Genomic DNA, 72,089 nt, shown 5'->3' on the forward strand with positions numbered 1-72,089 from the left:
TGGTGGTGTACCTAATAAAAAGCCACTTACAAATGCCAAGAAAGCAACCCAGTTGCCGCTGCAATCCTAAAAAATATATATAAGTGACTGTCATTTCCTAAGTGCCCATCAAGCTGCATCGATAGCCTCGACTGCAACATTTGGAAGCAGGGGGTGAGCTCGCCACGCGGCTCCCAATGTAAACTTTCACTCCGGTGAAAGAAGTGTGAGAAATGGCTCCAATGGAGATGTTTGCTATCGGGAAAGAGCAGAAAATGAACATAATATGAGTAACATCTATATCATCCCCGCAGGGGAAAGGAGAAGATGCCGCCAAATCTCCAACTCTGATTAGAAGCTTTGGCACGTGTCTGAAAGTAGGAAAAGGTTGGGGGGGGGGGGGCAAATCTAGGGTAAGCGGAAGATCATTTATGTTGATGACAATAAAGTCAGATTGTGGCCTTCACTAATGTGAGCACGTGTAGTACGCAGATGCTTTGTACAGCTGTGTGAAAGCTGATAAGATTCGACGTCAAATGGGGTGAGGTGAAACTTAAATACGAATATGGGAAAAGATGATGATGTGGCATCACATGCTGAAGAAGTAAGTCCAAAAAATACAAAATACACTTTTAAAACCGGTGGCAGTTTGACCTCGCAGTACATGAATATCATGCACATCAATAACTATGGGGAAAACTGATTGTCAAGTTGAACACATCTGAAATCAAGTTGCAGTTTTTGAGTTCCCGTGATCCTTATGTATGCAGTAACGACCAACCAAAGCTTCAACGCTTTGTGCTCTTGGTGGGCTGGGGTGCTGCTGATGGAATAGTTTTGTCAGACCAAACTCCTCATTTTACGACCCCCCAAAAAATGAAAACTGCCACTGGATTCATGTGTGCGCCAAAGTATTGGGGTCTTGAGTTATTTTGGTGATATCCGTTAGAAATGAACGAAACAGATATAGTGGTCCAGTTTTTCAAGATGCAGACTGTTGTTCGTAATTTCATGCGCTGAGTTGCAGACAAAACTTTTTTTTTTTTTAACATAGCAGATGTTTAAAAAATGGTGAAGGAACACCTTTAAACAGGCAAAATGACCATATTTAGGCATATGAATGAAATTACTAAAATTACTGCAGTTTACTGAGTCACTACTACAAAACTATATTTTTGTTTTTCTAATTGTATTTTAGGAGTTTGCATGTTCTCTCCAAGCCTGCGTGGGTTTTCTCCAGACACTTCGGTTTCTTCCCACATTCCATAAACATTAATTGGACACTCTAAATTGCCCCTAGGTGTGATTGTGAGTGCAGCTGTTGGTCTCAATGTGCCCTGCGCTAACAAGTCAAGGCAGTTTCAGCATGTCACTAGAAAGGTGGCCAACCTGACAAGGTTCTGTGCTGATGTCATGTCGTGGTATCAGGATCCAAGATGGGTCAACTTGCCCCCCCTACCAAAGACACTCTCTCCCACTCTTGTTTGCACATGAGACATGCTAGGACGACCTTGCAAAACATCAGCGACACATCATAAAATCAGGTCAGATTGGACTTCCATGTCGAGCCCTGCATGCCTCACAATTTGCTTTCGCGACAGATGAACTGATAGCTTGTAATGCTCCAAAATACTTCTTAAAACTGTTAACTAATATGACATAGCCTACCACCTCTATTTAGCGCGTACTGTAATTCCCCCACAGGTGTTCAAAGACACTGCTGGCCGTGCACTTCGTTGAACAAACTCAACCAAAATAAACAGGTAATAAAAACGTTTCAACACTAGCTGAAAAGGCCACAACGGTCTCTCGGGGACTCTAATGTACACGTAGTTTGCCAGTTAAGAGTCATCCTCAAGCCTCAGCTCACAACAGTCAACTCTGCACTCTCATTTGCTGACTCCCACGTCACTCGCCAGGCCAGGCCAGGCCAGGCCCCACCTTTTAAAGCCACACACACTCAATGTTACCGATAAACACAAGGGCTGCGGAAGTGCTGGAGTCTATCCGAGCTGTCAACGGGCTAGAGGCAGGGTACACCCTGAACTGGTTGGCAGCCAATTGCAGGGAACATAGAGACAAATCGCTGCTCTCACAATCACACCTATTGGAAATTTAGAGTATCCAATTAATGTTGCATGTTTTTGGGATGTGGGAGGAAACCAGAGTGCCCGGAAAAAAACCCACACAGGCACGCGGAGAACATGAAAACTCCACACAGGCAGGACCGGGATTGAACCCGGTACCTCAGAACTGTGAGGCCAACGCTTTCCTACTGATCCACCGTGCCGCCTTGTTGTTTAATATGTAAAATAATTTTTGGATCCAATTAATCAATGGGACCATCGGTAAAATAGCTGCATATAGTAAGTAAGTTTCTTTCGGCTTGTCCCTTTCGGGGTTGCCACAGCGTGTCATCTCAGATGAATGCACATTATTGTTTGTCACAATTTTTATGCCGGATGCCCTTCCTGACGCAACCCTTCTCAGGGAGTGGAGGCCCCGTGGGATACAAACCCACAACCCTGGTTTACCAAACCAATGCTCTAACCACTGAGCTACCGGGCCTTAGAATAGCTGCATATATAAATCATATTTATAGCCCTATCTTAATGTACTATTAGTTCTCACCTGTTGAAAAAAAATCCTCCAGGTATGACCTTGAAGTTAAAGTCAATGAGCACAACCTCTCCATTCCCATGTCCATTTGTGAACCTCATTGTGTTGATGTGGATTGTTCCTTGTTTTCCTCACTGCAAGGTGACCCAAGAGTAGCTTCCAATTTCGCTTTATCTAAAGAGTGGCCACATGCACTTCGGCGATCTTGAGCAATTTCACGTCTATAGGACTCGGTAAACAGCCATTATACCGTGAAGCACTGAGTGAAGGGATTGTCCTGGATTACAGTTAATAACGCTGTGCCATTATAAAGAACGGACAGTTGTTATTGTCTGTAGAGTTTGCTGCCGTGCCAAATACATCTGTGGGATCATGACGTGGTACATTTGTCTCATTCTGATGCATTTCTTTTATGATGGATTCTCCAGTGATTTATAGTATTCATCAACTCACATCAGGCACCAAGGTGTTTCTGGGAGGATTCTAACCCAACAGCACCCTTTGACCACTGTTTGCATTTTCAGGAAGTCAACCTTTTTCAACGTGCTGACAAAGAGTGAGCCCGCTTCTGTACATGTCCCCTCCTTCTGCACCATTGACCCCAAATGAAAGCAGAATGCCCATTCCGGACCAGCGCTATGATTCCCTGTGAAATTTCCACAAAACAGCCAGGTATGAGGTCTTGCCGTTCATCTCTCTCTTTCTCTCTCTCGCATTTGACATCTGCTCACAGTCGTCTTGCTTTCTCGAAAAAATCACGTTGGTATGCCCTTCCTTCCTCTTGTGCGGGACGTATCCTTGCCACACCACTCAAATCACTTTTTTTCATTTAAGGAAATGAAGCGTTTGAGCCGTGAGTCATTCGCATTTGTAGAGGCTTCTCCAGCTGGGCTCTACATGCAAAAATTTACAGTGGTCCGCATATCATATGTTCTACGCGTGTATTTTAGAATGTGACCATGAATCTCACAAGTCACAATAAATGTATCTGGAATGCTTCTTCCATGCGTGTTGCTGAATGAAGTCGTGTAAAATTGGACATCTATCAAAATGATCTGGTGCATGTATAGACCAGTGAAAACTTCAACCACAATAAAATTATTAATAATACAAATTACATGGACACGCCTCTGAAAGAACAATTAAATAAGTATCATCATTTTTATGAAAACTGAATATTTGATACAGTAGTCTGGAGGTCATTAGATTGTTCAGAGAAGCAAGCACAGTGGTGGTAGTAGTCTGATTCACAGTTTATGTTTATGTTCATGGTTTGAATCTCAGCACCGGCCTTTTTGTGAGGATTATTAATAATTTTTAATACGTATATAAAGCTAGATGGGTAATTTTAAGTGCCACCCTGACTGTACTGAAAGTTTAGGTTGACGGGTGTCAACCCCAAGCCGCTCAGGCATCGAGGCTGCCCACCACATTATTTCATCACGTCCACTCAAGCAAATCTTCCAAAAACTGGATCAAAATTGCAAATTGTCTTTACTTTGAATAACGTGGAGATACTGAATAGATTTGACTAAACTTCTGATTTTAAAACTAGTTATCCATCAATGTGTTGTGTACATGTCATAAGATAATGAGGTGATGACACGTTTGGTTTCACAGGCAGAACAATCCTCCAAGGCAGTCGTAGTGGGGTACGCAGGCTCTGTCTTGTGGTCCTTGAATATAACATCACTGCCCAGTTCAGTTCTATATCATTGTTAGTTTCAGTACATATGGATTTAATATGGATTAACTTTTTTTCCCCATTCATTTGGGAAAAGATTGTATTTTATTTTGTATGCAGAATCGATTTAAATGGACTCAGTCATAGTACTTTGTTTATTTTCCTAGATTTAAGTGCAGTGTTAATGTTCAAACTATGCATAGTGCTTACAATATTATTAAACATACCTTTTAGGAATAAAAGTTTTGAATGAACACACAACGCTACTTCTTCTTTTCCTTTCGCCTTGTCCCGTTAGGGGTCGCCACAGCGTATCATCTTAGATGAAGACATATTTGCGACTATATTTTAATATTGGTACCATGATGATTCCTTTAATGTTCCAGAACCACTGCTGTAAGCATTACAATGCGGAACCATGAAAAGAACACGTTTGGCACACCTAGACTAAGTTTGTGGTGACTCGGACTGGGACTCGAGTGGGCCCTGAAAAAGTGATCAGTGAATTCAAAATCAGAACAAATCTTAGAATATCACGCTTCTTTGGTCTGACAAGCCCTGGCTGCATCTACTGCCACGCCGCGTTAATGGGGGGGGGGGGGGATCATGATTTGAAACCTGTTTATGACTGATTTTTACTGACTGCGCATGTGCGTAGCTGGTCGTGGATCACTGACCCAAATAGCAGTAACCCTACACCGAGGCTATGATCTCCGCAGAAGGAAGAATCTGATTACCCAGCCCAAGGAGTTGCACGGATATTCATGGCTCCAACACAAGTGAAGTCCGAGAAATGATGAATGCCATTTTTGACAACCTGGTAAAAAAGACGAACTTTTCTGGAGGGTGAAGCGGCAGCCAAAATGCACCAGCGTGCTCTGTTTCCATTGCAGTAGATGACTTTCAAACAATCACATTGACTTTTTCATTCCTTGGACTAGAACATCTCTTTATAACTAGTACAAGGAGTTATGATTTGATTCTGATTCGGAAGTCATCAGTTATTGTTAACGTGAATAACCCATCGTGACATTTAAGGGCGAGTCTGAGCCTTGTGAAGAATTCTGAATAATTTACTGTGTTATGAATTTAAAACCCGAGGCAAATACGACATTGTCAAGCGCTGACCATATTTTTCTGGACTCTGTCAGACGCAGCAAAATCCCAGCATATAACGTTGTGGACATTGCCTGCACGTACAGCAAAATGTGCTGACGCCTTCCGAGGCGTGGGAAACGCCTTCCCGTCTCCAGCGCCCACTGTGGATCTTCCACATGACACGTGAGTCAAAAGAATGAGCTGGACTTCCCTTCACAGCATTCCTTGTGAGCGACTCCGCATGGTGCAACAGTGGATGGCGAACATTATGACACAGCTCAAAGGTTTGTGAAAGACTTGCAGCTTTTTCAAAGCCACACGCCTTGGTTGTGCACAACTTCTTATTCTGCTTGGTGTCTTAGGTGCAGAGATCAACATAAAAGTCACAATTCATTAAGTTGGAGCAAAGCTCACATTCCCTCTGAAAAGGCTACCTCAAAGAGAGTGACAGAAGTACAGAGGGTTCTTGTCTGTGTTAAGTTTCAGAAGCTATGCGGCGGCATGGTTTGAATTATGCTAGCATCCCATGCCCGTTTGATCTCGGACTGTATACGTGCCATCAAGATTCGTGTGTGTTTTTCGAAGCTTTAAAAGTTATCAAGAGACATTTTGGGAAGAGCAAAAAAAAAAATCTCCCTTTACTCCCGCCATGGTTTTTGCAGTGTTCTTTCGAAACCATTTCCAACTGAGGAGATCAAGGTAGGATATGTACCTCTGCCAAGGCCACACACGCTCACACTTAAATTCTAACTACAGAATCATGGTTCCTCTTCAACTCACCGAGGTGGTTTTTCAAGGATATCGCAGCAATAATAATATGACAGACTTTCTGAATCTGTCCCCACCCCCGAGAGGATATTGTAACATTTTTTTTCCAAAGCTGCCCTTCAAAGAATCATGAACAGTTGCCACATAGGTGAAAAAGTGTGGCCATGATGGTTTTGCCTACATTTCTCCCGAACACCATTTGGAGCTCCTTTCCTTCTCCATCCTGCTTGTTGCAGAACCTGCGAGGCGCTAGTGCTCAGGTGGAGAGGATATAAGGGAGTGGCAAAGAAGTGTAGGCGTTCTTTTCTTTTCTGACATGGCATATGGCACCAAGTTGGTGTTGCGGCCAAGTTTTGTTGTTTCAGATTTACCTGTTTTTCCCACAGCTGCCCGGCACCATGGATGATTGGCATGCTGAATCTTTTCTTGGATTATGTCATTTTAGTTTGGGGTGGTGACCACCCAATATCCCAATTCATTTGTTGCTTATTTTGTTCACATATATTTTTTTTTGTCCCACACAGAAAGTGCTTGTTTGTCATTACGGTTAAGAACGAGGACTTTATTTTTACTAGTAGCGGAAATTCAGTGCTGCGCTTGGCGTAACTCTGCGAGGAGACAGGCGAGACCCAGTTTTGGTAATTTCGTGATATACATGGGTGCCTTTAGGAGGTGGAAGTAAAGTCTTTAATGCTAGCATTGGTCACTGAGAGTGTAGTGGTACTATTGCCTGACTTTGATGCAAACAATATGGGTTCAGGTCCCACTCAGTGATGCTGTGAATGGTTGTCTGTCTCCCATATCTACCCTGTGATTGATCGACGACCAGGGTGTTGCCCGTCTATTCGATGCCTGTTTCTTAGGACTCTGAAGTGATATAGAAACAGAATGGATGCCTAAATTCGTTTTAATATTTTTACCTTTGTTTGAATGTTGTGGAGATCTTATTTACAACACTGCCTACAGTTAATAAAGGTTTGCTAATGGCAACAGTTGACCCTTTCAGACCCCCTCCCCCCCCTCCCCCACAGACACACTCTAAATACAAAATATATGCGACAAACAGATGTCTTAAAATAAAAGGTACATGCCATATGTCAGTAGTATGGAAAAGATGTTCTTGAAACTGATGTTAGCATTCTAAACTTTGCAGGATTCCCTTTCCATTTGTCAAACCCCACATATTTGAAAAGAGTTGAATCATTCATAGGTCATTTCCCTTATTTTTCGGACAGCTGCAGTCCTTCTGATTCTTGTTTAACTGTCAATAGTGTTAATCTCCTAATTGCCACCGACTCTAAAACCATGTCAAGTAGTTGCTTATTAGTGGTTGAATATAATGCTGCAGTATGTTTCTGGACTATGTCAGCGCGAGCTTTGCAGATGCAGTTGTTGATGTTGTTCTGACTTAACACAGCGCTTGACTTTTCAAATTCATACTAAAATCTCGTGACAAGTGCTTGACTGGAATGTTACACCAACTGGTCTGTTTTCGGAAAATGATGAAATGCATATGGAACAGCATTGTTGACACGCCTCTCTGTTATGGAACAGAATTGGCATTGCGTCAATTGGCTGGCGACCAGTCTTGGATTTACCCCATCTCTCACCCAGTGCGAGCTGGGGTACACCTCTGCACACCTGGATACCTGCGACACTAATAAGGATAAGCTGTCTAGAAAATGATGGCTGAACTGTTATATCTCCACATAACGGCATGTCATGTTCCCTGTGCTGATCATTCCTAAGGTTCTGGTGTGACTGACTTATTGAACAATATTTTCAGTAAATCATTGATTGCACCTCCCTTTGACTGACGTATTTGATTATTCCTCCATTCAGTGTCATAATACCGTCACTACACATCATTGGTTGTCGATCAGTATCACCGCACAACTGGAAACATGTTAATCACTCTTTGTAGATTTGTTTCTCACAATACCAGATTTCTGACTTCAATTATATAGTTGTATAAAGTCCTTACATAATTTAAGGATACCATGGCAAAACAGGGAACATTAAATGGTTTGTATTTTTATTCATTCATAATCTTTCACAGAAGAGGATGATGAAAGTTTTCACGTACCATACAACTGTAGACCTCAATGCATGTTTTTGTTATAGTGACTTTTTCTTTCCTCTGGCTCCAACTACTCCAGATACATTTCTGTTGTGTTGGACCAATCAATATGATTCCGCTTATGATTCATATTCTAAACGAACATTTTAAATCTTCTCGTAATGGTGGTCTCAGACATGCATTGATTCACAAGTGGTATCTTTAGCAGTGCTGTAGTAAAATTAGGTGAATGGGAACAGTGTCCTTGTGTAACTAGCCATGTACTGATTTTTATGGCATGCATTATTTGGCCACTATGGGTGAGTGATGTGATGGTCACTTACATGGTAATATTTTGGGGGAGCTAGCGTTAATCCATCCACACAGATGTTTCCCATGTGAGAATGGGCTGGCAATTGTTCTGGAGTCTTTTAAATTTAATAGACCAAACCTACATTTGTGCTTGTAAGTCACTAAGCTGCTCATTTTATGAACGTTGAGCTCATTTGTGGTATACATGACTAGGAAATCTCTGGAAAATACTTCTTCTGTCTTACGCTAAAATCTCCCATGCTCTGTGTATTTTGGAGATTTTATTTTGATCTGGACTCACTTGAGGCAATGCGCACAAAATTTACAGCAATTGTAATCCATTCACAAATCTTCGGAAATGCCTTTTTCTGTTCTCGTATGGCAGTGCCCCAGAATGCAAAGCAACGTGTGTTTGATGTGTGAGAATTTAAGAGCCTTCAGTGCAATCCCGTCAAACAGATGTAATCCATCATTCGAATTGAATTTGTGTGTACGCACCAAACATCAGTTCAGAGTACCCTCCCTTTTTGGAGTCCTTGGGAGGGGTGCTAGAGAACACCCCTGCTGGGGATTCCATCGTTCTGGTGGATATTTCAATGGTCATGTGGGCAATAACAGAGAGACCTGGAAGGGCATGATTGGGAGGAACGGCCCCCGATTAGAACCTGAGTGGTGTTCTGTTATTGGACTTCTGTGCTCACTGCACATTGTCCATAAAAAACATTTAACGTTTAAGCAAAGGGTGTTCCTATGTACACTTAGCACCAGGACACCCTTGGTCACTGTTCGATGATTGACTTTGTGGTTGTATCATCCGACTTGCAGCTGCATCTTGGATACTCTGGTGAAGAGAGGGCCGTGTCACGACCCATCGGAACGAAGGTAGGACCCAAATGCAGGATTCGTCAGATGCAAGGTAGTTCGGGGAAAAACGTTTATTATTAGAAGGTCGGGGATCGGGCAGGCAGTCAGGTGCAGCAGTGGTAGTTCGGAAGTCGGGTGAAGAGAGCAGGTGAGGGGGCAGGCAGGAGTCGGTACACGGGAGATCGATCAAGGGAGGCAGAAGTGTCAAAGGAGTCTGGCTTACGGGGTCGGTCACAGAACAGGCGAAGGTCGGTACACACAGGTTGACGATCAGGGATACGAGAGTGCTGGAATGGGACATGAACCTCAACGATCTGGCGGAGAACCAGTCGTCATCGGGGTCCTATATATACAGGGGATAATCAGCCCGCATGAGGCGCAGGTGTGTGCCTCCCAATTAGCGCGAGTGAGTGGGCACCCGCACAGCCCGGGCTGGAGCAGCAGGATCATGACAGGCAGAGCTGTTGACAGATCACTACCCGGTGGTGAGTTGGCTCTGTTGGTGAGGGAAGATGCCGGTCCAACCTGGCAGACCCAAGCGTATTGTGAGCCACTGTTTGGAAGGCCTGGCAGACTCCCCTGTCAAAAGGTCTTTCAACTTCACCCCTTGGCAGAACTTCACCCACGTTCCGAGGGAGGTGCGGGACATATAGTCCGACCGGACCATGTTCCGTGCCTCCATTGCTGAGGTGGAAAACCAGAGCTGTGGCCATAAAGTGGTTGGTGCTTGTCGTGGCGGCAATCCCCAAACCCGTTGATGGACACCAGCAGTGAGGGATGCTGTCAAGCTGAAAAAGAGTCTTGTTGGGCCCCTCTGGTCTGTGGGACTCCTGAGGCAGCTGATGGGTACTAGCCAGCCAAGCAGAATGCAGCTTTGGTGGTCCCCAAGGCAAAAACCCGGGCATGGGAGTTTGGTGACGCCATGGACAATAACTTCCGGAGGGTTTTAGTAAAATTCTGGTCCACCAAATGGCATCTTGTTAGTTGACACGCCTTTCCAACATTGCATGGACATCAACGACAGTGCCTCTGGATTGGCAGACTGGGGTCATGGTCACTTTTTTTAAGGAGAGTGTGTTCTAAATACAGGGGATCACACTCCTCAGCTTCCATGGTCAGGTCTATTCAGGGGTGCTAGACAGAAGGGTCCATAGGGAAGTTGACTCTCAGAATCAGAAGGAGCAATGTGATTTTCGTCCTGGCTGTGGAACAGTGGACCAGCTTTACACTGTCAGCAGGATCCTCGAGGGTAGATGGATGTTTGGCCGACAAATCCACATGTGTTATGTGGACTTGGAGAAGGTGTTCGACTGTGTCCCTCGAGGAGTCCTGTGGGGGGTAGTTCAGGAGTATGGGGTACCGAAGCTCCTTATACTAGCTGTTTGATCCCTGTATGACCAGTGTCAGAGTTTAGTCCACATTGTCGGAGTCAGGCTCATTTCCGGTGAGCATTGGACTGCGCCAAAGCTGCCCTTCTTTACTGATTCTGTTCATGACTTCTATGGACAGAATTCGAGGTGCAGCTGAGCTGTAGAAGGGGTCCGGTTTGGTGGACTCAGTATTGTACCCTTGCTTTTTGCAGATGAAAATATTGTGTTGGCTTTGTCAAGCCATAATCTCTAACTCTCACTGGAGCAGTTTGCAGCTGAGTGTGAAGCTGCTGGGATAAGAATCAGCACCTCAAAATCTGAGACCATTGTCCTCAGTTGGAAAAGGTTCAAGTGTACTCTCCAGATTGGGGATGAGATGCTGCCCCATGCAGAGGGGTTCAAATAGTAGATAGAGTGAGGGAACAATGGGAGGCAAGTGCATCGTCTGTGGTAATGTGGATTTTGTATTTCTCCGTTGTGGTAAAGAAGAAGCTAATCCGAAAGATGAAGCTGTTTATTGACCGGTTGATCTACCTTCCCACCATCACCTATGCCATAGGTCCTATGGTTACGAGCTGTGGGTTATGAACAAAAGAACAAGATCCTGGATACAAGCAGCTGGAATGAGTTTCCTCTGCAGGGTGTCCCGGCTCTCACTAAGAGGTAGGGTGAGAAGCTCGGTCATCCAGGAGGGGCTCAGTGTTGTGCCGCTGCTCCTCCACATTGAGAGGAGCTAGATGAGGTGGCTCGGGCACCTGTTTAGGATGCCTGTGCATGTCCCATCAGGAGCAGACCCTGGGGACCCCCCCAGGACATGCCAGCTATGTCTCTCGGGAGCCCCTCGGAAGAACTAGAGGAAGTGGCTGTAGAGACGGACGTGTGGACTTCCCCGATAATGCAACTGTCCCTGTGAGCTGACCTCGGCTAGGGGAGGAAAATGGTTGGATGGAACAACTTTTCCTTCAATTTCTAATAAAATATGGAATAATATTAAAATTCTTTTCCACAAAGAGAGAAGAAATAATGTTGGAAATGGTTGAAAATGCCAATGCATTATTACAAGTGAAGACTATTTGTAATTTTGGTCCAGAAGAGTATGAATGAAACCCACACGAGTGGTCTCTGAGGAGAGCGCTGCCATTAGGTCAGAGCTGATCGGACCACTGCAGAATCGGTGATCCCCGAAAGAAGACGCAGACATGTTCTACCTCATCTACCGTTGTGTTCCATAATGTGGTAACGCTGCCAGCTCACCTCATATTTCCAGTTTTGTTTTGTTTTCCCTCAATTAGCTGTGTGAATGCGAAGAAGATGTGTCACCTTGACAAAAGTTGTATTGGTTGCAACACAGATTAGCCATGATTTTGTCACGCAATGTGTGGCCTTGGGCCATCCAAACCTCATTCCAGGTTCCTGACTTCCTGGAACCTTTCTTTTTCTTTTTTTTGGTGCAAGGTTTTCTCATGCTGTGGCAGTCGCTAATATAATTGTTGATTGTCACTGTATAAGAAGTAAAAGCCCTGTTAGCATTGCTAAAAGACATACACAAAATTGTTTGAAAGCATTTGTTTATTTGAATTCAGTCTTTGAAATTTCAGGTCCAAAAAGTTTCTTTCATGTATTGGATAGACTTCCAGAGTAAAATGAGTGTTGCTGAAGCTAAAAATAGCTATATAATGTATGTAAATGAATGTGTGTGTGTGTGTTGGATTATATGAACCCATGTAAGTTTATCAGTCCTTTTATCTTGAGAATAGATAAAGAATATTCAGTGAATTCTTTCACAAGTCTGACTTTTTTTTTTTGTAGGTCCGTGATTGACATTCACAAGTGTCTGGAAAACTCCATGCTCTGTGATTTTACAGCTGACTTCAGAATTCAACAAATCTTGCGTCTTTGGTGTTCATTCCAAGGTTATGTGATTTGGGTGTGTCACAACATCTGGATGGGAGACTATCCGTCGATGAAAAATTCACAAATCTTAACAACACACTTAATACCTGAACAGGAGCATATAGCCCTTAGTCTGCTGGATTTTCTTACTACTGTGGAAAAAGGGCATACCAGACCAAGGACTTGAATGAACCTTAAGATACATGTGAAGGTTATTTAAGAAATGCCTTTTTATAATGTGTCACCTCCATTTTACGGCACTCAGGTGCCGTAAAAGCAATTCCTCACAAATATTCTAAAACTGAAAAGAAAGTGAATGTTTCTTGTCCGCTGTGAAGTTGATAAATCTCTTGGGGCCAATCTAGGCTGTAAATCTCCCCAAACGTCGTTAGCACGTCGAGAATGTTCACAACAAACTTGATCCACGGCGCAGACGGTTGTAATTTTCTGTAACTGACGCCAGTCATGGCATCTCTCCAGGAATTGTACAGTACCTGATCACTCACCTGCTCATATAATTGCCGTGTTGACAAGCATTGGCAGTACTCATAGTTGACGCCGCCCACACATTCGTGCGCGTGTGTCTGCGTGTGAGCATCTACACGCCTTTTGTATTGTTTCAATGTGATTATGATCAATAATGATTCTTAAATGTGTAAGTACTGTTTAAAGTGATGTAAAGAAACAAAGTGCAAATACTTTGTACTGAAGTAAAGTTTTTAGTTTTTTTTTTCCATCATGGTTTTTACTTTTTCATCGTACTTGTACTCCCTTGGACGTGCGCCATCATATTCCCGTTCTTGTATTTACAACCAGAGTATTCACTAGCTAACTTTGCTGATTTGCTTCTTTATCTGTTTGCCAGCGAAACCCCCTACTCACTAGGGAAAACATTTTGTTTTTAAATCCTTTGTTTGCTTAAAAAAAAAAATCAGAGAGCAAAATAAACTCCCCCATGTGTGCACATTTTGTTTTTAGCTCCTATTAGTCGTTGTTTTGAGCGAATACGTGTCTGGATCATTTAGCGGTGGTAGGACCATCGTCTTTTTGTGCGCTCTGTGTTCCAGCCGCTGTCGCAGCATTTAAATGAGCATTTTGCTTGAGCGAGAATGAAGAGTTTTTGTCAGCCTCCACTCACGGCGGATGATTAGAGCGAAATGCCTTCCCATCTCGAGTGCAGATCGCCACGGCTCCAAATAAAATCCTCGGTGATTGAAGGTCGCAATATTTTGAATTCAAATGGGCCTGCAAGATGAATTGCCTGAAATAGACTTGCGACTCTTCCTGCTTCCTCCTCCTACTCCTCTTACTCAGCCCCCCTCCCCCTTCCTTGTTCCCCCCTCCCTTTCCACTGAGAAAAGAACCACTGGGAATGGCAAGGCCCGATGATCATAGAATTATTGGATGGTGATTCTAAACCCTTCAAAGAGGAGTTGCTATGGAGATCTCGTTCCAAACTGTGAAATGATTCTGCTTTGAAAGGCCGGAGGGTCTGAAAGGCGAACACATCATTGTTCAGGTGGCGGTTGGTTAGGAAATTGCTGGTGCCTGTGCAATCAGCGGCACTATGGCGGTGAAGGACCTGAAAAGGTTTGTTCTCTGATGTGGGACAACACTTGTGTGCGTGTGAAGCTTTCTCCCAGTCCAGGCACTCGTGCTCCGCTGCTTTTTGCAAAACAAATGGAATATAAATGGTCAAGCTGAAGATGAGGGGATGAACTCATTTATTTTGTTTTTGGGTCATCCTCAACAAATCGCCTTTTCGGACCTGATCGTCTATACTTGAATCAACTTCGGCCTGTTACCCTTATTGTCCTGAAGATCGTTACTTGTTCCTATTAGGATGGAGCAAGAAAAGGATCTCATTTTTTAAAATGTATTTTTTATTATTCATGAAAAATTCCCCCCGCCCCCCCCAAAAGCATACAAAACTGCTAGGAAAAAAAATACTAAGAAAAACAACGCAAACTCTTTGAGAGAGGAAAAAAAACTCTAAGCTAAGTATAATTAAAAAAACATCAATATTATTGTGCAATAATAGATGTGTAAAAACACATAAATGCTCCTTCACCCCAAAATGGGCAAAAATATAAAATTTTCACAGGAAAATTTCCCAAAATATCGTGGAAACATGAAAAAAGGCTCTGTTACACACAAACAGAAAAAATTATCTATTAAAAAAAATACAGATATTTTAAACCTGCCTGCACCACAAAAAGCAATACTAGTTAAAGTAATATGGGGGAAAAAAGGAGAAACATACCAAAATATTACCCTGAAAATATCTGAAAAATATTCTAAACCATGAAAAAAGGCTGTTTTACACACAAAAACAGATTAAATTATCGATTAGAAATATACAGATTTTTTAAAACGGCCTGCGCCACGAAAAAAAAATACGATTTAAAGTAATATGGAAAACAAATGGTAGAAACATACCAAAATGTTAGCCTGAAAATAAAAAATATATTTTAAAAAAATATTCTAAAACAGTCATGAAAACAAATTCTTGGGAAAAAACTAATTGAAAATATTACATTAAAAATGTGGGGGGAAAAATGAGAATATAGGTGTATATATACAAGATTAGCATCGCTCCAACAAACATGCTAGGAAAAAATAGAATATGAAAACGTAAAAATCCATAAATTCTTACAAGCTGCCTCGAGTTCAATAGTAAAGTGTTTGTCTTGACGTCCTTGCTGGTCTACTGATGTAAAATTGGTGATAACGTTGCCATAGTAATACCAGATTTGATCTAAAAAGAAGCCCGTTAATCATACACACTGATTTGATATTTTAAAGGGGAAACGATGACATGCTGTAGCTTTAATACTTTGATTTCAAACGAAAATTCATGTGCTGCCATTTTTTAGATACTTTAAAGATTGGATCACAGGGTGTCAAACGCATCATTTTGTCAAGCTGCCTTTAAGTTGCCAATGTATTTATTGTAATTGGTATGTTAGTACGCAAAGGAAGGACTTCTGAAGATGTCATCGTATAGCTGTCGCGTTTTTATAGGATTCATGAAACTATTTCTGAATAACCCTCATGTTCATCTGTAGTGTTTCAGTACCGGTAAAGCACCCATTATGAGCATCGCCCTTGACAGACCCGTAAAATAGCTTTTACTGCTCTGAATACCAGCAGAATTGCGGCGCTGACTTTGCGTGAACACTTTTTAAAGGCAGCGGGAGGAATTCTTCAGATGTGCTCTTAGCTGCCTTGCATGTGGAAACACGCACAGGAAGTTGGAGGCGAATGAATACTGTAATTTGACAGAATTATGTTGACCACGTATCCTCCCAGGTAGCGACATCACAGCGAGGTACCTCAATCAGTATCAGTATTGATCTTCGACTTGACACAGATTGCTGTCTTGTCTATCTACGTCATTCAAAAGTGATGATAGTTAAAGCTTCTTTTCAGGGAGCGGGATGGCGTTCACTGAAAAACTCAAAACTTGAGAGCCAACCGTGGTCTCTGCTACGATCATTTCCTACAGTCGTATTATCCTGTAGTTCTTGTCAGGCACCCAACCCGACCCCCTCCCCGAGCTTGGAGTGCCACCATAAATCCAAAAATTGGAGGCCTTGGTCAAGCCCTTACAAGGCCATTCATGTCCACTCGCTCTAATCAGTTTGTTGCCTTTGAGACTGACCCGTTTCATCGCAAAAATTGTACGGTTTAGGTTTAACATAGAACTTTAGACTTTATTCATACTGTATAAGTAGCTGTTATGCTATTAGAAGTGTATGTTGGTCAACCTCCCCTACTTTAAAAATATATGTACAATTAATGTAAGAGCTTTACATACACTTCAAAAATACACGTTTCATATTTTGTCTCACTTTCGGAAGTCAAATCAGATTAAATTTTTCATGTTTCAGATCAGTCAGGATCACCAAAATTATTTAATTTTGTTAATTGGAACAATGATGGGACGGAGAATTTCTTGAAGAACTGCACATTATTTTCTTTGAGGTCAAACATTTCATACACTTCCTTAGTTATGGAGTCACATTTCCTCTGAACTCCATGACTTGGGTCAAATGTTTTGGGTAACCTTCCAAAAGGATCTGACAGTACTCTGCTGGAGTCCTGGTACATTCCTTCTGATAGAACTTGTGTAACTGAGTCAGGTTCATCAGAAATTTTACTCACAGGCCTTTTTCAGATCTGCCCACATATTTTTGATGGGATTCAGATCAGGATTTTCTGATGGCCTCTCCAAGACATTGACTTTGTTATCCTCAAACCGCTTTTGAACCATTTCGGCAATATGCTTGGGGTCCTTGTCCATTTGGAAGACCCATTTGCACCCATGTTTTAGCTTCCTGGCTGATGTCTTCAGATGTTGCCTGAAAATCTCCAAGTAATTCTTTCTTCATGATGCCGTCTCTTTTATGAAGAGCTCCAGTTCCTGCTGTAGCAAAACAGCCCCACAACATGACGCTGCCACCTCCATGCTTCACAGTTAGTATGGTGTTCTCAGGTCTGCAAGCTTCCCCCTTTTTCCTCCAGATGTAACATTGGTCATTATGGCTAAACAACTCCACTTTAGTTTCATTAGAACACAGGACACGTCTTCAGAAGTTAAGATTTTTGTCCTGGTGACTTTTTGCAAACTGTAAACTGGCTATTTTGTGTCTTGAGGGGCAATTGCTTCATTCTCGGTGAGTGGCCTTTCAGCCCATGTCTGTGCAGGACTCTTTTCACTGTGGATAATGACACTTTCTTCCCAGCTTCATCCAGCATCCTCACAAAGTCTTCAGCTTTTGTGCTGAGGTTGATTCGCACACTTTTTTTTTTTTTTTTTTTTAACCAAAAGACGTTCATCTCTGGGACATAGAGCCTTCCTGAGCAGTGTGATGGCTGTACATTACCATGATGTTTATACTTGTGTATAATTGTTTGAACATAGCATCTGGAAATTGTACCCAAGGATGAGCCAGACTTGTGGAGTGCCATGATTCTTTTTCTCATTTCCTGCCCGATTTCTTTAGATTTTCCCATGAATATAAACAAGGAAGTCGAGTGTTGGAGATGTGGCCTTAAACGCATCCACAGGTGTGTCGTCAATTAAGTCACCTGTTGTCAGTTAAACTAACAGGAGCTTCCAAAGCCATGACCTCATCATCTGCGCTTCCTTAGCGTTCTTAAGGACGTAGTACTAAACTTTTCACCTCTAAGAAAATAATGTGCCATTTAACAAAATTAAATTTTGCTCATCCTTTTTATTTCTGATCCTGATTTAGCTCAAACAGGGGAGGTTTAATCTGATTTAACTTCAGATAGTGAGACAAAAAAAATTATATATTTTTTTCACAGTTTATGTAAATTTCTGGCTTCAACTGTATATATATTTAATTTAACAACATATCACATACACTTGGAAGCATACAAATTCACATACATCCAAAAAGAAAAGGTCTAAAAAGGAAGGAAATGTGTTGTAAGAGACTCGCAGTATCATTGTTTGGCCACTAATAATAAGACCTCAGATTTTAATTATTCTGTTTTATTTTCATGACGAGGACTGTTAATGTAGCATTAAAAAAAAAGGACACTTGAGTTGTGATCACATCCCCGGAAACTGGAGGTGCTGCGTCTTTGGGCCAATCGGCGGCCTCACAAGAGCAGGACACATTACAACAATCCAGTGGAGGACTAATTGTAACGAGTGCCCCCTCAGACTACCTCTCTTTTTTTTTTCGCTTTCACCCTACGCATTTGTTCCCCAGCTCTCAGCCATGAATTCGGTGGCTGTAAATTTGAAGTGAATGTTAAATTAGGCGGAATTAATTGAAGGGCATTACTGTGGTATATGTGGTGGCCAAAGGAGAACGTCATCTGATGACTAACTAGTGAGTGATCAGCTGCTCCTGCACTTCTAAAGCCTTTATATTATTGAATCATCTGCTTTTCATGTAAAGGATGTAAGATGGTAAAACATTGGAGCTTAGTCCTAGAAAAAAAACCTCTCCAGAATATTTTTAATGCTTTCATTTGTCATGATTGAAATCAATTGTGAAAGATTATTACTAATTACAGTACTTTTGAAAACTTACGTGCAAAAATTGCACTGCAGAATTCATGCTGCAAAGTATCGCAACTTTACATTGTGATTGCTGCTAATGTACGTATATTATTCCAGCAAACAAAATGATTACATTGCACTCTATTTTCTAAGTTCGAGGCAGAGACAAAGACACATTTTCATTGCAATCAGTGCTAAACAGGGAGCTGGTAAATTGGAGCAGCAAAACAATAATTCCACTGATTAGCCCCTTTCTGTGGAGCCTAAGTGAACTGTTTATACTGTGAAGTACCTCTGCAAGACGAGATGAACCAAAACAGGCTGATTAAGCCAAGAGTAATTGAATAAGTCCATTTCAGCATGCGGACAACGAGTCTTCAGTATAGCGTCTGTCCAGTAAGTCATACGTGGACCAGCGATGTTAGCTTACAACATCCGTGTTGTTCACTTCAACGTTAAAAAAGAAACAATATGAACTGAATAGAAGAGCAAGCTTGCGTGCACTCGGGAAAGATTTTTTTTTTGTTCCATCTTATGACGTGCAAGAACTCCCTCTATTCAGTGTTGACGCTAATTGCTCCTGTTGTCATGCTAACATGCTTGCGGTGGCTAACTGTTACCAGCTATAGTTAGAAGTGGCAAACACTCTACACTCGAACACAGATTTGTATGTTAAAAAAAAAAAAATTGGTAATTTTTGGGTCAACTGTGGTTAACTTGAAAAAGCACAAATTCCGAAATGTGCCTGGGGACAAAGTGTAAAATTATGTAATGTGCAATACTCATTTTGATAACATGATACAGTGGGAGGAAACCTCAGTACTCAAAAATACTTTCCCCCTTATTAACTCGCATAAAGCACTTATGTAAAGAAACATATGTTCCATTAGTGTTGTGACGTGACTAAATGCTAGTTACCCAAGCATTACAAAAGTACATTCCATCTTGGAATCTGTTGTATAATCATTGTTAATGCTTTCTGGTTCACGTTCCTCTGTGTTGAGCTGTAGTCACTTTTATTGTTTTTTCCCCACCTTGGTAAATAAGAGAGCACAAGATCTCAGTCAAGAGTTTAACTGCAGTTGACAGTACCTCTCTGTTTGCATTTTTTTATTAAATGTTTTTACACCATGTCGTTATCAGGGGAGGTTTAAAATAATGTAGCCTATTTTCAAAAAAGTAAGCAGTCAAAAGTCCAAATATCTGCTTTCAAATGCGGAAAGTAAAAGTAAAAACTCTTCCGGAAAATAAATACTGCTGTAAAGTTCAGATACCTTTTAAAAATCTACTTAAAGACCCTGTAAAGTTTCTAAATACATCATGTGTGTTTCAAGATCATTGCTGAAAATGTGCAAAGATTGAGAACTTTGTAGATTTGTAGTAAATTGTGGTAGTGTAGCTTTCATGTGATTTTCTTTTTTTTTTTTTTTTTTTTAAGTCTTCCAGAGTTATTTGGGTCATGGCTAAAACAAAACTGGGTCCAGTGATGGACTCGGGTCTCGTTATGAGTCACCCCTGCCCCGCTATAAAAGAACTTAAATACTTTTGTTCGCATCAGCCTTTCATTAGCACAATTGAAACTTGCAGTTAGCTAGCTAGCTATGGCTAGACTCTGAAAATGCAAAAATCTTGTGGGTTTGCACACAACATGCACAGAAAAGCAGAATAGCAAAGACGAGGGTATATATTCTATTTTAATCCCAATTTGTTAGCAGTGATTGTGCGCAGCTCACATTGAGGAAGGGATTTTTTTTTTCATCCTACAGGGATTTTAAGATGTGCTTTAAAGAATTTGTACACTGTTATTTCCCACTGCTGGGAAGTCACCATTCAGGAAGTAATTATAAAATGAGCGCATGCAACACAACTATCAACGTGAAATAAGTTGGAAGGTTCTTTTGTGGGTCATGAGGATTACAATTCTCTATTGTGGGGAGGTTACTTTCGGCTTGTCCCTTTCGGGGTCGCCACAGCGTGTCATCTCAGATGAACGCACATATATGTTTGGCACAATTTTTTTACGCCGAATGCCCTTCCTGACGCAACCCTTTTCACCCTGGTTTACCAAACCAGTGCTCTAACCACTGAGCTACGGGGCCTCTGTTACAATTCTCTATTGTACATATTATAAATGCCTTCATGTTTGACAGGCATTGTTTGTGACACTTGTGACTCATCAATATTCCATGCCTGCATACGTGTTCCAGCATGATGGTTGATCGTGTGAGAGCTTTTTTTTTTTTTTTTATGAGCCAATCATGATAGTGATGTGACTTTCTCTGGAAATAGTGTCTGTCAACACTATTTTTATACGGAGCATTCACAGACGTCACAGAGCATGGTCTGAACATACCAGACACGTTTTATTGAATGCCTTACCTGGTGCTTTACCTGGCTTGTTCCCTACTTCCTTGTTGAATGAGATGGCATTCCTTTGATCAAACTGGTTATTGTCGTTGACTGATGTAAAAAAAAAAAAAAACATATTCAAGCTAACGTAGGGAGTAGTCGTTAGCATGCGTGCTTCACAATTCTAAGATTTGGGGTTTGAGTCTGGGCTCTGGCCTTTCCGTGTAGTGTATTGGTTTTCTCCTGGTACTCTGGCTTCCTCACCAGTCCAAAAATGATTACAATTGAAAACGCCACCTTAATCCAGCCCACAGTGCCAGTTATAAGTGAGCATTATTGTCATTCTGGTGTACCTAATCTTCTGACGAGTGAGTTTATGTTATCTATCCATTTTATTCATAGCAGTTATCCTTATTAGCTATTTTAAAAAATAAACATTCACACTCACACCAATGGATATAGTATAAGTATTCAATCAGCATGCATGTTTTTAAAATGTCGGCGTAAACAGAGAACCTGGTGAAAACCCATACAAAGAAGGTGAGATTCCAAAAGTCATTCATCTCACATCCAAATCTATCATCAATTGTTTTGTTTTGTTTTTGAAAGCCCGCAATTTCCACAATGGCTTTGTAACAAAAACGTCTTTGTGGCGGAGAAAAAGGATAAGACTCATTGATTCCGTTTTTACCGATTTGACTCCCTCCTGCTGTGACTGGGAAGGAGGAAGAAGAAAAAAAATCAATACTCGTGCGTCGTGTGTCCTTGCGCTGGAGTTTCATTTGATGATGACGATATCATCCATGTTGAGGGGAGCGCGGACCCCACGAGGGACATGGAGATCATCCACGAGGAGCTGAGGCTGGAGGGTGAGCAGATGATCTTCCCTATTACTAACAAGCTGAAGAAGACCATTAGAGACGGCGACAAGAAACTGAAACCAGAATACAGTTCGTGAGTCAGTCTCAGCAGGATCTTTGCATCCCCCCCAACAACTCTTTTACCCGCCCCCCCTCCCAGCAGCATACATATAATCACCCTCCCACACACATGGCAAAAGAAGAAAAAATGTTTTTCATAATCTTCACGCAATAGCGCACCCACCCGCCCCCATCACCATTTTCTCCCTTTCTGAGATTGAAAGTGATCAGGGGTCAGGAGCGTGCCGCTGAAGAAATCATTAATAGAGAGTTACTTATTCAGTGGCCGACCCCGGGTCAGCGCTGTGGCCTAATGAAAGTGTTTCCACACAGCTCTTTTTCATCTTAAATACTCGCATCACTGAACATGCAGCTGTGTAAGGGAGCAGGGGGGGAATGGCGGGGGCCTTACAGCCTGTCTACATCGCACCAAAATCGTTGATGATTCAGCGAAACCTTAAAGTTTCTGTCAGGTGAAAATAAATGTCTAAATTTGACAAACCACAGAGAAATGTTGCAGAAAAAAACTGCCAAATTTAAAGAAGATAAAATAAATTGCCACCTTTATAAAATGAGAAAAACAAAAAATCAAGTTGATCCTTCTCTAAAACCATACCCTGCTCAATGAAATACCTGGAAAAATGGATGCTACTTTGTCAAGTATCTTCTTCAGCCGAAACACATTTGAGCCATCAAAATACTCAATACTACAATCATTGATACCTCTGGTGACTGGAATAAACCCCCCCCCCCCCCCCAGATGTAGTCGGAATGCTTTGCCAGGCCATGACGATGAGGTGTTCTAACGCTCTAAAGCAGCCACGCCACTCCAAAGTTCCATTTTGGATGTTGTCTCATGAGTCGGACTTAACAGAGCACTATACAGTTCTCATTTCCTGAATTAAAAATAAGTCAAAATGTCTGTTTTTTTTTTTTTTTTCTTGAAGCTGAAACTGAGTTATGACATTTAGTAGAGTAAAGTCAGTTACAAGCTTCGTCACAGAACAAATTCTGTATTCAGAAAAGATGGCTGACAATATATGCACCAGGGAGGTGCACACCGGTATTTAGGGGGGTCGGATGGAAAGCGCAACATTGGCTGAAGATGTGTGAAAATGCGGCCTCATTGTTAAGATGATGAGTCTGAACCGGCAACTTGAGCTGTGATTTGACTGTAAATGTCCCATGATGCATTTAAGGAGGGGGAGGTGGCATTTCACTCGGAGAGAGGCGCCCCCGCCACTCCGAGGCTCGGACCACTCATTACACTAACGAGAGGGGCTATTTCACCTGCTGCACAGCCCACCCCCACCACAGCAGCCACCCCCCCAACCCACACACACACACACACACAACCCGTGCACCCCCACTAACAGGAGCCATTCAGCCTAGGCAGGTGGCCGCTTTGCGCACATAATTGCTGACAATTTTTGGCAATGAATAAAAATGATCTACATTACTCGTCAAAGGTTGAGCAAGGCAAGTCAAATCTATGGAAGACCTCTTTAGATGGTAAGAAAGAATGACGCTTATCAAAGACGGTGCCAGGCTTTTAAGACCGGAGGGACGCGCCTTGATTGTCTCCTCGGGCGGCTGTGTGGGCCTCGCTCAGCTGCCGCCAGTGACATTTTTTGCATGTTTATGTCGCCAATAAATGCACGGCTATGCCTCATCTTTAAATGCAAAGGGGGCCAGAAAAAACTTCTTACGTATGCTTCTGCTAGACATGAGTTCAAGTTGCATGTGTGTATGTTGTGGCCAAAATCATAACAGTTTTTGATAATAATTAGAATAATTGATCAGTTATTCAGTAAGGAAAAGATCTGTACTTTTTCTGCACTACTTTTCAACAATGTGTAAACAGTTTTCAGTCAGTCTCTCTCTTATATATAATGATACATACAGTAATATTCTGCTATATTGCAGTTTACATGTTGCTATCCTGCGATATTACAGATGTTTTTGTTACTGTTTGGCCAGTATAATTTCTTTACGCTGGCCCGTGTATGTAATGTGTTTGAATGTTTGTTTTCTTGTTGTCGTTTTTAAAATGTGGATATCAAGAGCCTTAAAAATATATGTACTGTAAATGCTATAAAAACATGCAAAGGGTATACTGTGACGTGTCTAGCGTTGAGTTCACTTGTTGCAGGGATGATCTGAAATGTAACACCAGCGATGGAGGGTCGATTACCGTATTCATTTTATGTGCTTTTCAGTGCTTTTAATAAGTGTTGCAAAAGTGCTATGATGATTCAATGACAATAATAATAATCATAATATTAATGAATAATCATTTTTTTCATCCCTCAACAATCTCCTGACGACTTCCAGGGCATACAGCTCCAATACTTTCTCCATTGTTATCAAGATTTGCTAACAATGCTGCACTGGTGTTTACAGGAACAGACATCCAGCGCTTTTGTCCGTATGAATGGTCTCGCAAACAACAATAATGGGAAGGCGGCCCACCAGCGGCGCTTGGTGGCGGCAAACGCATGCGTTTGACCCCTGCGGGACCCGCATGCCTTTTATTAACACCTGCCTGTTAGGGGAGCGCCGCACGGCGGCCGCAAGCTGATGAGGGAAACCTGGAGCGGGTTCAGGCCGTGTCAGCCGCCGTTTGCTGTTTCCATTTCACACATGATTAATCTCTCTGTGAAGACTTGGGCCGGGCGGGCGGAGTGTGTGTGCGCCTCTTCCTCTGCGCCGCTCCTGCTGGCTGCACTCTGGCTGCCTGACTAAAAGGCCTTTTAGAATTCCTGTGGAGAGAGATGTGCCCAGAGTGAATGCAGCTGGCTGGGGGTCAGCGTGCGGAGCTTTTTGCTGCCATTGTGTAATTGAGGCTCTGGCAAGGTTTTTTTTCCCCCCTCCGTTCTTTCAAAAGGGAGTATGATTGTGAAGTGCGCTAAGGGTTTGGGGAGGGAAAAGGAGGCAAGGGGAGTGTTTCAGGGGTGGGGGAGTTTTTATATGGAGAGGCAGGTCAAGTTGACAGGAACAATAAGAATTGTGTTCCGCTAATTTCTGCGGGGCTGAATCAACAATAATAGGCTCCATTTCTTTATTACAACTTTTCTATCTCGCGCCCTCCCATTCTCCACCCTTTTCCGCCTCTGCATCCTGTCAAGAAGCAGTCTTGACTGTGGTTTCAAGTACTTCGCCGATCCATTCGCTATACACGCCATATACTGTGAATGCTCAATATTTTCTCAGAGAACAGTCAGTGGTTTTTTAACTTTACTTTATCTGACACCTGCCCCCCTGCCACTCAAAAGTTTTCTCTTACGATGATTGTGGGGGGCGGTGCTAAAACTGGAGCGCAAAGCAGTGGCGGGTGATAGCGCTGAAAATTGGAAACCGGGAGGGGAGGAATTAAATGATTGTCAAGCGGGGTGTGGGGGTGGGGGGTGCTGAAACAATCCCTGTCATGGTGCCCTGCCCCCACCCCCCAGTTTGAAAACCACTGTCCTCGAAGAACTAGTGTGGATATTCGCATTGGCAAACTTCTCCAAAGTGCCCCAGGACGGATCAGGAATTTATATCAAATTAAACATCTTCCCTTTTTTTTTTTTTTTTTTAAACTGTCCTGTTCAGCTGCACAGCCATGCAGAATGGCGGATCTCTATGCCTTTGGTGAGGGAATAGTTTTGTGTGTTTTGAAATATAGGTACTCCGTCTGCTTGTTTTTTATGTTTTAATTATCCTGACAGAAAAGGGTTTTAGGGGGCGGACGGAGGGACAGAATGGACAAGGGGACTAGGAGTAAGAACCACAGCAGAATGATAGTTAGCCATGTTTGACCACAAGTAATGTCGCAAAAGTCAAATAGTGTTCTTATTTGTGGATGGTGGGACACCGGGTGAGGACATGTAACAAATTAGAAGCTAGAAGATGAGAGAAATGAATGTAGGAAATGAACAAGGAAATACGACTGATGAGTGGAGCAGTGGGATCCTTTTATAGTGTCGAACACCTGTAAGAACCTGTGAGTTGATATCTTAATACAAACTGTGTTATTATTAGTGGTCCCAGCACAATCAATTAAAGTCTATAAAGTGTTAATGGAAACTTGTTAGTAGATGAACACCAAAACACATGCATGTTGTTCAACTGGTGTATGGAATTGCTGAACTGGCTATTGAGGAAGGGTGGGCCGCAAGGAGGGGCCAAGCCAGCGAGCCTACCCCCTGTATGGAACCCAGCCCGGGAGACCCCACCCACGCCTCAGGACCCAGGGCGGTCCCATAGCCCAAACGAAGCACCGCAACCAGTCCTAAAGGGAGGGGCAAGTGTATCTGACCAACGTGCCTAATTTCCCCCCCTGTCCCCGACGTAGTGCGCCCTACTGCTGCCATCACGCCTGGAGAGCATGGGGTCTCTAACCAACAAAAGTGTAGGACCAATCAAGGCCGAGAAGTGGGGCAGCTGGACCAGAGACAAGCACAGATGTGATAGAACCTGGCCCAGCATCTGTCTCTCCGTGCCACATGCTTGCCCTCCAGGGGACCCTGAATAAGAAATATGTACAGTGTGAGTAAAAAAATGCTGGGACGGGGCGACTGCCTGGAAGATGACAGAGAACCCTCTGCCATAGCAACCGCTGACCACCAACCAAGAGATCAGAATAGGGCACAGAAGGTGGGCCCATCCAAGGCAGGAGGCACTGACACCATATGATAGCCCATGAATTCAGCCGGGGACCACGCACAGCCCGAGCGAGAGAGACGTGACGACCATGGTGGGGCACCCCGGTGAGAGGTAAGAGTATGACACAGGACCTGGTTGCAGGTCAACAGCCCCAATCCTTTATCCGGAGAGCTGCATGAGGCCCCCAAGAGTGAGGCCAGCGGGCACCTCCCCCCACCTTCATTGGACCAAGAGCTTCCCCAGGACCAGCCCCTCCCAGGAGAGCAACACGGACTAAACCCGACGCAAGAGGAAGAGGCGGAAACAGGGCGAGCATCCCCAGGGGGCCACGTCACAAATCCAGAAGGAGAGGGCGCAAAGTACATGCAAGTACTGTAACTCTAAAATGAGAAGATATGATTTGGTCACATGACATTGGATTTACATGACATGACTTTTCTGGATGGCATTCTTACCCAGGCAAACAAGACTCAAGCTTCAAGGTTTACCAGTTTAATTAGAGGTGACCAGCTGCTTATTATGTCTTGTAGAGATATTTCTTTATTGTATACCCTGACGAGATTTTGCCATTGGTTAATGACGATAGCCTGTTTACCCTTCCACTTTAACAATGTTTTTTTTTTTATTGTTGCACATGTTCCTTTGGAATAGCTATACGTATTCCACAGCAAACCAACTTCCATTTACTTCACAGCTATTTCCAATTTCTGTTTCCTCCTCGCTTCATTTCTTCAATGATCTCACACACTAGTGAAACTCTTTCATACACGCTACTGATATTTGTTCACTCTCACATACAACTTACGTAAACACTCTCGCACACACGACTGAAATGCTCTCACATTCTACTGAAACACTCTCACACACAACCTTCTTAAACACTATGGAACTTTTTTTTTTTTTGGATGTACACTACTGAAACTCTCTCATACTCTACTGAAACTGTAGTTGAATCTATAATTTTCACCCCACAAAGCAACTGCTAATTAGTTCTGGGTGATTTCCAATTTCCATCTCCCTCTCATTTCTTTTGCTTAAACATTCCCGGCGGGTTATTACTTTTAAAAACTGACTGGAGGGCAAGATATCCCAGAGGGAATTTTGTCAAGATTTGAAGGAGGGAAGGGGTCTCGTGCATGTTATCCCTGTCAAAAGACTCACCAGTCCTGCTTGAATGTGAGCCCGGTCATTGTTCATTGTTTGGCATCAGGATGCGTCGCATTGGGGAAACAATTAGCACATGGCCTGCTGGGTTTATATGCTTTTTCATCTCCTTTAATGGTTTCTCGCTTCTCCTCCTTTAACCCCAAACAGGACATACAGTAATGTGCAAACTCAACAGCCGGGTAGTGGATGACAAGAAATGTGTCTGCTAATGTCACGAGTGGAACAGTAATGAGGTGAGCTTTTCATGTCTCATTTATTAATCTTGGTGATAAATGTTTGTTTTTTTAAAATCTTGTGTCCTAATCTTAAAAAAAGAATAAAGTTTAAGCTGTCTTTTTACCAAATGTTTGGCCTTAGTCATCTCTAACAAATTTAACAAATGATAACAAACAATGACAAATTCTGTTGATGTTATAACCCTCAAGCAACTGATATTTGAACATAGAGTGACACACGTAGACATTTAATTATTCTATTAGGTCTGTATTACACTGCCTTCAGGTGACCATTGCGCACAAATCTGGAACAGCACACTATCCATCAAACTGTAGCAAAATGTGGCAAGAACAGTTAGATTCTTTACATTCTAGTTCTGTAATTATAACATTGTTGTATGTTATTATGAAGTCAAATGTTGTAGGTTGTCATTTTTCACATTAAAAGGGGGAGGCTGCAACGGATCAATGCCATATCCATTCATGTCAATGGACAAAGATGATTTAAGGTACAAGTGTGGTGAGGAAATCAATTTCCCTTGCAATCCAAGGGACCACTGTACTTTAGTACACCAATGCATCACCATTGAAATATTTGTTTTCTTGAAAAGCTTGGTGTATGCTGTGAAATACATTCTACAAGGACGTTGCCCAAAAGTTGATGCAATTATCTGGAAAAAAAAATGTAAATCTGAAAAAAATGACCTTTGTGATATTTTGAACATTTTATTTAGAACAGGGGTGTCGTACTCATTTTTGCCATTGTCAATACGGTTTCCCTCAGAGGGCCGTTATGACTGCGAAGAATCAGAAATAAAGGTTAATGGGCTTTTCAACTATTGTTAATGTTTGGTAACATAAAATGCTTGCGATCTATCAATGTCATCATTTATGACATGAGAATGTCAAAAAATGTGGTACAGATTTTGACAAAATTCATGGAAGTTGACACACGTGATTTGCCTTTGTGGGCCACATGAAATGATGTGACCGTCTGTATCTGCCCCAGGGCCTTGAGTTTGACACCCGTGGTTTATCAGAACAAATAAAGGGTCCGATTTTAACTATTTGGAAAGTTTCATCAGTTATTTGATGGTTCAGGCTTTACAACGTTAGCGTTGCAGTACGGTTCTGAGTCGTTAGTGGGCTTTCGACTTGTTGGCACAAGACAAAAATGACATAACTTCCTGGAAATGCAGTGACAAATCGTGCTATCATTCTGTCAGTCGCACGCCACCCAAGTTTTTAAAGTCTACAAATGTGAAGTGGATGAACTGGAAGGAGCGATCTGGTCTCATCTGTCTCATAAGACACATTAACATGATATAAAACTATAATTAAAGTACCCTCTTTTTTAAAATGATTTTTATTGCTTCTACTGATCTTTTATGATGCATTGATCAGTTTCTTTTTGATTTTAAAAAAAAAAAGAGTTTCTCAAATGTATCACTGTCAACATGTCGGGTGCGCATGATGTAATTCTGGAGTCCTGATCAGGAGGCTGTAAGTCAAGACTGCGCTAATTGAAGCTGATGCCAAGGCCAAAGGGATTCCGATCCAGTTTGACATCTGTTAACAACTTTTTGAATTAAGCACGTAACCACCAAACCTACATAAGAAATCAGAGCAGAGACCTGGAACAACATCAGAATTATGGGGGACAAAGTTCCAGGTTTCATCTCTCGGTTTCTTTTTCCTGATGCACACAACTGAAATGCTCTCACACACTAATAAATCACCGTTCACACGCACTTCTGAAATGCTGCCATGTTCCAATTTTGTTTCGCTCACACACACACCTGCAACCTTACGTAAATTTTTTTTCACACGCACAAATGAACCACCATCACACGGCTAAAATGCTCTCACACATAGTTCTTCCGTCGTTTCTTGCTTATATCCTGTACACAAATAAAAATCGCTCATCATACTGCTGAAACGCTCTATGACAGTTTTTCACTCGGATGGACTCGGTGAAACGCAATCATCAAACCACTGAAATATTTTAACATTTATTTCATTTTATCCATCCATCCATTTTCTTAGCCGCTTATCCTCATGAGGGTCACGGGAGTGTCGCAGCCTATCCCAGCTGTCATCGGACAGGAGGCGGGGTACACCCTGAACTGGTTGCCAGTCACATAAAGACTACTATTTAGAATGTCCTATTAATGTTACATGTTTTGGGGATGTGGGAGGAAACCTGAGTGCCCGGAGGAAACCCACGTTGGTACGGGGAGAACATACACACTCAACTAGGGCAGGGCCGGGATTGAACTGTGAGGCCAACACTGTCCAGCTGAGTCCCCGTGCCGCCTATTTCATTTTAATTAATTAATAAATTTGTTTATTTATACACTTAAAAGAGATAATCCACCATTAAATGGACATTCTAAATTGCCCCTAGGTGTGATTATGAGTGCGGCTGTTTGCCTCAATGTGCCCTGCGATTGGCTGGCAACCAGTTTAGGGTGCACCCGGCCGCCTGTCCGTTGACAGCTGGGATAGGCTCCAGCACTCGGGGATAAGCGGCAAAGAAAATGAATGGATGGAGACAATCCACTTGATTGAAAATGTACAATACTTGTGTAAATGTGCCAGTTGGCATACAGGGCTCATTGGCACTACGGAAATAGTCCCGACACACAACAGGCCCTCCCCCTCCTCAAACAACATTGAAAAACACTCTTGCACAGATACTTTTGAAATGTCCTCATGCTTACTATTAAAACTCAGAAAAAAGGCTCTGGTACACCCTCGTGCACAGGTGTCAAACTCAAGGCCTGGGGCCTGATCTGGCCCACCGCATGATTTTATGTGGCCCGTGGTGGCAAATCAACTTCTAAGATTTTTGTGACAATCTGTTCTAAATTTCATATTCATATATTATAAATTATTACATTTAGATGTTATTAGCACTTTTGTGTTACCAAACATGAACAATAATTGAAAAACACTTTCTGCTCTGATTCCAAAACTATTTCAGAAATTTTGTGTGATAAGTTTGAGATGATGAAAGATTTTTATGGCTTCACAGTCATAATGGAAACTGAAACTACAATGTGGCCCACACCAAAACTGAGTCTAACACCTCTGCCCAAGTGAAATGATCACTCCTGTCCCTGATGGCCCCACCTAAACTTTTCATGTGCCCTGCGATTGACTGGCCACCAGTCCAGGAGGTACCCCGCCTTGCACTCAAAGCCACCTGCTCACCTATGACCCTGAAGAGGATACGCACTATATGGGAAGATGGACAGATACAGTAACAATGAATCAATTTATGCTTGCTTTGCATCATAAACAAACTTTACATATACACACAAACCCATCATAACATCAATTTATTAGCACCTGGGTGAGTGTTTACCCATGCATTTACTTACTTGACCGAGTATGCCCCAAAACAACATCCTGCCTGCAAACCTTCAATAGCCCGCAAAACTTCATTAAGCACTTCGTCTAGCATATGGTCCCCATTTTCCAGCAGCATTTTCTCAATTCCATACGATATCAAAGAGAGTGAAGGCCTTAAATATCAAAACAGCAAATATAAGCACGTTCAAAGCAAAAAGTCATTAATACCATCTGGTGATGGTCAATAAATCTCAAGGGGGGGAGGGGGGGCTCTTGTAGAATTATTATAATGAAGATGGTTTCACTCCACATATTTGGCTTTGTTGTCACATGTTGCTCACAATTGTAACATGAGTGGCTTGCTTTTTACGAGCAACACAGTCTGGAAATCCCCACAGAGCTCAAAGACTGTGTCCAAATTCAACGAATAAAGGAAATGTGTGTTTATTCTAATGCGACACAATGATTTTCACAAGTTAAATATAAATCATTGATAGCCATGAGACTGCGCGCTTCACTTTCAGCTCATGCTAACAAAAGTTAGCTTTGATTCTTCTCTTCCACCCCCTTCTGGTATGGAGTTTGAAATACAGTGGAAGTCAATAAGCCTTGAGGTCACATCGTTCGGAACTGGACAAAACTGTTGTGAAAAATAAATCTCTCTTAACTATGTTTTCGCGTTAAGATCACTTTCACATGAAACCACGGAATTCTTTTTTTGTGGCTTTTCCCGACAATTGATGCAAAAGAAATTCTGAACAAGAGGTGTTAACCCTCCTGTTACGTTTGTTTCTCAGGAACAGCAATAATGTTCTTTGGTCAAATCGACCCATGATTAAAAAGTGCCACAAAAAAAAAATCTGAATTAAAAGAATTTTTTTGATATCATTGAATCCATTACTTATGATCCATTGAATTATTTTGTTCAACTTGTCTGAGGTCCAGTTGCAGGAGCAGTAGCTTGAGTGAGGAAGCCCAGACTACTTCCTTCCCCCTCCCACTCCCCATTTTCTGTGATATATATATATACACACATATATATATATATATATACACACACATATATATATATATATATATATATATATATACTCGATTACAGTTACTAAGCAGCTACTTACCCCCAACACCCTGGCTAATAAGGAACCCCCCAAATACATCAGGATGATCTTTTAACAAATTAAATATATTTAAAGTGCTTCTGACACCAAACTATACATTTTAAAATGGGTGTTGCTATCAAAACTACATATAATATTAAGCACTTTGATGATAATAGGAGTCGGAAAAAAATGAGCTGGGAGCGCAAAGTTGCAAAAGTACGACTCGACATCCCAGTGGCAGCCATATTGTCTGTGATGTCATATACAGACGTCACACTGGATCCCATGCATTGAAAACACAATGTGCTGAGTGTGAATGGCAGATGAACGAGAGAGAGATTTTTGAATTTTTCTTACGCCCGACCCACCAACCTCTGGGTCGGGGGGAACGGTGGCCCGTCATCGGACACGCATTTCTATAATGTTCTATAAGGACAAGGATGGCTGTTGACTGAGTTTTTTTTATTATTGATACGGCTGCTTTTGGACAAGTACACGGACACCACACTTCCTTCACCGGAACATTCGCTGGAAATAACTTTCGCCTATTTGGAAAATTCGTTCGAGTTTGGTGACTATATGTCGTTTGGCTAGTTAGCTCGTGTTACACACTACTAAACTGTCTTTGTACTTCTATTTTGTTATTGTTTTGTGTTATATTGTATTGTGTGTGATTAAACTGTCTTAAACGCAATACAAGTGCTTTGTTATATTTTGCTGGTTTGACCAAGGGATTTATTCAAAGTTTACACATAACATATGCTATAAACTGCGACGTGAAAACTCTGCCAAACAAATATGAGCGTTCATCTGAAATGACACACTGTTGCGATCCTAACGGGACAAGCCGAAAGAAATACATACCGTACATACATATGCTATAAACTGTGCCCGCCAACTTTTATTTTTTTTTTAATAGGTCTATACTGATCTACGTGTCATTTGGAACACACAAAACTCTTACCCTTTGCACCTGTGCAATCCATTTTTCACAACGAACCGGGTCTTTTGGAAACGTCGGAAGAGTGAATCCATCCTCCCGAGTGTTCGAGAGAAATCCAGCAATACAGTGAACCGTCATTTACTAACACGCAGAAAAAACAGCAAATTTTTCGCCGGTACAACAGGTATAAACACTCGACCACGCCAGTGTAGGTGTCTGCAAAAAACGTCACTTCCTGGTTCTTGTTCAACACAAAAGCCTTGAGAGACTTTTCATGGCGGGAGATGAAAAAAATCGACATACAGTAACATTCTGACGTGCTGTGAACAAACAGATGCGTTCATTCTGGCTGATTTTTTTTTTTGGTTAACAACATGCTAAATTTTATGTTGTATGTGTCAGTGGCACTTTAAGTAGTGGAAGCGGTGACACACACCATCAAAATCCTATCCTATTTCCTAGTGGTGGTCCTGAAACATATTTTACACCACCTACTTTAAAAAAAAAAAAAAAAAAAAAAAACAATACTTGGGCTTGTGAAGTTGCAGTGTTACCCACCTTTACTGCAGGAATACAAAACAGTCATCTCTTTCTCTAATGTAAACGGAGAGTAACCTCATACTAGCCGACTCATGTTTCACTTTTCCAACGGCTTCATCAGTTCCTTGTATCCCATGAACAGTCATTCACCTGTGATTGATTGTTAAAATGTTCCTGCTGCAAAATCCCAGCACAAACATGCGACTGTCAGACGGCGGGAGGAGCAAGAAAAGTCTTAAATCAAATGATTCATGGCTTGTGCAATAGCTGGCCTCAGTCGGAAGAGTTTTGTGTGCGTGCATGTCCCCCCCCCAACTGTGAGTGTTGCAATAAATCAGTGTTTTAAACAAGCTAAGACGATAGTGCTGCAGGGTCTCCAGCGTGCCACGATGAACAATGTCGACATCAAAGTGTTGACGTTTGACAAGTGATGAGTCACTTCCCTTGTCCAGAGAGCAGCTCACACCTGTATGGAGATGATTACAGGTGGATCTGGCTGGCCCTAATTGTACAATAAATTCTTGCTCTCAGCCCTAATGGCAGCCGGTCTGATGCCGAGACGCCAGACTGCCATTTGCCTGTCGCCGAGCTCCCGTGTGTTTGTGTGTTGTTGTTGTTGTTGTGTTTTTTTTCTTCCCCTGCCTGCGCAGTTGAGATGATGATACGGTTACGGACTATTCAAAGCAAACAGCTAGAGAAATTACAATCTCAGCTTTAATGTTTGGGGGTTTGGGGGGGGTGATTCACAGAATGAGGCAAATAAGCCAATTTTATCTGTGGCGCTAAGGACTGTCATTCAGGACATGCTCACCAATTTGCACTCTTCAGGCAATGCTCGAATTCTAAGGTGTTTTGTTTGATTCATTCATTTGATCGGTCATGTATCATTCATATATTCATTTCAACTATATGCCTCAGTTAATGTTTGAAAGGATGTATTATATACAGCATAGGAAAAAGTGCAAAGTCAAAAGAAAGCAGTAGAAAATTCCGATTTGGGCCCTCCTTTACAACTCGAATAAAAGTTTCCACTCTTCATGGGAAGACTTCTACAACATGTCTGATGGCTCAGAAGATCCGTTTTTGCTCATCTTAAATATGTTGGATGGGGATTTCACATCAGGCTTCTTTCAGATGAAACTCATCCAAGCATATTTTCACGGTGGTTCCTTTGTGCTTTGTCATGCTGCAACAGGAAATGTCCTTCCTCAAACTGTTCCCACAAATTTGGAATCATACGATTGTCCAAAGATTACACTTCAATTCAGCTAGTAATAAAAAAAGCGAATATTCAAACCATAAAAGGGTAGGGGGCGGGGGGATTGAAAAGTTAGTCGATGCAAAATTTCTGCCTCGAAGCACAGCCAGGACAAAAAAAAAAGGAACAATTTTTGTGCCGCTCACAGTTATGTTTTTACACAGACGTCAGGGAAGCATCGCTTATATTTAAGATATTCAAGACACTATTAGATGAGTAATTTTCATTTAATGATTTGTGAGTGAGCTGAATGATAATGTTTTGATTTTAGTGGGTTTTTTTTAATTTAAAATGTTAATTACTAGGATGCTAATGCTAATCGCGCTATCTAAACACTTAGTAAATGGTGATATGTTGTCTCAAATTCTGGAGTACCATATATACTACACACTCAGTTCCAACATGTGGAGTTTTAGGATTGAAAACCAGCCCTCATGAATGAGAATAAAACACATCTAAGTAGTAAAAAAAAAAAAAAAAATCCCTAAATTTTGTGACAGCCATAATGGCATCAAGCCATTTTTTGTTTTTACATATCACTTCCCATTGGTCGTGGGTGACTGAACTTTGGGCGAGAGGTGGTCTGCACACTGGATTGGTTGCCAGTCAAATCACAAAGCAAATATAGACAAACATTTATCTTTAAACCATGAGGTTAACTTCTCTTATATTTTGGATGAATGCATTGTGTGTGTTGGACAAAATATCAATACTGTATTGTAATACAAAGTTTTCAAAAAGTCACTTTACACTTCCTTTTTGCTTTCGTTTCAGGTATCTTTGGGACGGATGAAAGCCCACCAGTGTTTAACATCTCCGGGTTTGCAGTTTTTGTAAGTTGCCCATGTTTGGCCAGTTGACATGAAACAGCGTTGCAGAATTTTTGCCTTAGCAAAGTGTTTGTCTGAATGTGGTTCAGCACCAGTTTGTCAACCAAGTACTGTAGCGCCACTGAGGAAAACAAAGAACTCCTAGAGCTGGCAAAGTTCTTGCAAAGGCAGGGAACGTCTATCTAACTTTACCTGTACCGTTTGGTGAGCATCTAATCTTCATCGTTGAAACTTTTGAACACCCTGGCTACATTTTGATTGACACTGTCAGAGCTGAATTATTTCGGAACCTTCTAGACTCGCGGTATAGCGTTCATCCAGAGAGTGTTTCAAACCTTCCATCATCTAGTCCCAAGGTGCTTGTAGCTACAGTGTGCTTTTTGGGCTAGTACATTTGCCATTGCCACCATTTTTGAGTGGTTATTCCTCACGAACACCATCTCGCCGTCATCCTGCTTGGAGTTCAGAAGCCGCGTAACATGCTGCCCTTGTTTAGAAAAGAATGCGCAGTATTAGCTTTAGAAAAGCATCATTAATGGAAGGATCAGACGAGGAGCAAGGCCGCCTTTTATCCCCAGGTTCTCTGCTGGAGACAGTACATCATTTAGGGTAGAGAGGGGCACATGGCTCCAATCCTATACAGCGCATGTGTATGAGAACGCATCCATGTGCATGTTTGATGTCTGTCTCAGAGGCGACTCTATGCTCATTTGGGTGCAGGCGTAATTGCGGTGTGGAGATCAAAGGCGTACCGGCCCAGTGATGTTCCAGAGGAGACTTTAGCACACAACCCTCTCCTCTGTGCAACAGGGGCCCGCCTGCTGCTCGCCGACCCCCCTCTCCCCTCCGGCCCTGCGCTGCCCCTGCACATCCCTGCTCGTAAAAAATGATTAAGGCACCATTTGTCATGTGTTTATGGCTGAAAGGCATTGCGTGATAGGGAATGGCATCTACAAGAGTCTTTCGAGAGGCTTTCTTCTCTTTCGTCGCTAGACATTTCCTATAGCGGGCTTTGTTTGCGAGAGGGGCTCATTAACGCATAATTGATGATGTGGTGGCTACAGCCCTGTCACTTCTGGGATGTTTTCACTCATCAGTTAAGATATTGTTTATTTTACAAGGGAGCCGTATCTTTATCTGGATAGTAAACCCTTGTTTGTTGTGGCGGGGGGGTGGGGGACACATTCCAAAATGTGCAATATCCCCACATGCTTTCAACATATTTAAACTTCTTTAATTATGCTTCTGAAGACACACTTTTTGAAGTACAGTACTCCTGAATGTCTGTTCTCACTCTCTCACTTCCACAGTCTCTCCCCCCCCCCAAAAAAAAGGTGACGCATGCAGGCTTCAAGTTATTTGTCACTCCCAGTTTATTTTCACTGACACAGGAAACAAAAGAGAATAAAACATTTTGTATTCAAAAATTGAAATGTTCAACCAAGCCATGTAATTGTGGTCTAACAAAAGTCTGCTACGTTAAAGCTAACATATTGTTAGACAGGCTAACAAATTAGCACAGCTGAAACTGTAATTATAAACACTTAAATAGCTCCTACTTTAAGCCCCTGCCATGCATTATACAGTGTTCAACAATTAGTTTTCATGGGTGGGAGACCATGGATCACTGGTTTTGTTGCAAATTGCAGAAATTTCAATTGACAAGTAAATTGATAGTAAATTGAAGATGCAATCAAATATGTACATGAGCTTTCAAGAAAAAGAAATGTTGCCAGGTTTAAGCTTAGTTGAGACCTAGTTGGCTGGCTGCTGGTGTGGTGCTTCCGAATCACCCCCAATAAAGTATTGCATTTTACGCTAATATTTAACCACTGTATATCATTTCATGTTTCACTGTTTCCCCAAGAAAAAAAAAGAAGCAAACCATGCAGTCTCTCAACACAGAATGAGAGGACAAATCAGTGAATGCGACGGGTGATCATTGCCCATTGGCTCTCAAAATATCATACCCTTGATTATTACCTGTTTCACACAGTACAGTAGATTGTAGGTGGTGCCACAAAACCCGACACAGGCTTTCAGTTTTTGCCGTTGGGGAGCTTCGATAGACACCATGTGAGGCCGCGTGGCCACCTCGGTGTGCGCTGGACTTTACACACACGGAGCAGGAACGTGTATAATAATACTCACAGTCATATATTTTCATACAGTATGTTGTCCTCGTCTGCCTCTCCTCGCTCTTAATCAGGCTGCATTGCATCCAGTAGCACTGAGTGCTACCCAGCATGTTGTGTAACAATGTGGTACCACTCTGAAGGAGCACCACTCTAAATTCAAACTTGCCTGTTTACCCTTTTTGAAAAAAATTGCTTAAAAATCTGCAATATAGTACTCTCATATTTTGGTGGTGGCAAAGCAGGACGAAGGAGAAATATGTGCCATGATGGTATTCCTTGGACTTTACGCTTTTTTTTTTCTTCATTCAAACCATGCGCATTAAAGTAAATTAGGGCCTTTTAAGTAAACGAGTTGACCTTTAACAAAACTGGAGAGCCTGACCTGTCTGTCAGTGCGTCTGCAGTCTTGCTTCTCCTGGAAGGTACAGTTCAATACATGCGAGGGGCTGAGCAGTGGGGGAAGTTTGAATGAATGTGTTTGTGTACTGTATACATGCAATGTATGAACGGCCTAACATGACCCAAGATCGGCCGTTGTAGGGTTGCTATAAGTCCCATTTCACCTTAAACGATCCCATGAACATCAACGGCCTCTCAGCATCTGTTGCACTGGCTGCTTTCAACCCGCTAAGCTAACATTTATCATAGGTCATTTGTCCCCCACCCACTACCTCCCCTCCATCTGCCCCTTATCGTGGTTTGGAATGACACAATACTGAAAGTACCTCACCCGACACTAAACAATATTAGGTACACCTGCATTATATAGTAAGATTAAATTAATTTAAAATGGAGGCCTTTATTAAGATTATACTACTACCACGCTGTGATTGACAACTCATACATTGTATTTATTTGTTTATTATTGTGGCTGGAGTTTACATGTGGTAAAAGTCTTTGACAGGCAAGCACATAATACATTTAATCACTACTCAGTATGCTAACGTTCCGTTCTACACAACAAACTAGACAACCACAATAAAAATCACCTTTTTAAACCGTTCTGCCAAATCTGTCAAAACTGTGCATTAACATCATTGTAATGGCAAATCTTTTGTTGTGGCTTTTTTGTTTCGTCCCACTAGATTCTGCAAGTCTACCTATTCATGTGTCCAGTGGGTGTAATTCACTTATAGTTTGTTTCTCAGTTCAATCAGCGATCCTTCTTCTAAGGCTTAAAACAAATTTGATTAAAACAATAGAAAAGAGAACCTGTTTATTTGTAAAAACTACATTGTTAGTGGGTGTATAAAGCACATAAAATTGAAAGCAGCGACACAAAAAGTTGCAAAGGGGAGTAAATGGACCACAAGATCACAGTGGTTCACAGACAGTGAACACAACATCCTGTGGCCACTGGCAAACCAAATGTGGTAACACCAAAGAAAAAAGACACTTAAAGACTCTTTGTTAGGCCCAGATTGCAGAGATTCACATGCAAGCAGAATAAACACACAGACACACACATACACACACACACACACACACACAAACACCCAATAACTAAGTAGTCAAGTATTAAGTAAAAGAGCACAGCTTTGGGTTCTACGGCAATAAAATACTGTGCACTTCAAATTCATCGTCATGCTTACCATGATGAATCTTTGCATTTCCACGTTCTTGATTATTGGATCAAATTTTGCTCGTTTTGACATTTGACTGCCACTTAAAAATAAACAAATAAATACATTAAATAAAACAGTACCTTGAATGTGTTTCTTTTACCCTGAAATTTGTCCACTTTTTCTCAGTTAAATGATTCAAAGTTGTTGTTTTTTTGTCATGATTTTGATCAATAGTTCATAATTTTATATAGGATATTTAGTATAATATGTGTGCATGGAAAGTCTTGCACGCAATTTGGCCTGTAGGAGGACCTTTGACAATCAAAGTGAAGGAGGCCTTTCCTTTCCCTAGCAGGAGTCCTAGCAAGAGTCCTAGCAAGAGTTGTCCAACTCACAGGATGTGGACTGATTAGATTCTTTATCCTCTCAGCTATAGTATGAATACTAAGTGGCGTTTGTAGGACACAATTATTTATCATGAACAAAAATACAACTTTGTAAATTCACCTGAGCCCACATTTTGAGGAAAGAGTATCCCTTTTGACACTCTCTGGAGCTGTCCCTCAGTTCACTCAAGTACTGAGAGGTGTATTTATTTGACTTGCATATAAAGCTCATCCTCATGTGCACTCATTTAACACCATGATAATCAAGCAACAATGAACACAATATTAATTCCAAGATCAAACACGTTAGTGTGACACTTATTTTTATTTTTTTTTACACTTTGCAGAAGCTGCAAATCTAAGATTCAAGATCTTATTTTTGTTTCTTTTTATGTAGCTAACATTCAAAGATTGAAACATGAATGATGACACCCCAACCTCAAACACAGTACAATTTACATAATGTAAATAATATTTACTGTTTATCCTTCACCCATTGTCTTGAGAGTCTTTCTTTGTTTATTTGGCCGTGACAATGCACTTTAATAAAACACATTAACCAAATTAAATTAAAGTTTAAAAGTACCAGATTTAGTGCAGGGCTAAATTCCATCCCTAGTCCCCAAAACAAACACATAACACATGTTGGCAAATGATTATTAAATACAAATCAAACTAAAAGCAAGTAAACTGCACTCAAAATGCAAAACGTAAGAAAAACAAAATACACAATAATAATGAGAATAATTCATGTTCACGTCTGGTTGGTTAAGAGCCTTTTTTTTTTTCAGTTAATATTTAAAGGAACTTTTAATTGAAATCATCCCAAGGCTCATAGAAGACCATCTAGCACGAAGTACGTCATTTACACTCTCTTTGTGCAGTGTGATATGCTGACAAAACACTTTCCCAAGCTGAGATGTACACCCTCCAGCCCTGAGTCAGTCCTAATGGATTCCTTCAGCCAGTTGTTTCAAAACATCGCAAGAGGCCATGCGCGACACAGAAACGGATGGCCAGTCCGGTCAGGCAACTTGTTGACCGTCCCTCGTTGACTTAATGAAAGGACACGATCGACATGTCTCAGTTTGCCTCCTTTGGCTGTTGTGCCGGTCAAGCCTGGGTGTCATCTGTGCTGCTAATGAGGTGGCAGGCTAACAATTTGTCCTGTGATGATCCCACATGGAGTAACTTTGCTCACCACTAAGAGTGCTCATGTCTTGCCACTTTCCGAGGCTGAAATTTGGACTCAAAGTGTCCAACATGACGGGCATGATAAAATAAAAAAAACACTGCCTGTCGTGTCATGATTATGTATTTGCCTTTTATGAGTGGCAGTTCGCCGTTCACATCCCATCTATATCAGAGTTTTAAGCCTTCATTTTGATTACTTTTTACAGAACACGGTGAGAATTATGAGTTGCACATCTTTAGTGCCGTCCCGTGTTTTGCCGCGGCATCCTGGAAGAGATGCATCATCTAATTAAGAGGAAGGAAGAAGAGGCAGAGAAGATCTTCAATAAACTCCAGTTAATTGTCGCTCTTCCTGCAGAGCAGAGAGGATATATATACTATGTTTGTATGTGTTTGTTTCTGCTCCTTGTGTGTTAAAGAACCAATTTTTAAACGTTTCTACTGTAATTACACTAACATTTATGCTAATTTATGTTAGCCCATCAATGACTTTCCCCATTACTTATGCAAGCCTTTACTTAGCGGACTTTCGTTACGCAAAATTACATGGTTGGGTTGAACGTTTTGCTGTTTAAATATATGCAATGCGCAATTCTTTTGTTTTATGTGCCAGTTTTGCAGTTAACCTCAACTGGGACTGACACGTAAACAGCTTGACGCATCCACGCTTTGCTTCAGCTCTTATTTGGAGAAATGTGGGAGAAGCGCCGTTGAGAAAGACTTTTAAAAGTGTAGTTGAGTAAGTTTAAATGTCTTCAAAGTGTGGAGGAGGGGCTCACTGATGTTTACCTATTGCGTGTGGAGGTTTAAGATATACCTTTCCATAAATGTGGGTTACCCAGAATAAGAGAAATAAATTTAGGGTTGCCACATGAACATCCACATCCCTCATTATTAGGATTATTGTTTGACTGTTTTGCACGGCGGGAGTAAAAAAAAAAAACATGCAGGCTTGGAAGAGAGCATGATTGGCTGATGTTACGTATGTCCTTGATTACTTTCCCTCTGCTTTTATTCTAATAAGTGGCATTCTTTGTACTCCCTGGGACAGCTAGACAGCCTGACACACGATGGGAATAAATATTGCATGTGGTAGACATTAAGCTGTCATCTTGGGAGTGTTGGGGGGGAGACGAGATGGAAAATGTGTGTGGTGTTCCTCGGCGCTTCACACTTTGCTTGCTCTTGTCATAATTTTGTCACATGCTGACGACTCCCCCCGTTCTACTCTAGCCCCTTTATTTTCTCTCGCTCACTCAACTGCTGGTGAATGACAGCATGGATACCCCATAAGGAGAAGGATTTTGGTTGAGGTAGAACAGTCCTCTGGGAGGGATACAGTTTGAATTTCAGATTAATTTATGCTTTTTTTTTGCCCAGCTCTCACGAATAGCTTTGAGAAGGAGCCTAAAAAATAACCACACTCTTCTTTATTCTTCCCTGTTTCAATATGCTCATTCTTTGATAAGTGTGCCACATTTTTATGGGTCAATTAAAAAAAATCAGTATTTTGCAGGATTAATTTGTAAAAAAATGTATAGTAACAAATATTTGGGTGGGGCTTGAAATGTTTTTAGGGGGGCTGACGTCTTAAGATAAGTGTAGCGATGCCATTGGTGAATGGTATGGGAAGCCTCAGAACTTGATGCACTCAATGGAAGCCCGGAGCCGAAAGTAAAACCCAGAGCCCAACTCCGAGGCAGACGTACTAACCATGACATCATCATGCTGCCAGAAACTTTTCCAGGTTTAAATCTTTAGGGTATTATTGACTTTTCCTCTCCATTGTCACCCATACTAGTTTAGTGAGTGAGTCAGGAAATCTCACTTAAGCCTAAAAAAAATCTTACTGAACACACAATTGAATTTGAAAACTAGAAAAATTAGCATGGAATCCCAGAAATTTTTCGAGACATAGTGTGTACTTAATTTCATAGAAATGGAAATATTTTCCTGTCCTTTGGTCACAGAGAGAATTCTTGACCTCTCACTGATGACTGCTCCTTTTGGGTTCCATCAGGTACACACATTAAAAGTGACAAAGTATCCTCTCAGACGTTGCATGGGTTTGGACATCGAAGATCCAAAAGTTATTTCAAGAAAAAAAAAAAAAGCTTGTTTCCAAGCCCACTCTCGAGTCTTTTTTCTTTTATGGTGTGATGTGAGATGACGCTCTCAATTAAAGCTGCTCCCATTGTGCATGCATTGAGATGTGTTTCTTCAACATTCCGCCCGCTTTGTAGCCTGAAAGCGGTTGACATTATTGGCGCTTATGTGCGCCAGCGTGTCAGATCTCCTTCAGAGATACCGTGTATGATGCATTTCCATCAAGTCTTGGCCGCGGGGAGCGCCGAGTGTCTGCACGCTCGTCGCTCCGGAGCTCACCACTGGGAGGATGAAACATTTCCCACATGGCCCCCGTCTTCCATGACTTCCTTGCCTGCCTTGAGCTCACACCTTGTTTTTTTTATTTTTATTTTTTGGTCTCCCTGAGCTGAGAAAGCAAGGGGGAAAGGGAGTGGGTGGTTGTTGCAGCAACATTCTACCTGTGTAAAGATGCTGGCCCTGTAATATTGTCTGCAGCAGGTTTTAGGCTCAGGTGTCTGTGTTTATAGTTCAGCACAGTTTTGGTCAGTAAACTAGTTTTGGTAAGTAAACAGGGAGTACATTATAGAAATTCAAGTGTAGAGTGATATTGTGCTCGAACTGAGTATAAAGGATTAAACAGTTTGTACATGATCACGCCATTCATTGTTGCAATATCTGGTGTATGTGGCTTGGCCACTGGGGGGCAATATAATACAGTCATGCACTCATAGAAAGAAGAGTTTCATTAGTACTATATTTAGCAAGTTCGGGCGCTTTTCTCCCATATATATGTGATACAATATTTGCAAATTCAGTTTTTAGTTCTTTAACCTATGCTCCATTAATCCTCCTAAAAACTCACCTATTTGATGTTATGTGGTCAGGCCAAAGTCCTGACTCATATAAAGGAATTGCTATGGTGCCATCTTGTGGCAATTATCAACATTTGTAAGGGACCAATTGCAGATTTTTACTAATTGGACCAGGCCACTGTCCCAATCCTCTACAAATAGTGAGACAACAAGAGATAGAAAAAGAAAGAGAGAAAATGTTTTGCTCAACTTTTTGTTTGTTTTGTTTGAATGTTGAGGAATGCTCATCAAACACCTGTTTGGAACATCCCACAGGCTAATTGGGAGCATTTGAGTGTCGTGATTGGGTATAAAAGGAGCTTCCCTGAATTACTCAGTCGTTCACAAGCAAAGATTGGGAGAGGTTCACCTCTTTGTGAACAAGTCAATGTGAAACTAGTCAAATGTTTTTCATGGACGCCCTTGCTTATTTCAGCAAGACGATTTCAAACCACATTCTGCATGTGTAACAACAGTGTGGCTTCATACTGAAAGAGTGGGGGTACTAAACTGACCTGTCTGTAGTCTAGACCTGTCTCGCATTGAAAATGTGTGGCACATTATGAAGCTTAAAACACAACAGCGGAGACCCCGGACTGTTGAGCAGGTGCCGCTGTACACAAAGCAAGAATGGCAAAGAATTCCACATACAAAGTTTAACAATTAGTGTCCCCAGCTCCCAAGTGTTTATGCAATGTTCCAAATCATTGAATGAACATTTGAATGAAATGAATAAATCCTCCAGTGACTATCAAATCAAAACCATCCATTCAGTGATCTTTTCATTTCATGTCATTTACCTGTACGGCAACAAAAAACTATACACGCATTCCATTCAGCCATTAACCTGTTAAGCTCCTGACAAGGTTGCTCAGAGTCAGCCCACCAGTTTGAGAACAAGAGTTTGTTTCACTTGCTACTGAATCACATGACTGAATCGGCAAATGAGCATTTTCATGTGCATCCTCCTGTTTGCTCTTCCTTTTGTGCCATCCATGCAGCTGTCTGGTTGTTTTCTTTTCAAGACAATATGATTACCAAGTAATGTAAAATTGCCCTCTGTCACAGCAACGGCCACAATTATATCGAAGGCGATACGTATCAAGCCACGCCCATTTTGCGTGTTAAGGTTGTTATGTCATGCCATTTTCTGTATTTCATGGAATACAGAAAACAAGTTTGGACATTTTACAATGGTGTGTGTGTTTCTTTCGGCTTGTCCCTTTCGGGGTCGCCACAGCGTATCATCTCCAACCCTTCTCAGGGAGTCGAGGCCCCAGTGGGATACGAACCCACAACCCCTGGTTTACTAGTGCTCTAACCACTGAGTTACGGGGCCTCAAGGACATTTTACGATGGCACTTCTCGTTTATGTCGCCGGCAATGCAGTGGATTCTGCTTTGAGTCCACTATCATTCAGTTGCATCTGAAAGAAACTCTCGAGCCGTAGGTGACAGCCCGCCTTTAGCAGGCTTAGTCTTAGCCAGCCCGTATGAACATCTCGTCAGGCCCAGGTCATTGTCTCAGCGAGCTGCCCTTGTATTCTAGAACCTCCTATTGTTTTCTCCCTCCGAACCATTTAACCTGATCAAAGCGTTGACAAAGCCACGGGGAAGCCCCAGGCGTGTGGAAACACAGGAATTATGCTATCCCCTTCAGGTTCTCGCACATTAAGACAAATAGAGCAGCCCCAGGGGGGAGGGGAGGGAGAGTTCTCCCCATGGGACATCTCTAGTCACACCCAGTCTGTGCGCGACATTCATTTTTATTGTCATTTCCCAATTTCACGTCATTTAAGTTACATGATAGCACTTTGCAGTGTGTACTGCTTTCATATCACAACGTACTAAATGCCTATGAAGTAATCTGAATTTGTAGTGGATTAAAACCCAGGGAAACTTTGTTGGAAGGAGCACAAAATGCTTGTCCGCCAAGCATTGTTTGAGCCCACATGCTGGTGAATGATTAGCAGAAATAATGTTCCTGTCACCCTTAATCACATTAAAACGTGGTTAACATTTCATTTTTCACACTTGATATGCACGAATTTCCACTTGATTTGCAGCAAAGGCCATTGGAATTCCATTATAAAAAGAATAAAAATTTCAGGCTTCATTTGTTCAGACGGGGGGATAGCAAGGCCAGAAAGTGCTGAATCCTTCTATTAGCCCTGAGATGATACTCAATGCTGAGATATAATGACAAGACTGAAAAGACATTGCACACACACACATCTATTTTTTTTTTGTTTAACTCAACACCAGTAAAAGATTTTTTACTTGAAACTAAACACTAATTGAGCCTCCTATTAAGTGCATCTGCATTATCTCATGAGAGCCAATTTAAGAATTCAGCCTTTACAAATATAATCATGCTCATTTTTTGAGAAAAGTAATTACATCTTTGATTTAAAACATAGTTAATTGTTGCTGTGGTAGCTTGCAGTGATATCACTGCATCATCCTCAGGAGTGTTTCATATTTTACGTCTCATGTTGTGAAAATATGCAAAACCACTGGAGACTAAACCATAATAAATTAAATGTTAAACACAGGTTACAATGTGAAAAAATAGGAAGCCAGGTGGACATAAATGGCCATCACTGAGTTAGAGGATCACAACAATATTATTATTATTTCTGTCAAAGCAGAATTTTCAATCCAATCAGGTCTCATTAGATGTTTTGCCCAACTCCACTATCACTTGGGCCAGTAAAGATGTGACTCAAGCAATTACAGCAAAAGGAAGTCATGTTTTACATAAACAGTCGGCCTGATTTATGCACTCCACAGGTGTGTTCACAGTTATAATTGGAAAGGACATAAATACGAATGGCCGAGCGGCGGAAGTCAGATGGCAGTGAAGTGGACAGAAGCAGTTTTGGGAGTGGTGTTGATGGAGCACGGCGGCGTCTAATTGACAGTGCTTTGTCTGTGCACTTGAGGGAAGGGGCTGTTTCCTGTTCCTGCAAGATGTTTGCCTGCACCTGTGTCACTCAGTGCAAGGACCCAGAAGAACCCCCCGCGCTCATTTGCACCTCACGTTATCCGTCTGGGCTTCACATTATTAAAATCATCCCTCAGCCCGCAACCACGAGCCCCTTCGTTACACGGCCAACTTGGCTCGGCTCTGTCAGGTCTTCACCAATTACAGTCTTGTGTACAATGGTCTATTCAAAGCATCACAGCCCCTTGACTAGTGCGGAGAGAATCAATTGTGAATCGTTATTCAAGTCGCCTGTAGCGAACGCTGTACCTAAGGAATGCAAATCACGTGCCGACCAAATACAACTGCGTGCGGCCAAAAGTGACAAACGACATCTCTTATTATCGCCGATTGGATTTTCTACCTTCGAGACCCAGCGCCCATCTTCAGTTGGACTTTTTCTTGCTTTTAATAGCGAGGCTTCGGCGGCACCTGGATGACAGCCAGACATCAACTGCATGTAAACATAAAGAGGGTCTCTGGCTTTAATAGCTGTGCATCTGACAAACTGCCACATCAATTTTTCATTCACGAGCCCAGCGTGTTTGGGAAAGCCTCACGTCAAAGCAAACTTCTCCTGTCATATAATTTAGACTGCTAATCATTGTCGAACCCCTCGTCAGACTGTCATTGGAATGACCGTGCCACTGAGGTGCTCGGTCCCCCCCCCCCACGTCTTTGATTCTTCGGCTCTTTAAACAGGAAACTAGGATAACACATAATGACAGGGACACTTTTCCAATCAATCCTGCCTTAGACCTGTGTCAGGCTACCGTGTGAAAATGGATTTGTGAGCTGCTGTTCTTTCAAATTCGTCCAATCCCGGCCTCCAGAACTGGTAGTGCTAATCTCATAATTGCCCTAACCCCCCCCAACTCCCCTTATATTGTTCGGACCGAGAGTTACCATTAACGCCGTCTTTGCTGTGCTATGTCAGGTGTCCTGCTGCACTGGAAAACAAAGAGGAAAAGCACAAAAGCGTTTAGGACAGGTGACGAATGAATGGACCTGAATGAATTCAGGGACAATGCGGATGATCTCATACACAACTGAAGGCCGTCTGACGGCTTTGATGAGGTGAGCCATATGCTGAAGACCTTAATGCAGAACCAGTCATGGGATACTTTGGGACTAACATGTTGCTAATAGCGTGCTGCACTGCTACTAAAAGCACCAAATGACGAGGAATGTCCATCAATTTGGGACAACAATGTAGACCTGACATTTTGCTCCAATGTAGAAAAGTCGGCTCACATCTTGTAGACCTACTGGTGCTCAAATGTCTAAACCATTGCCAACAAAAGTAAGTAAACCCCTAAGTGAAACTCTGAATTGTGGTGGCACATTGAACTTCCACTGACCAACATTAGAGCCGTAACACCAAATTTAACAGACCCGCACCTGGAACTCTGTAACACTAATGGGTCACATGAGGGACACATAGGGAAAATGGCTAATTGGGCCCAATTGGGACAATTTAACCGAGAAGTGCATGCACTTTTGTTCTCTGGGCTTGCAATATCAATGGCTGGCTTTGGAGTAGATTTGAGCACAGTAAATGTCAAACTTGGCTGTAACAAGTTGAGCTCTGACCAATTGATCCAAGGGGGAAAAAATGCTGTGTCATTGAGGACCAGTGCTCTGACCCCAGAAGGATGAATTTGAAATCTTTTTGGTTAAAGAGACAGTTCCATCCGCCACCACTACTGATTCTGAAGGCCCAAGGCAGATTAACATGACATGGCAGCCTTTTGGACAAAACAAGTTAAAAAATAAATAAATATATATATATATATATAAGAAATAAAACAAATAACAAATAAATAACTGAAAAGTGGGGGGTGCAATATTATTCGGCCCCTCTACTTTCAGAGCAGCAAATTCACTCCAGAAGTTCAGTGAGGATCTCTAAATGGTCCAATGTTGACTTATGATGATAATTAGAATCCACTTGCGTGTAATCAATTCTCCGTATAAATGTGTAGCACCGAAGAAAAGGAGTCGGAGGCAGAGTGTCGAACACAGGAACAGACCTTGTTTTAATGGAAGACATCAAAAGACTAACCAGATAACGGCAGGAACTCACTAACACCCTAACACCGGAAGTATGATAACAAAAACAGTCTGTGCGGAACCCCACAACCCAACTTGAGGTCCAGCGGGTGAATTATGTAAACACCACACATGCACCTGCTCTGTGATAGTCTCAGGGTTCTGTTTAAAGTGCAGTGAGCATCACGAAGACCAAGGAACACACCAGGCAGGTCCGAGATACTGTTGTAGAGAGGTGTAAAGCCAGATTTGGATACAAAAAGATTTCCCAAGCTTTAAACATCTCAAGGAGCTCTATTGAAATGGACGGAGTATCAGACCATTGCAAATCTATCAAGACCCGGCTGTCCCTCTAAACTTTCACCTCGAACAAGGAGAAGACTGATCAGAGATGCAGCCAAGAGGCCCATGATCACTCTGGATGAACTGCAGAGATCTACAGCTGAGGTAGATCTGGCCAAAACAGGACCCAGCAGGAAAGACCCAGCGTCGCCGGGAACGACGCAAGGTAGACCGACTGCCGGAGGACCAAGCCTGTCCGATCCGTGTAGGCTCCATGACGTTCTCCGCTTCCGTGTCACACGCTCCGTCCGCAAGCTATGAATATGTCCCTACCACGACCCGTCCAGCACCTCACATTCTTTTGGACTCTGATTTTTCGGACTACGAGGAAGACCGTGATTTATATGACCGGCTGCCTGACTACGACTCGGATTATTTCAACTATGAATCTCTTCGCCAGATCTTTAATCCCAGTCAGTTCGCTTCACCTTCCCGCGTTTCCTGCTCCCGAGCTTCTTCACCCGGCAGGTCCGAGTCCACCAATCCGTTTGAGGGAACCCGCTTGGCCATCTACCCGGGAACTGCGCATGGCGGCCAGAAGAGACGCCCAGGCTGGGCACTCTCTTGTGCCTCCCGCTGCGCGGCAACAAAGACGCCATCCTCTTCTACTCACTCCTCCCCGGCAACAGTTAAACCGGCAGACCCGCAGCTGGTGGCGAAGCTTCCAGCCCAGAGGGAGGAGGGGCCGCCAACTCACGAGGTGTTCTATCGCGAAATGCGGGCGGAGATAGAGCGGCAGAGCACCGAACTGCCGGTCCTCACGGCCTAGGTCCGGCAAGGATTAGAGAACCATCCTAGCTACGCTTACGTCGCGACTGCTACTGACTCGCTGCTGACTCAGGTTCACGCTGCAGTGGCTACGGATCCGCTACCAAGCAAGGTTCATGTCGCTGTCGCAACGGATCTGCTCCCGAGACACGCCCAGGTTGCAGTTTCAACAGAGTCGGCAACTGATCCGCTACTAAGTCAAGCGCACATTGCAGTGGGAACGGATCTGCCACCTCGCCATTCCTACGTCGCTGTGGAAACAGATCCGCCGCCTTGCCATGCTCACATCATGGTTTTGACAGACGCGCTGCTGACCAATTCTCGTGTCACAGCATCCATCGACTCCTCCCCCAGCTGAGCCCACGTCGCAGCTGGTAGCAGATTCACTACCGCGTCACACTCACATCGCGGTGGCGACAGGCTCCCGGGCGACCGTCGAAGGGGAAGGATGGAATTTGGTATCGAAGACGGTCCTGTCAGAGCATCCGCAATGTGTGTTTTCCCAAAAAACAGGATTCAGAAACGACTTGCAGAGAGCTAGAGCGAATTCTGATAAAGGTGAGGCGAACTATTTTCCCCCAGTGAAGAGGAGGAGGACTTTATCATTTCGGTCGCTCCGTGCAGTGCCCAGGGATGATCCATTCACGCCCCCTAGTGTCGGCCAGTTTTCCTCCGGGACCCCTGACTATGAGCCAGCTGGTCTCCATCTGAAGGAGCCGACTCTCATTCCGGAACAAACGCCCAGTTCTTTGGTGCCAAGGCGAACACCAAGGGAGCAACAAAGCAGCGCAGTGCCACCTGTGGGGGTTCAGGAGCCACTCTTCAAGCCCCAGATTGCTGTCCAGGAGTTAGTGGTGCCGCCGCCACCTCACGTTCCCGTCCAGCAGGTGGCGATGGCTCCGCAGCCGCCTCATGTACCCATCCAGGAGGTGGTGATGGCGCCGCAGCCGCCTCATGTTCCTGTCCAGCAGACGGTGGCGAGGGTTCCCCAGCCGCCTCACGTTCCTGTCCAGCAGACGGCGGCGAGGGTTCCCCAGCCGCCTCACGTTGCTGTCCAGGAGGTGGTGACGGCCCCGCAGCCGCTTCACGTTCCTGTTCAGCAGACGACGGTAAGGGCTCCCCATTCGCCTCATGTTCCCGTCCAGCAGACGGCGGCGAGGGCCCCCCAGCCGCCTCACGTTCCTGCCCAGCAGACGGCGGCGCAGGCTCCCCAGCCGCCTCTCATCCTTGTCCAGGAATACCGGCGGCAACCGGTCTGCGGCCGTTCAACGCTCCTGCTTCGACGGCGACCGGTCCACGGTCGCCCCCTGTTCCTGCTTCGACGGCGTCTGGCACGCGATCGTTCCACGCCCTTCTCTCGACAGCAACAGAGGATGGCGACGGCTCATTGGCACCCTCACTTTCCTGTCCAGCAGACGGCGGCGATGGTTCCACGGCCGCCTCACGTTCCAGTCCAGCCGACAGCGGGGGACGACGGTCCGCGTTCGCCCCACGCTCCTGCTTCATCGGCGACCGGTCTGCGGTCGCCCCACGCTCCTGCTTCGTCGGCGACCGGCCCGCGACCGCGTCTGGGGAGGCCTTCGTCCGGAGCTGTTGCATGCCTTGTTGTGTTTCCTGCTTCGCCGTTGGGTTCCTTACCAAGGCCGTCCACCCGAATCGCCCGAATCGTGGGGATCCTGGTGCTTGGCGTCCGGGTCGTCCTCCTGACCTGTCCACCCGGATGCATCGCATTTGGTGGCCTTGATGGCCACCAGACTGGGGTTGGGGTGCGAGCCTCTCTTTTGTAAAACTGTCTGCCAAACTGCTGCTTGTTATGAACTGAGTTGATTTCACTGCCACCTTAAAGTGCTTGCCTCTCACTCACAAGTGAAAGCAAAAAAAATACATCTACTGAAAGAAAAAACTCTTAAATTGCTTCCCTTCTCTGAGGACCTATTTCATATAAACAAATGCTGTCCTGATAAATAATGCCCTTAGTGTAGCTTTTGCTGAATAAGGTTATAAACTTGTTTTAAACAAAGCATGTTCATTATTTCAGTGTACTCCTTTATTTCGAGAGAAAGTCAAACTCATGGGGCCCAGAGTCTTCAGACGTTGCTGCAGCAACCGATGACAAATAGTCTCAGGCTGGTCACTGCATCCAAGCAGTTGTTTGTTTTTTTTACCAGGCTGACGAAAATGAAGGAGTGGGAGGACACTCGCGAGCCGGAGGCGTTGGTCATTCCATTTCTGCAGCGGCACCAGAAAGCCCGCTGCAAGACAAGAGTCAAGACGAGGTACGTAAATCCTGCGCAGAGCACCAGACACAGAGGTTGATTAGTATTCACTGTGAACACATTTTACTATCAACTGCTTCCTCCATCCACTCCTTTAATTACATGTGCTGATAGAATAATAAATGGCAGAGTAATTACCATTATAAAGCAAAGGATCCCTCTTCTTGCTGAACAACTCAGTCAAAGGGTTTTCCTCTAAATTAAGTTTTTAACTGTCATCTGTCAACTGTAGGTATAATTATAACTTGGGCATTTTGGGTTTATTGTTCTTATGTGAAAACCTCTATGGAGAGAAAAATTATGACGGCAGAGTCCCCCCCCCCCCCCCCCGACTCTCGGCATGGAGCGAGTCATCTGCTTCAATTCTTAAAAAACGCTAAATGAGTCTACGAGCTGCTAATTAATCAAAGAAACCACTGGAGAGTTGAATGTCTTGTGCGAAACAAAGTGACCCATCATATTCGTTTAATAGGTTAATATGAGAATGAATGGGGCCCGGCTGCTGCAGTGTGTTGCCATCAAAGGCAATGAAGTCAACACAACAGCTGATTGTGGCTAAAATGCATCTCTTCCAGCACGGGAGGCTTCACTGCCCTTCACCTCAAGTATTTCTTAACTGCTGGACCTGATGAGGTCTGTGCATGGAGTGTATGAGTAAGTGCCCCCCCCCCCCCCCCCAACCGAACCCCAGCACAGATTGTAAGGGAGCGCACAAACCAATGCAGCACGTTCCACCCTGCTGGCAGCCTCACTGATATCACACACTCTCAACTTTGTCATGGTTGTGCTTTGGGCGGTCATTACAGGCCCAGGATAACTTCAATTACTGGTGAGCTGCTGAACAGTGAAAGTGGGGGCTATACATTGATTGAGGAGGGCAACAATTGATTTTGCCCATTACGTCCATGAAAATGTTTCCATCCCGTGCAGATCTGCCTGCCCTCCTCCTGCCGCTCAAGATAAGGAGCCCGCGCATTGTGCCTGCCTAATCTGTGTGACGGAGGATGTCTGTGCCAAAATTGATGTCGCTTTTCATTCCAGTGTTTGGGGGCCTTGCCGGGGGCCCCTCCTCCCTCTGTGTCTCAGTGTACACAGCCCGGCCAGCTGAGAGCTTTGTGTTATGGGATCACAGCGCTTGCATCAATACAGATGTTGGTCTGGACTTTTAAAAAAACAAACAAATACGTTGTTGTGCTTTTAAAATGTAAAAGAATACACATAAGAACTGTTTATTGTAAACAATGTGAAACAAATATTTATAGTTTTTGGGAGGAGTACATGCATTAATTTTTTTCAACTCAGTTTTGTGTTCTTGTCTTACTCGGCCAAAACAGACATTACATAATTCATTGAGTTTTATTGAACATAAAGATATTGGGAGATACAATTTCCTGGTGCTTTTTTCATGTTGACAATTCACCACAAAATGTAATTGCAAGGAGATCGTACGTCAACTATTTTTCCGAATCACCCTAATCTGATCATTCTATAGATAAGCATATATCAGCGTAGTACCACTTATTTTACAGTGATTGGATAATATTGATTTCCTGGGAAATACATATCATCATGTGTGACAAGATACTATCTAAAAACAAGACCAACCTTTGGTGAACATGTAGCATAATTTTAAGGCATGTTGTTAGTTTACACTAAATTGCACATGTTTAGCACATGTTGCATTTGGCTTTGGAGAAGGTCTAATAGTTGTACCTTGAAGTGACAGTTTCAAAATCATGCCGATTGTCCACGGGCCTGTTATACAGAGAATGCCATCTCTGGTGGTCATTACAAGCCATAGTTCACACATAAGGATTTTTCCCCCCAAAAAATCTGTAACAGACCTCAGACATGAAGTCCAAAAATCAGGCATTTAACAATTTTAGCTGTATTCTGTGCAGCGTGCTCAGATGATCTCAACACAGAATCTCACATATAGAAAAATTCTGGTCCTCCTAAACAGAAGTCACGTGTGATTTAACAAAAATACGAAAAAAAAAAAGAAGAAACACGTCCATATATGTCGAGTGTTTCCGAAGGTTGCCGAAAGCGGTATAAAGTAGTTTTATATAATATGCACTCAAGACACAGACTACAGTAGAGTATTTATATTGATGTGTGCCTTTAAAGGGTGTGGCCTATAGAGTGATGTCAGGATGTCTGACAGCTGAAAGTGCATTGGCACCTTTACTTTTCACTTCACTTGAATTGTTGCATATCCAAACTTCGTCTATAACGCAAATTATTTTTTGCTTGTAACCCAAAATAATCGCCCAAGCGATGATTCTTGCTAAAAAAAAATAAATAAAATAAACCTCAGAAGATTGGGACACTAGTAAGGGAAGGTGCTGCTTAAACTGCTTCTTTGCCAAGATTTTTTTTTTTTTTTACCTGTTGGTGCAGACGTTCAGACAAGATTTCACACAAGTTTGAAGATGACGGGGCCAGAGGGGAAAGTGAGCTCACTTTTACACGAGACAGCTTGCATTACATTGTGATGACATCTACACGTTAGCTCTTCCCGCCGCATGACTGATGACATTATTGTGGAGCAGTATGAAGCCAATATATCTTGCATTGTAAAAACTACACTAACAGTGTTCCCAAGTCCTTTAACATGCTTTATTAGGCAGGCTAGAGGTGACCAATACCTATCAGCATTGCTTTGAACAAGGACAATGCAAATCTGTTGTAATGTACCATATTACAAAAATAATAATAATAATAAAATAACCCCCCCCCCCTTTCCCTTTAGTCCTCCACATGGACAAACCTTGATGCTGATTAATGGTAGTTAACATTGCAAGCAATCCGTCAGTGAGATTGCAAAGAGATGGTAATGTGTTAGCGCCATTAAATCCACATCATTCTTGTGGCATGAAATATGTTGACCCCAGCCTGATTAAATGCTTAATTAAAAGCGTTCAACAGTTCCTGAGCACAGATGCAAAGATTCGCGGGAGAGCAGGAGGGCTTGACGAGTCCCCCGTGATACACAGCAGCCACATCACTTGTTTGCCTCGTTTGTCATCGCTGGCCAGCTTGATTTCCATGCATATAAATTGAACATCAGTCATCCGTGAGGCCTTAAAGAGGACTCCGGGGTGCAACCGATTTCTAAAACGACGAGCGGTGTTTTTATATGTGAATAATTTGTGGGGCAACAACCACTTTAGTGGGCCTTACAGTGGGTCTTACTCGCTCTTGCAGAATTTAACCTCTGATTTCTAAAAAAGTACTGAACAACAGAGACAGCAAATAGTCTGCACGGGATTTATTGTCAAACTTTACACGTGAGACAACAATTTATCTGGCTATAATTTGACGCAATTTTTTAAAGGCTCCTTTTTCCATAAAATTAGGGCTGCATGGTATTAAGGGGAAAAATGACATTGCACTTTTTTTAAGCATGTGATATATTTTAACGTGAAATAATACATGATTAGTTTTGGGAAAATTCATTTTCTATACAAACTAGGTCAACATTCCATCAACCAGTCCAAAAATGAAGTAGTTCATAGTTCTTTTTTGCTTTTTGACCGTACGCTGCTAATAAGTTATTACCCTCCAAATGCTGACATTTCGTTTCCCCATTTTGGCCACCTATTCCGTTCACGAGAGCAGGGAGCTGCAGCTTTCATTCAATAATGTAAAAAAATGTGAGGAAAACGTGTTTGAAACGGTGTTTTTTTTGTTTTTGTTTTTTTAGTGAGTAATTAGGAGGAGGACTTTCTGTCAGTAGTATGACGGGAACGATGGTGAAAGGACTTTGATAACTTTGGATTCCTTGCAGCTCTGGCTGACTATATTTACTAAATCATTTTTGACCTCTTTTAATAATTCATTAATAAATAAATACTAAACAAATTCCATATTTTCACAGCCTGATGATGCAGTGGTTTGACTGAAGCATTCGGTAGAATTTACATCACGATACCCACTAAATCTCGTGCAGCACTAGCCATGATAAATTTAGGCCCCAAAATCCAGTTACAACACTTGGAATATGAAATGAAAATGATTTCTGAACATTTTAGGAAAACAAGAACAAAAATTAATGCAAATTCAACAAACGAGGAGAGTCCAGTTGCCTCACTTCAACCTTTTGCTAGAATAGAGTTTCCTCTTCTCACATAGTTCCTTGGGGCCAAAATGCCACAAGATAGCACCGAGGCACAGCTTTTACATGAGACAGGGCTACGGCCTGATCTCAAAAATAGTAATTTTTTTAAATATTTTAGGTAATAACAGAGTTTAGGTTGCCCTCCCAAAATCAGCAAACATTGGACTCTAACTTGATTTTTCTAAATACCAACCATTCCAATGTGTGCACCTCTCACCCGGAGTAAACTGGACGAGGAACCAACTCGCCTCAGACTCTAACAAGGACAATGAATACAGAAAACATATGCATAAATTAATGTAATTTTTCTTTCCTTATCTTTGATTAAACATTTGGATTGTTCTCGTAACCTTTGTTACGTGTTTTTTCTACCACATAGTGAGGCTTGAGCTCCTCTTTTGACTAAGTTGAAATCACCAATGTGGTTCTTTGCCCTCACTGCCATGCGCTGGATCGTGTGAAGAACTCTCCTACTTTATTGTACAGAAAGCTGCTCATTGTTGTGCTCAGTAAATCTGGACCAGAACTTACTTCAAGTAAAACTCTACATTTATGCTCTACTTGAGACACTCCAGAATTTAATACTGCCTGAGTTTTTTGCGTCCAGTGCAGAGAGAGGTTATTGAATTTGATGTGAATTATCAATTGCTATCAAGGCGCGCAGGTCTAAACTGTCCTGGCCTCTCACTGCAACACTGGCTCTTCTTGCCCTTCTGACCAGAGAGCCAAGCATAGCCCCGCAATGACACGAGATTACTCGGGCAGAAATCAATAACAACAAGGAATGGGAACCCAGAAGGCGCTGATAGCAAGGCTGACTTCTTATCGCCATCCACGCTACCCTGGCAATGCCCGACTGTCTAGAAGGCTATCCAGGAATCAGGACTCGAGGCCCGAAAACAAATGTCTGTGCGACACTCACGACATTATCACCTCATCAAACACTGTCTACTTCTTTCGCTGTAATCCATCTTCCATAAAACAATGCATTTGTCATTTTCCTTTGCTCTGCTCCCTGACAGAAAGGAACTAAGGCTCCACAGGCGGCCGGAAAGATCTGCACAGACTTGGAAAAGGGCTTCATTATGGCGGAAGTAATGACATTCCAGGATTTTAAAGACGAAGGCAGCAAGAGCGCCGTCAAGGTGAGTAGCCAGCGTGCCGGCACAGATGAGGGGAAGTCTCGTGTGATCAGTCGAGCTGACAGTCGCCGACTGCAAACTGCTCTTCACCTTTACTCGGGGGAAGAAATTAGTGCGCACACTGCAGCATGGATCCTGTCAAGTACAGCGCTCCTGGCTCTAAACACTGCCATTGGGCTCCAACTGTGCATATCGTTATCACTATATGTCCCTTCACTGGATGACGGAAGCGCGATGCAGACTTTTTATCAGATGTACAACGCCGTGCCGTTTGGCTCCGAGCACTCCAAACCCCAAAGTCACAGCGCCGGTAATGCGACAGTGACAGAAAGCGGCAAGTTAAATCAAGTGTGAAATTCCGTAAATAAGCGTACTTTCACGGATAAGTAGAAAATAATTTGGACTTGCATTTCTTTCTTTCCCGGGAAGCCATTTTACATTTCATAATGGCATTTTTGAGCATCTTTTGAACTAAATTAAGCTCAGTTCACATGATATGTATCATGAAAACGTTATATTATTATTGATGTTTTTATTATTATTAATGAATGGAGTTAATATGTACCCTGTCCCTTTCTGTCGCCACCATCTAGGTCAGACATCAACAAGATTGTGCCGCAGTCACCAGGTTGCCCCCAACGACCACATAAGTCGCTTGCAGTCCTCTTCTAAAAATAGCTCAGCGGACATTGTGATTTCCTAAGAATGCTTGAAAGGTGATCATTTAAATATTGATATTTTTCTGTTTTTATGATGCATCCTTTTCTCGCATAGATGAATATTATTAACTATTAACATTAGTAGGTACTGAAGGTTAATTTGGGCAAGTTTATTTCAGAATCGTGTATCAAAACGCTGGTCTTTTGCATTAATCAGCACACAGGAAGTAGCTCTCAGTTTAAAAATTTTTGCCGAGGCCCGATCTAGGACGATCAATTGCTTGAATGCAGACTCTTCTGATTCACGGGAGCTCTTGACATTCCACCATTTTGAACAGGAAGGAGGAAATTCAAGCTGAATTGAATTTGCTTACTTATAGTGGGAAATTAATCGAGCATAACATTCAACCACAAACACATTTTTATGTGCAGGAATGCAAATAACTGTCAAAACAACAAAACCAATCCTTACGAGTGTGTTTGTAATCCTTATGTCACATTTTGTAAAATAGTACCTACTACTGCCCTCCTCAACACGCAAAACTAATTTAATTATACCAACACACAATAGGAAATACCATGAAATCATTTAAATCTCCTTATTATTCAAGACTTGAAAAAAAAAGGTATTTGATATTTAATGCAGCGGCTGTGTATTGTCCACACCCTTCATAAGCCGCAAACAAAGAGTGAAACGTGTCTGTCCCTGGGGGAGTTCCACCATTGTTGACCGATGTGGAGATCTGAGTGTTGGGTCCTCACGGCGTGCTCTCTCACTGATCCCTCTCTGGGCCTCATAAAAACATTTCTTGCTGTGGCATTAAGGTCTATTTAATGCCAGTTGTGGGAATAGGCTTCCTGAATGGGGCCGGTGTTCGGGGGTATCACATTATTAGTAATCATATCTGCTTAAGCCAAGCTTGCTGCTCCAGATGGCTGCTTTCAAGTGCAAATGAACCAGTTAGACGTGTCTGCTTTAATACGTACTCAGGAATCACAAATAGCCATTGATTTTTTTTTTTTTTCCTCCCCTGTCTCCCTCTCCAGCCAGTGTTTCTGTCAGTATTGAGCTTGGATTAAATGGTCCCCTGAGCCTTTAAAGGGACATTGATTCTTCTAATTAATTGCACGCTGTTCAGGAGCCGAATGCATAAACCTGTCCATATTAGCACTTCAAGTCAATTATTTTGAGTTGGCCGGGAAGGGGAACAAATACTTACTGTACACAAAAGAAATGTTAGAACTTGTTCTTTTTCCTTCAGAAGTTTGATGGCGCTACAATCAAAGGTTTATTAACATTTTGTGCATGTGCACACGAATGAGCAAAAGAGAGGATTATTCTCTCAGTGGGAAGTTCGGCACCCCTCCAACAAAACATGGAGGGAAGCGTGTGTGTGTGTGTGTGTGTGTGTGTGTGTGAGTGCATTTGAGGAGATGAGAAAAGGACAAAAAAAATGACGAGTTATTAGTGGAAATAAAAGAGACCAGAAGCAAGTCTTGCAATATTACTTTCAATTATTTCTACAATGTGGGTATTTAATGCGGCGAATAATGGATAGCCATACATATCAGTCGATACTTTAACTTTTTTTTTTAATTGTTGTCCAATGTTCAACTTCAAACAATTGTCCTTTTTGTCATCACACAGGCAGCGGGGAAATACAGACAACAACCGCACTGGGAGAAATCCTCTTTTTCAAATTCAATGTGCCAAATGTACCCAAGCAAAAGTGACTCAGTTAGAATGATTGACTGTGACGGCGCATGTCTGACAAATGCCGCCGCTGCGCGCTCGCTTTCTGTCTCACGTCCTGTAGGATCAAATCCCTCTCAATGCCAAGGTCCGCAGGTTCACTAAACTCGGACAGCCTTGCTATTCAAGATCAGGATCAGCCCCCTACTCCAAATTGTAAGGAGCATATTACTCTCCAGATACTTCATTAATCTCCATCACGGCTGCTAGCACTGTCACAGCTGACAGTGAGGACAATGCCACCTGCTCCTCTCCCCACTTGTGCAGATAATGCGTGTTTTACAGTAGGCCAGATGTCTACACTCAATAAAACATTTGACAAAACCAACCTGTGTGTGTTTTGGGATGTCTGTATCGAGTGGGAAGCGGCATGGCCACGGCGATACCGTTTCTGTCCAGCGCTGATTAGAGAATTAAAAAGACACACATGACATTGACTGCAGGACAGAGGGGACTATTGTAATTAAATTTGTTCAGGGATGCTGATTTTGGGCAAGGAGGGGGCAAACCCAGGATCCGGTGCGTTTCAGCCATGAAAGTGGTCATTTTAAACTGTCAGTCCTCAAGCGATGGAGGTGACCTTTCAGAATTCTGTTTATTTGTTCAGCTATGATTGATGAATTACAGTAAAAGTGCCCTTGATGGAGAGAAGAGCGTCATTTACAACAACATCCTCATCCCTGAGCTTTCACAATAATACCCCACGAGCACAAAAGCAATGCTTTTCAAAAAATGCCCGTTTTAGTTCGTCAAGGCTCGAATAGAACGTATCAGCAGTTGTTTGAGTGCAATGCCGGGGGGAAAAAGTGATTAAAATATTTCCTAATCATATTGGAATAATGTGAGTAAACTCCTAATTAAAACATGGGGCGGGGGGGTATTTTAGCTGGGTCTCTTCGTTTTTGGAGTTCAATTCACAGTTCATGGTACTTAATTCAAGGTTTTTGACTGTCGTTGTTTTTCTTCACTGATTGGATGGGATGAACTCTGTTCAGTGGCATTCTTGCGTTGCACATGCAGACTCTGACTTCTTGGGCTCACCTTCCAGCACAAGTGCCAAACCAAGGGCCTGGGGCCCAGATCCGACCCATCATATCATTTTGTGTGGCCCATGAAAGCAAATCATGTGCATCAACTTTAAATTTCTTGCTAAAATTCCAAAATTGCAAATTGTCTTCACTTTGAAAAAAATATTGCACACTTGTCCCCTTTTTTTATGAGTTTCTGGCTTTGTAGGTTCTTTCACTGAATGCCAATGAGTAGATAAATTCTATATACCAATAACTTAACAAATTTCATGATGACCTAATGCTTTTAAGATAGTGGCATTTATATGGAGTTTCAGGTTTAAAAAAAAAAAGTTATTCATGGTTACTTTGAGCCATATCTTTAAAGTACATTTGCAGTTCAAATGTCAATAATCATCGACCGATTAATTTTACATATCAAGTGTAAAAAAAGTCCAAATGCACATTCACAACCTTCATAATAATTCCATATATTATATTATTTTGTATTGTAGGAAAATGGTCAGACCAGCCTGGAATACAACCAGAAAATAATTCATGTTGAAGTAATGTGCCCCCTCCCCTCCCCCCACAATGCTTAGTAAGTGTTTGTGAAGCATTTATGTTGATGGAATCGGACGGCTGCAGCCAAAGTAAGATTGCATTCTCGGTGGGAGTCCGCACAAAGAGCAGCAGATCAGCAGTGCTTTTCAAATCTCTTGTAACCATTAAAGCTGTGAAGAACAAAATGCCCTTTTGATGGCAGGAGGAAAAAAAAAATTGAATAAAATGGTAATTTTTCAGAAATAGTCTTGCATATCCAGATCTGTGGAAGGAACGCAATGGACGTTGCGGTTCGTCATTGAGCACTAGCAAGTGTCGTGTTTGTCATGGAAATGAGCAGGATTATAGTCTTTTAGGTTTGATATCAGTGCTAAAATAGAGGTTGCTGTTTATTGTGGTGAGATGCTGTGAAAGATGACGTGCGCGTCATAAATAGGATTGGACTGTTTGGCAGCTTTGGCTTTGACCACTCATGTTATTCTTTCAAGCATTTTCACACAGCAGACCTCAGGAAGTCTTTGTAGGAAAACTGTCGCCACTAACATACGCTGGGTTCCATACAGCAACATGTTTTTACATGACTCCTCTTTGATTAGCACCATGCAAACCCCACCAGAAGCCACAGTGGAAACTTGAGACAAAACTGATGTTGTTGATGACGATGATTGATGATGACGGCGACCACATAGAATTGTATTCATCTCCCGTCGTCTCGAGGATGTGCGAGTTGTTCATATGTGGTCTGGTTTGTTTTGTTATTCATGAAATGACATAATCCTTTAAGGAAAAATAATGATGCTATTTCCTATGATGGAGATGTTAGGACCCAAACTGATGTCTTGTTATGGATGAATATCTTCTGGGAATGTTTTGCCATTCAGATACAAAGTTTATATTTTAAATTTGTAACAGTCAAAGAAGAGTAATGCATTTTTCATTGCCTATATTTTATAACACGATATCACTGAAGATTTAGTAGCACATAGTGGTCGAAACAATTAGTCGACGAGTCAGTGAGTCTACTCTAATACTCCAAAGTGATGTTTAATGCTTGAAGTTTAAATAACGTTTTCCAATCAGGCAATTTACAGAAGATGTTCGACTTGCTCTTCTGTTGCTTTTTCCAGACTACAACACATTTGATTGCTAACTTTAACTAACTTTGGCTATTCTCATGACCACTGGTCTTGAATTATTCATACCAGCGATACATTGCACTAAGGGCGAGATTTGAGGGAAGCGGCACAAAGTTAATGTCCATTTCCATCATTGTCACCAAAATGTCTCATGTGCACACAACAGCTGTATTTTAAGGAGAACTTTATTCATCACACAAAATGTAAGATACACCGCACACCAGCATTGTGACACTAGAGTCATTAGGGAACTGCTTTTTATACTTTTCCAATAATCCCAAAATTGAAGAAATTAGATCTGTGAGAGGCCCCTGCAAGTCTTTTTTTTTTTCACGTGTTCGGAAAACAAGAATGTACAAATAATTCACCAAATAAAATGAGTCAGTTCCACAGCACATCGTGGTATACTTGCATTAAAGATAATTGATTATATAAGCTCGCTCAGAAAGCAAACATACAAGCAGAACGCTGACAAATTCTCCCTTAGTAGATATGAACTGTCAGCGCCATCAATCAAGTGGTGCCACGTTGGCCCGACAAAAGCACAATGCCATCAAAACAAAAAGACCACAAAGTGGGATGCTTCCCTTTAGAGCACACATAAAAGGGATTAAAAGGCCACAGTGTTTTGGTAAATAACGCACCAAATATTTTTGAACAAAGAGCCGTTCCAACAAATAAATATTAATCCTTGTGTACTTCAATAGTTGTGCACTTTTTTTTTTACATTATTTATTGTTTCTTGTGGATGGCCGTAAAAATGGAAGCCATGCTGTCACGATCATCATTGTTCTCTCGGCCGTTCAGTTGATCGGGGCCGAGCCCTGGAGTTCGGTCGCCGTGGAGCGAGCTCACGGCTCCCTCGAGGCCCGGAGCTGTGCCGCTCATGGCTATATATGGAAGTATTCCTCTGTCTTCCCGATCAACCGATACTGCTATTTCTTCATCAGATGAGGCTAAATCTGAGAAATCAGCGCTGGGCATTAATAATGTCCCATAATATCGCGCCTTTGTTGTCATATGACTCGCGAAAATGGCAGTGCCCCTGAAAATCCCCTGAAAATTCCCAAAACACTATTAGATGAGAGAGGATTTAACATCACATTGTCAAAATAAAATAAAGTACTTGACCTATTGGATACATTGTTAATGCAAACCTGTGGATTTCCCCTTTAAGAATAATTGATACTTTTTCGATACTTGACATGCAGCTTTATACATTTGTTTATCCATTATTGCATGCGTGACCTATTTTTAAAGTTGTTACATCAACTCAATGACCAATAGTGTCATTTGACTTCAGTTCACCAACCAGATGGCACAAAGCTTTCACTGGCTAATTAAAATGACTCATCTTGGGGGGACCACTGCATGAGTGTTTATACAGATTGGAAAAAAACAATTTTATGATGCAATTTAGTTTTACACCTGCCCAAAAGTGGATATTTAAGTCCACTTCTAACTTGAAAAACACCTTGCGGTAAGTTACCGTAAGGTGCCGGTCCATGAAATTACCAAAACTGGATTTAGCCCAAGCGGCACGGTGTAACAGCAGTAGAGGATTGGCCTCACAGTTCTGAGGATGGGATTCAAATCCCGGCCCCTCTTGTGTGGGCTTTGAATGTTCTCCCATACCTGCGTTGGTTTTCTCCGGGCACTCCAGTTTCCTCCCACATCCCAAAAACATGCAACATTAATTGGACACTCTAAATTGCCCCTAGGCGTGATTGTGAGTGTGACTGTTGTCTGTCTCCATGTGCCCTGCGATTGGCTGACAACCAGTTCAGGGTGTACACTGCCTCCTGCCCAATGACAGCTGGGGTAGGATACAGCACTCCTGTGACCCTCGTGAGGATAACCAGCTCAGAAAATGGATGGATAGATGAATCTAGCCCGCCTCTTCAGATTTATTCCAAATGCAACGTTGCGCTTGTCATGGAAATACAGACCAATGTGTTATTGTATGACACTGATCTGTTTGTGGTAATTATACATCCATTCCTTTTCTTAGCCACTTATCCTCACAAGGGTCACAGGGAGTGCTGGAGCCTATCCCAGCTGTCAATGGGCAGGAGGCGGGGTATGCCCTGAACTGGTTACCAGCCAATCGCAGGGCACATAGAGACAAACAGCCACACTCACAATCCCACCTAAGGGCAATTTAGAGTGTCCAATTAATCTTGCGTGTTTTTGGGATGTGGGAGGAAACCGGAGAGCCCGGAGAAAACCCACGCAGGCACAGGGAGAACATGCAAACTCCACACAGGTGGGTCCAGGATTGAACCCGGGACCTCAGAACTGTGAGGCCAACATTTTACCAGCTGATCCATCATGTTGCCTTGTGGTAATTATTCATTTGAAATTACAATCAAACAATTTCATTGCAGTATTTAATTTTTCGTTTCTTAAAATCTTTGGTCTAAAACCTTCTTCCCGTTTCAGGGGCTTTATGTTTCAGATGGGGCTTCACAAGTCACGCTCATTGGATATTCTGTCCCTGTCGACACGCTGCACCAATTTCATCTGTCTTGCTCAAGTTCCATTTACAGTGTCCCTCATGGTGCCTCCAGCAGGACATGTTCTCTCAGTAGGGTCATTCACTATCTGTGACTGGCGATGGTGACAGAAATTGTTCATACGTTGATGTGAAACACTGTGGGCTCAGTCACTACTTTCCCTTTTATGTCTCTGCAAGACGAGCAAAAGAATGTTGTCAATAAAATACTGAAAAGCAAAATGTGTCGTTCCAATGTTTTGCACCATGATTTTGTGTTCAGGCAGCTTTTAGGATATCGGACTGGTCTCTTTAACTTTGAAGTACTTGCAAATTGTTTATAGCTTTCCAAAGTCTCCTCGAGTAAGACAGATATAGCTGGAAGGTTTTTTTTTTTCTAAAGCTGTTGGCAATGGTCTGTGTTTACCTGACACTTGGATTGACAGTGGAGTGATTGGAAATATCCACCATTCACTGCTGTGAGCTCCTGAGTGCACGGAAAGTGCTTTTGTACTCTGGCTGTAATTGGCCAAGTTTGAATTGAAGGTTGAGAGAAATAGCCTCACTGCGGCAGTGCACTCTGAGGAACTGACAAACCGCAGGAAAAAAAAAAAAACTCAGGAGAAGGGTCCTGATAGCATCACAGCCAGGCACAGAGCGGGCACAATAAGATGCACGTGCTCATTGCATTGGATTCTCACAATGTTATGTGCACAAAGGCTAGGAGGGGAGTTCATCTTTTCATGACTGTTTGTCTATGCATACATCAGACATTAAAATGGGAAAATGTCTTATTCACAAGGAAATAGGTCAAACAGTCTCATAAACTGTATCATAGCTGTTTGTCCCTTAAAGCATAGGTGTCAAGGTTAAGGCACATCTTTTTATTTGGTCTGCGAAAACAAGTCATGTAGATCTACTTCATGTTTTTTTTTGCACAAATGTTTTCCAAAACTGAAAATTGCCTTCACTTATAATAATCAATCGCAAAACTTATTATTGTTTAAAATTTTCTACCAACCCGCTTTCTAAAACAAATTCACAAAATATCCTTGTATTTCAAATCTAATTGAGTCATTCGTCTTCCTTTCCGCTTATCCTCACAAGGGTTGCGGGTGCGCTGGAGTCTATTCCAGCTTTCTTCGAGCGAAAGGGCAAAACGGTTGTTTGTCATACTGTATGGAATAATACAATGAGGAAACTATACCTTTATATGTGTTGACAATCGAAATGGCCCTCCAGGGAAACCATAACAACAATGTGGACTGCGAAAAAAAAAACAGTTTAACACTCCTGCTTTAAAGTGTCATGACCTGCACAGCCAGCAGTGTTTGTTACATTTCCCACGGTACACCCTCAACCATATATCCTCATTTATAAATAGGTTTTAAGAATGTAACTCCACCATTCTGACAAATATTGAAATTTAACACACTACGATATTTTGACGGGATTTTTAATTGGATTTTTGTTAAAAATAAACTATATTTAATTTTAAACTACATAGTTGCTTTTCACTTCCATCTTCCAGCCAATTTAGAGCTTGTGCACCTACGTCATAAAATCACGTGACAGATATTAATTACGTGTCCATATTGCTGGTCCAACAAAGCATTGTTTAATGCTAAGTCACTTGAGCCAAAACAAAAATATGTCTTATAGCACGACATCCAGAGTTTTGTCTGATACCCTTAAACATTTAGAAGATGATAATAAATGAAGATACGTGGAAAATTGAGAGACACTTGGCATAGAGGATCCATATTTAATACCGAAGTCGATGTTTTCGCCGATAAGAAATTTGACTGTTTATTTGCTTTCGCCTGTCTTGGACAACTGGATCTACACATGTATCTGGTGAGTAAGTCGTCGAGATTTACATGGTATAGTTTGAAAGCGTATAAAAGTCTGGACTCATACAAATACTTCGTTGCTGGATCTGTTCTTAATCAGGAATAATTCCCACATAGTGCTGGAACCACTCAGATTTTTTCAATACAAATACCAATATTTAAATAAATGACCCCTGGTTTGACACAAACTTGCATTCATTAACTATGATTGGAAAAAAATGTAGGACAGGGAGTCGTCTCCTCCATACACAGAAGCATATTGCGGCCACACGTTAACCTCCTTAAACTTCTCTGTGACAGACTTGTTTTTTTTTTTAATACGCATTGTTCCCAAATGAGTCAAATTGGCGTTAAAAATATTTCTTGGTTATTTGAGATTTTTTTTTTCTCACAATAGTGATCAGCAATGATTTAATAAGGTAGGAAACATAATGCAAGTGTCAATATGCAACACTTTATTCCCGCAAATCTCTGGAAATGTAGAATTTCAAACATCACTTTCCACATTCCTAGGAAATCACGATAAAATCCCAACACTGGTGAGCTATTTTACCCTTGAGGCACCCTGGTTCCTGTGGGCACCATGTTGGTGACCTCTCTAAGAAATTGGGATGGTGCTCTTATATATGTGTTAAACCCTGTTATATGTAAAAATGTAAGTAAAAAAAAGTTTATAAGCTATGAATAACTGCTTGCAAACTTCGTGTTTTTACTGGTTTACTCAAACAGTATGAAATCATCAGCTGTAATGCAGGAAAAATTTCACTTAATTGATCCGATTATTTATTCATTACAAATAGCATATCTTTGTTCACCTCTCGTGGCCAATGATGTCGTATTGTGACAGGAAAACAACTCAGTGCTGCTAGATGGCAGAAGAAGGTTCATTTTGAAGTCTAGTGTCCAGCTTTTGACATGTCTGGTGGTGTTAAGTGAGAGTTCCATCAATCCATTGTCTGAGCTGCTTAAACTCACATGGGTAGCGGGAGGGCGGGAGCCTATAGTTTTTGATCATCCAGGCACTGCTTACAATTGTAGGTTCACTCTATTGCTTTTGCATACAGACTTCAGTTACACAAATGCTCATAAGACTGTTAAAAGTGACACATGATGGCGAAAAAGACTTTCTAAAGTTATCAGGGCTCATTAGATGTTGTTTCAAGAAGTGTGCTTTGATCGATAACATCGACCCATATGACTTGGAGAAACACAAATGGAGCAAGAATTTTAAACTGTGGGCGTCAGTAACCTATCCAATCATTGTCAACTATCTCCTCTTCTCGACAAGCACTTAAACCATGGACCAACTAAAAAATTGCAAACATCTGGAGGCCTGCAACCAATTCATCAATGGCTGGGTTCGTGATGCGGCGGTATCCATTGTTAGCATCCTGTGTATCCACACTGCTAAGGTCGGTGTACCGCATAACGCAATTTAAATATGTAGGCTGAGGCTACTTCATTACTGAGTGAATGCTGTCGAAAGTATTCATTCACGTGACTACAGTTAGCATTGTGTTAAATTATGTTGATTATACCAACGCAAGAGGTGTAGATTATTATTATTTTCGTTTGTACAAACATATGCACATAACAATCACTTTGGAGGAATGAAAAAAAGCAACTGCAAATCGATTATGTGAAACAATGAAATGAAGATTAAGACGGATTCATTATAGAGTATTAGGGGAGTAAAATTCAGTTCAGTTTTAGTTGCTTTCGTGGGCTTACAGAAAATACAGATTTTGAGAGACATGCATTGCATTCACACACAAGTATTATGTAGGCCCTTGGCCCTAAAGAATACGTCTCCTTCACAGAACTTAGTTATTGCTAAGTAGGTGTGAAATTCTAAATGGTATCCAATACCTGCCAAGAACAAAACGCTCCGAGCAAACTCTGACATAAGAGAGTGATTTGGCTGTTAGATCATCTCTGCTGATACGAGACAGCCACAGGTGGCGCCGTTTGGTTGATAACTGCTCAGTTTTCTCGCAGTCGAAAGAAAGACACTTTACAATGCCCACTTTCGTTTGAGCAACCGATAACTGAGCAGTGCACACCCATTCATCAGCCTTTCTGAACTGATTTCTGCTGAGTTACGGTTTGTTTACTCGAATTCACCCATCCAAAATGGCGACCGTTTTCTAAACCGGAAGCTGTGTGACGTCAGATGAAAACACTCCATTGCAGCTATCTTTGGTGGGAGCTGAAACTGGTTGCCAGCCAATCACAGAAGAGAGCACATAAAAACAAGCAACTATTCGCACTCACAATCAAACCTTTGGGCAATTTAGAGTGTTCAATTAATCTACTATGCATGTTTTTGGGATGATATCAAGAGTGCCCGGAGAAAACCCATGCAGGCCCAGGGAGAACATACAAACTCCCACAGGCGGGGATTTGAAACCTGGTCCTCAGAACTGTGAGGCGGACCCTCTAACCACTCGAACACCATGCTGTCTACGTGAGATTTATATGAGAAAATATGTCCCTTGGCTCAATAAAGTTTGCGTTTCCTTCTTCTCTTACGTTTTCCAATTTATTCCGAGGATTACCTCTGAATCTCGTTTCTTGCACTCGCTCATAAATTATGCATAACCGTAATGTGAAAGTGACAACACACAAGAAAATAATGTGCCAAATAATGATTGGTATGATCACGAGCGAATCAGAATACGATGCTGAAAAGTGTCAACCATTAAAATACAACATATGCGTAAAGGAAGGCGGAACTTCCTGTGTATGACGCCAACACTCCAGTCAACAGTGCAGGCCCCACCTTTTGTGTTGCTCACCGCCAGTCAATCAAAATACAAGCAAATCTTGACAGTTATCATCTTTTTCTACGCGGCTGCCGTCAATACTAACTACCGGTCATGTCGGGTTGGCTGTAACTGTCAAGATTTTCCGCTTAACGGCAAGTCACGCCATGACTGGTATGTAATGTTTCATCCTATTCTTCATTCACGTAATGCTAACAGGCTAATTTAGCTTGCTAGCAGGCTAGCTTGGATACGGCTAATCATCCCCCAAGTTAGCAATTAGCCACCGCTCTTGTCGCGTTTTCGACACACTCGAGAGTCGAACTAATTTCCGCCGCACCATCTCAAAAGATTTTTAAGCGCACGCAAGCTTAATAGGGTAAACTGCCTTGCCCTTGGTTTGAGAGATGAGGTTTGTTTAGCCACCGTTAGCGGTGTGTGTTCGAACTCTTGTGTGTGTTGTCCTTCACAGCGCCAGAACAGCCGCTAAAAGCAGACGAAATGGCTGCTTCTTTGGACGTAAACAGCAGCCAAAGAAGCTTTTTGCAACATGAAGACGCCGCGGGCAATCAGGTAAGAGTTTCTTGAAGTGGCTCTCGGAGGGGGGTTGAACCCCTCAGACGGGCAAGCCTTCCTCTCAGGCGCTGCAATAATAAATAAATAATTGAAAACTAGCCCGCCTTCTTCCTCGGCTCCTGGCGGTGAGACCGCCTGAAATTGTCGACAAGATGTAACAAAACACAAATGTGAATGTCTGAGGGGCTCAAAAGAATCATGTCAAGTCCTATCAACTAAAAATATATATCTGTTTGTGTCGCGTCACTTTTGTTTAAAGGAGGTGCCTTGACATACTAGTTTAATTCGTTCCCTGACCACGGTCTTGACAAAAAGCAACCTCAAATTACTTTTCCCCATTGAAATGATTGGAAATGCAATTAATTCATTCCAGCCGCACACATCCCTCATCTTTTTACAGAAGGTAAACTGGTAGGCTATAACAGTACACTTCATAAACACAGAGTGATAACATAGAATGGAAAAGAATAAATGGTTTTTGTGTCATGGTCAACAGGTACATCTCAATGAATTAGAATATGGGAGAAAACTAAAATAAATTAACTTTCATTCATAATAGTCATGAAATGTGGGAAAATCATTTTTTAGCAATTGAAAATAATGATTCGTGATAATTGTTTTTTTTCAAGCAAATGCCGATAGCTTCCCGTTACTCAAGACTAATACGATAACCAATGAATTATTCATATTTTTTTATTGTAGTATGTGCACAGGGAGGAAAGAAATCCTCAGATTTTTTTCTTACCAAATATGGCATTTCTACTACAACAAATTTCTAAAACATCAGATTCTTGATTTGCAGTTTTTTTTTTTAAATAGAATACCTTGTTTTCACTAGTTTATAAAATAATGAGCTTTAGCCATAGTAGCATCATAAAATGTGAATGTCAAATGGCATGTGCATTGAAATGAGTACACAATAGACCCAACATGCAGGTGCATGAAATGGACAAAAGCATTGCTCACCAGATATGGCAGTACTTGGTCAAACCCAGCAAGCGAGCAGGGTTAACGTCACACGTCCATAAATCAGTAGTGAAGCTTATATCCTTATTTCAATCTATCAGCGTACACAAGAGTGCTGCAATCACGTCGTATTTGGTTCGTAAATATAACATCCTTAAAATTGCGGAGGCTCAAAAGTACAAACCGTGGCTCAAAGTAGTTTATTAGCTAGCAAAAGCCTTAATGATGGTGAAGGTTTGTTCACCAAGTGGCAACATTTACATGATGAAAGTACGTATTGTTTTATCCATCTGGTCATCTTCGGCAAGGTTCTGTATTTGTAGCTGGCTTTGGTTTAGTACCATTGCAGGCATCTTCGTAAGCTTTCACAACACTGACCGTTGTAGCG

At 42.2% G+C, this 72,089-nt stretch overlaps 1 protein-coding gene and 1 pseudogene across 3 annotated transcripts in view; both read left to right on the top strand.

Moving 5' to 3' along the window:
* Positions 1–2,970: 2,970 nt before the first annotated feature.
* LOC133512513 (obg-like ATPase 1) lies at positions 2,971–60,592 on the top strand (annotated as a pseudogene).
* A 9,531-nt stretch (positions 60,593–70,123) lies between these two features.
* Positions 70,124–72,089, top strand: part of sp3a (sp3a transcription factor) — a 17,440-nt gene continuing 15,474 nt past the window's right edge. For 2 of the 3 annotated variants that reach the window (XM_061842016.1, XM_061842017.1), the window contains exons 1-2: positions 70,125–70,333; positions 70,632–70,732. In XM_061842016.1, coding sequence (XP_061698000.1) covers positions 70,327–70,333; positions 70,632–70,732 — 108 coding nt within the window. In that variant the 5' untranslated portion in view covers positions 70,125–70,326. Of the gene's footprint in view, positions 70,334–70,631; positions 70,733–72,089 lie in introns of all 3 variants that reach the window. The other variant, XM_061842018.1, reaches the window with a different exon arrangement.

The sequence above is a fragment of the Syngnathoides biaculeatus genome, chromosome 14 (assembly GCF_019802595.1).
Source record: "Syngnathoides biaculeatus isolate LvHL_M chromosome 14, ASM1980259v1, whole genome shotgun sequence".
NCBI classification, from domain to species: domain Eukaryota; kingdom Metazoa; phylum Chordata; class Actinopteri; order Syngnathiformes; family Syngnathidae; genus Syngnathoides; species Syngnathoides biaculeatus.